This window comes from Triticum aestivum, chromosome 2D (assembly GCF_018294505.1).
Source record: "Triticum aestivum cultivar Chinese Spring chromosome 2D, IWGSC CS RefSeq v2.1, whole genome shotgun sequence".
NCBI classification, from domain to species: Eukaryota; Viridiplantae; Streptophyta; class Magnoliopsida; order Poales; family Poaceae; genus Triticum; species Triticum aestivum.
The window spans coordinates 645786942-645859030 of NC_057799.1; the positions used below are offsets into that span (position 1 = coordinate 645786942).

General features: G+C 46.1%; 2 protein-coding genes and 1 pseudogene across 3 annotated transcripts; 2 read left to right on the forward strand and 1 right to left on the reverse strand.

Moving 5' to 3' along the window:
* Positions 1 to 13219: 13219 nt before the first annotated feature.
* On the reverse strand, positions 13220 to 14448 carry LOC123050753 (uncharacterized). Its single transcript, XM_044473492.1, has 4 exons — positions 14147 to 14448; positions 13943 to 14012; positions 13618 to 13849; positions 13220 to 13512 (listed from the first exon to the last, which is right to left on the reverse strand). The coding sequence occupies exons 1-4, from the start codon at positions 14293 to 14295 to the stop codon at positions 13283 to 13285; spliced, it is 681 nt and encodes a 226-aa protein (XP_044329427.1). The 5' UTR covers positions 14296 to 14448; the 3' UTR covers positions 13220 to 13282.
* An 8226-nt stretch (positions 14449 to 22674) lies between these two features.
* LOC123055332 (uncharacterized) lies at positions 22675 to 25841 on the forward strand. Of its 2 annotated transcripts, XR_006426615.1 has the most exons (4): positions 22675 to 23183; positions 24240 to 25061; positions 25335 to 25424; positions 25594 to 25841. XR_006426615.1 is itself a non-coding variant. In XM_044479329.1 (2 exons), exons 1-2 carry the CDS (start codon positions 22777 to 22779, stop codon positions 24241 to 24243), a joined length of 411 nt encoding a protein of 136 aa, XP_044335264.1. In that variant the 5' UTR covers positions 22675 to 22776; the 3' UTR covers positions 24244 to 25328. The 2 variants fall into 2 exon arrangements, 1 of the variants encoding a protein (XP_044335264.1); XM_044479329.1 differs by lacking the exons at positions 25335 to 25424; positions 25594 to 25841 and having other exon boundaries at positions 24240 to 25328.
* Positions 25842 to 71222: 45381 nt separating this feature from the next.
* Positions 71223 to 72089, forward strand: part of LOC123056162 (uncharacterized) — a 9585-nt pseudogene continuing 8718 nt past the window's right edge.

Below are 72089 nucleotides of genomic sequence, written 5' to 3' on the forward strand. Positions count from 1 at the left end.
TCCAACCCTGGTATGATTACTAATGTTCTGCCTTGAGTCGACTGGATATTTATTGCAACTCTGGTCGATTGAATTTTTCCTTGTAGCTCCTCCTCATGTTATTAACCTCCCGGACGACGACGACGACGTGCCGCTGAGAGTGAGAAGGAACAAGGGGGCGTTGGCTGGCAAGACCCACCGATCTGCTCCGGCGTCTGAGGCCGTAGCTCTGGATGGTGGTGATACCACTCGGGCTTCTGTGACTTTCGCTGTTCCCCTGACGAGCGTGCGGCCTTCGACGTCGACCGCAAATCCTCCTTCGCTTTTTGCCACGTACCCCGTCCCTGAGGACCAAGCGAGTGCCGCGAAAGAAGATATACGTCAGGCGGGGATCATGATGGAACAAGTGAAAGTGGCTCGGGAAGCCAACCAAGCAGCTTATGACGCGAGTTCGGCTCTTCAGAGCAACGTCCAGGTCAGTCGACTCAACACTTGGTCTGTTACGATATGCTGTTTGAAGAATCTCTTTTCCGAAGATCTTTATATCTGTACACCCACTGGGTGTGTCTTCCATCTTTTTGGATGAGTGGGGGCACGCTAAGTGCACCCACTGGGTGTAGTCCCCGAGACTACGGTGGACTGCTGGCAGTCGACTGTAGTCTTTATACTGTGTTGCTGTAGTTGTACTCCTTCACTCGGTCTGGTCAGGCCATGTCGAATGGAACTGTATCCGGTCGACTGCGGACAGTCGATTTTTTTTTCAAAAGCCAGTGGGGGCACGCTGAGTTCACCCACTGGGTGTAGTCCCCGAGACTACTGTCGAATGTTTTTGATTCGGCTGTGGTCTTAGAAACGCCATCATTGTCACTTAGTTACTCGGAAGTAACTTATCTTGGACGTCTGTCGACTGATTTTTTTTGCAGAAGTCCTGCGAACTTGTAGCTTGCTATACTGAGTTGGAGAATAAGCAGATCCAGCTCAACCTTGACTTGAAGCTTGCTCGAGAGAACTTGAAGAAGGCGCAAGAGGAAGCAAAAGGTATGGCTGGTGAGGTTCTCCACTCTTGACGAGTGACTTTTCTTTCTTGTCCATTCCTGATGTTGATTTCACTCGACTTGCCGCAGATAAACTGGAAGAAGCTCTGAAGAAGAAGGATCAAGATCTTGCAGAAGCACAGAAAGAGGCCTTGAACAAAACGAAGCTTGCAGAAGAGAAACTGGCTTCGGTCAGAACTCTTGAACATGAGAATTCCAGACTGAAGACTGCTCTCAAGACAGCTAATCAAGAGGTCAGCCGATTGAAGAACGACAAGATGGTTCTGCACGACCAGGCGGGTGAGCTGGCGGGGAAGGTAAACGATCTGGAGGTTTATCTCGGTGGACTTGCCAAGAAGTTGTTCGTCATGCTCGAAGGTAATTACTTCGACCTGGCTGTCATGCAGTTACCAAGCCCGCGTAAGGCCACTGTCTCCGAGTGAGAGGTTTGCTCTACACTCGGTAGGATTTTACATACTTAGGCGAGTACTTGCTGCAACTAAGCCTCCGAGTGGGAGGTTTGCTCACCACTCGGTAGGATTTTTAAACACTTAGGCGAGCACTGGGCTGCAGCTAAGCTCCCGAGTGGGAGTCAGGCTCACCACTCGGTAGGATTTTCAAACACTTAGGCGAGTACTGGGCTGCAGCTAAGCCCCCGAGTGGGAGGTTTGCTCTCCACTCGGTAGGATTTTATATACTTAGGCGAGTACTTGGACTGCAGCTAAGCCTCCGAGTGGGAGGTTTGCTCACCACTCGATAGGATTTTTAAACACTTAGGCGAGCACTGGGCTGCAGCTAAGCCTCCGAGTGGGAGTTAGGCTCACCACTCGGTAGGATTTTCAAACACTTAGGCGAGTACTTGGACTGCATCTAAGCCCCCGAGTGGGAGTCAGGCTCACCACTCGGTAGGATTTTCAAACAATTAGGCAAGCACTGAGCTGCAGCTAAGCCTCCGAGTGTGAGTCAGGCTCACCACTCGGTAGGATTTTTTTTGCAAACTTAGGCAAAACGGATTCGCAGCTAAGCCACCCACTGGGGGATTTCATACGCAAACAGAAGTGACAGCAATTACTGGAACACTCTTGTCTTTGATAAAAATAAACTACATAAGTTTTTCTTATTACATCTCATCCGAGTGAGAATTCAAGTGTAAAATGGGCGGAGTAGTTCCACATTCCAAGCTTGTGGCTCGTTGATCCGGCGGTCAACATTGTAGAGGTGATATACTCCATTGTGGAGGACTCTGGTGACGATGAAGGGACCTTCCCAAGTAGGGGCAAGTTTGTGTGGTTTCTGTTGATCCACTCGGAGGACCAAATCTCCTTCTTGGAAGGCTCGACTCTTCACATTTCTTGCATGGAATCGACGCAAGTCTTGCTGATAAATGGTCGATCTGATCATAGCCATTTCTCTCTCCTCCTCTAGGAGGTCGACTGCGTCTTGCCGGGCTTGCTCTGCTTCGTCTTCGGTGTAAAGTTCGACTCGGGGTGCATTGTGAAGTAGATCACTCGGCAGGACTGCTTCGACTCCGTAAACCAGAAAGAATGGCATTCTTCCAGTCGACCGGTTCGGGGTGGTCCTCAATCCCCACAAAACTGACGGAAGCTCGTCGACCCAAGCGCCTGTTGCGTGCTTGAGATCACGCATCAGTCGAGGCTTCAGTCCTTTGAGAATCAGACCATTTGCTCTTTCAGCTTGTCCATTCGACTGGGGATGTGCGACCGACGCGTAGTCGACTCGTGTGCCTTGAGAGGCGCAAAAAGCGCTGAACTTGTCTGAATCGAAGTTTGACCCGTTGTCAGTGATGATGCTATGCGGGACTCCATATCTGAATATCAACTCTCTGACGAAACTGATAGCAGTACTAGCATCGAGATTCTTGATGGGCTTAGCTTCAATCCATTTGGTGAACTTGTCGACTGCCACAAGCACATGTGTGAATCCGCTCCTGCCTGTTCTCAGTGGACCAACCATGTCTAGTCCCCAAACAGTGAAGGGCCAGACGAGTGGAATGGTCTTCAGGGCTGATGCTGGTTTGTGCGACATGTTGGAGTAGAACTGGCAGCCTTCACACTTGTCGACTATCTCTTTCGCCATTTCATTTGCTCTGGGCCAGTAAAAACCCGCTCGGTATGCTTTGGCCACAATGGTCCGAGAGGACGCATGGTGACCACAGGTCCCCGAGTGGATATCATCAAGGATTATCTGACCTTCTTCTGGCGTTATGCACTTCTGACCGATTCCAGTTGCGCTTTCTCTATACAACTGTCCTTTTATGACTGTGAATGCTTTAGATCGACGGACGATCTGTCAAGCCTCTTCTTCATCCTCTGGAAGTTCTTTCCTCAAGATATACGCAATGTATGGTATCGTCCAGTCGAGAGTGATTGCCAAGACTTCCATGATTAGGTCGACCACAGCAGGAACTTCGACTTCAGTCGGATCTGTGGCACTTTTCGGCTACGGGGCTTCTTCTGTAAAAGGATCCTCCTGGACTGACGGTGAGCGGATGTGCTCCAGAAACACATTGCTGGGAATGGCTTCTCTCTTGGAGCCTATCTTTGCCAAATCATCAACTGCCTGATTTTTCAGTCGGGGAATGTGATGAAGCTCTAACCCCTCGAATTTCTTTTCCAACTTTCTCACTGCATTGCAGTAGCCAGTCATAGCTGGACTTCTGACGTCCCACTCCTTCATCACCTGATTAACCACCAAATCTGAATCGCCATAGACTATGAGGCGACGGACGCCGAGTGAAATGGCCATGCGCAACCCATACAAAAGTGCTTCATATTCTGCTTCGTTATTGGAGGAATCGAAGTGAATCTGGAGAACGTATCTGAGCTTATCTCCTCGGGGGGAAACCAATACTACCCCAGCACCGGAACCATTCAGCATCTTAGATCCATCGAAGAACATGGTCCAATGCTCCGAGTGAACTTGAGTCGGAAGTTGCTGTTCGATCCACTCGGCGACGAAATCTGCAATTGCTTGGGACTTGATAGCTTTCTTCGCCTCAAACTTGATATCCAAGGGAAGAAGTTCAATCACCCATTTGGCCACTTGACCAGTTGCATCTCTATTGTGCAGAATCTCTGACAGTGGAGCGTCGCTGACGACTGTAATGGAATGATCAGAGAAGTAGTGTGCAACCTTCTTCGTGGTCATGTAAATCCCATATACAAGCTTCTGGTAATGAGGATATCTTTGTTTTGAAGGGGTCAAAACTTCAGACACGTAGTATACTGGGCGCTGAAATCTGAAGGCCTTTCCTTCCTCTTCCCGCTCGACCGTAAGTACTGTACTGACAACTTGTCCCATGGCCGCAATGTAAAGCAGCAGAGGCTCTTTACTGATTGGGGCAGCAAGCACCGGCTGGGTGGAGAGCAGAGCTTTGAGGTCTGCAAATGCTGCATCAGCTTTGGAGTCCACTCGAACTTGTCAGACTTCTTCATCAGTCGGTAAAGAGGCAACGCCTTTTCACCGAGACGAGAAATGAATCGACTTAGAGCGGCCAAGCAACCTGTAAGCTTCTGGACATCGTGCACACGCACAGGGCGCTTCATCCGGAGTATGGTGCCAACTTTCTCGGGATTGGCGTCGATTCCTCGTTCGGAAACGAGAAAACCGAGTAACTTTCCACCCGGAACTCCGAATGTGTACTTTGATGGATTGAGCTTGATATCATACCTCCTGAGGTTGGCAAAGGTTTCAGCAAGGTCAGTCAGCGGGTCGAAACCTTTCCGTGACTTGACCACAATATCATCCATGTATGCTTCCACGTTCCGACTGATCTGAGTGAGCAAACACTTCTGAATCATCCTCATGAACGTGGCTCCGGCGTTCTTGAGGCCGAAAGGCATGGTGACATAACAGAAGCACCCGAATGGAGTGATGAAAGCTGTTTTGATCTCATCGGGCCCATACAGACGGATCTGATGGTACCCGGAATAGGCATCTAGAAAAGACAATCGCTCACACCCCGCGGTCGAGTCGACTATTTGGTCGATGCGAGGGAGAGGAAAATGATCTTTCGGGCAGGCCCGATTAATATGTTTAAAGTCGATGCACATGCGAAGCGACTTGTCCTTCTTGGGGACCATGACAACATTGGCGAGCCACTCGGAGTGGTAAATCTCTCGGATGAACTCCGCTGCTAAGAGCCGAGCCACCTCCTCGCCAATAGATTTCCTCTTCTGGACGGCGGACCGTCGAAGATGTTCTTTCACAGGCTTGAACTTTGGGTCGACTCGTAGACGGTGCTCAGCCAGCCCCCTGGGAACTCCAGGCATGTCAGAAGGCTTCCATGCGAAGATGTCCCAGTTCTCACGGAGGAACTGGATGAGCGCTTCTTCCTATTTGGAGTCGAGCGTCGTTGAGATGTGAGTCGGAGTAGCATTGGGGTCGGTCGGGTGAATGTGGACTGGCTTAGTTTCACCGGACGACTGAAAAGCTGATTCTGAAGCAGGCTTCTTGGCTCGCAGCAATTCACTCGGATCAACGGTCTTCTGGTACTCTTGTAGCTCGACCACTGCCATCTGAGCATCAGCAATCTTTGAGCCTTTCTGAAAACACTCCTCTGCTTTCCTCCGATTGCCTGTAACAGTGATCACACCTCTGGGGCCAGGCATCTTCAACTTAAGATACACATAGCGCGGTCGAGCCATGAAGCGTGCATAGGCTGGCCTGCCCAGAATAGCATGATAAGCACTCTGGAAGTCCACAACCTCAAATGTTAACTTTTCCTTGCGGTAATTCTTTGAATCACCGAAAACCACATCGAGAGCAATCTGGCCGAGTGATTCGGCTTTCTTTCCATGAATGACTCCATGGAAACTCATGTTGCTGGCACTGAGCCTGGACATCGGAATGCCCATCCCTTTCAACGTTTTTGCATATAGTATGTTCAGGCCGCTGCCACCATCCATCAGGACTTTGGTCAGTTGAGTGCCTTCGACGACTGGGTCGACCACCAGAGCTTGCCTCCCGGGGGTGGCAATGTGCGTGGGGTGATCAGACTGGTCGAACGTGATGGCAGTCTGAGACCACTTCAGGTAACTGGTTGTTGCCGGGGCAACCATATTCACTTCACAGTTAATGACTTTCAGTCGACTTTTGCTCTCGACGTCAGCAAAAATCATCAAGGTGGAATTGACTTGGGGGTACCCGTCGTCACTATCTTCCTTATCCTCAACCTTGTCTGACTCTTTTTCCTTGTCCTTGGACTGCTTGCCCTGGAACTGCTGGATCAGGAGCCGACACTGTCGAGTGGTATGCTTTGGGTAAATGAGTTTGCCCTCTTCATCTTTCTTGGTGTGAATGTGATACGGCATATCCAAAACATCATTTCCGTCTTGATATTTAACTTTCTTGGGGTTCCAGGGTCCCTTGGGTTTCTCCTTAAATTTTCCCTGGGTTACGGCCAGGGCCTCCCCAGGAGCGGCTGGCTCGGCCTTCTGCTTCTGTTTCCGACTGGAATTGCCTCCGGTTTCCTGGGCGACTGCTTTCTGCTTGCCACTCCGGAGCCGATCTTCATCTTCACCATTAGCGTATTTGGTGGCAATTTCCATCATCCGATTCAGAGACATTTCTCCGGTCCGACCGAACTTCAGATTCAACTCTCTGTTCTTGACGCCTTCTTTAAAGGCGCAAACTGCCTGGTGATCTGGTACATTCTCAACCGTGTGATGCAAAGTGATCCACCTCTGGATGTAATCCCTCAAAGTTTCACTCGGTTTCTGCACGCAAGACCGCAATTCTGTAAGGCCTGCCGGTCGCTTGCATGTTCCTTCAAAGGTCGTGACAAACACTCGGGAGAGGTCCTCCCAAGTGTAGATGCTACTGGGTGCTAGCTGATTCAGCCACGCTCTGGCTGAGCCCTCTAACAGGAGAGGCAAATGCTTCATAGCCACCTCATCATTGTCGCCGCCAATCTGGACAGCCACTCGGTAATCTTCGAGCCAAGTGTCAGGCTTAGACTCACCAGTGAACTTGCTGACTCCAGTCGCCAACCTGAAGTTGGGAGGAATCACTGCGGCCCTGATGGCTCGACTGAAACACTCTGGCCCTGAAACATGTACTCTGCTGCTGGTAGGAGCATCTCTGTCATGTCCTTCTCTGTGAGCCCTGTTCCTGTCGACCAAACCTTGAACAAGGATGGACCTCGCGTCAAAGCCTGGTTCCCTGGGGTCGACTGGAATCCTCCGCCCAACACTATGAGGGCGTCTGTCATCCTGCTGTCGAAGCGCATATGACCCACTCCTCGGGGGAGGGGTTGGCACTCACGATCGAATCGGTGATCATACTGCTCGTTTCTTCTGTACTGATCGGGTCGGTCTCCGCGTCCCTCACGCCTCGGGGGCGATCTTGGGCTGTGAGCCGACTGCACTGTATCCGCTGCAACGGATCGACTGTGGATCCTATTCCGCGACTGAGAGACAGCGGAATTCTGGTTTCCCGCTGCCCGGAGCAACGCTCTGACTTGCAACAAGCCTCTGCCAGCTTCTGACTGTGAGGGATGAATTGATTCTGCTATTCGGGCCGCGGCTGCCAAGTTCTGAACGGGAGTTCGATATACCTGCATAGGTGGGAAAAGCTGACGTCGACTGGACTCAGGAGCCCGCTGACGTGCTTGCTCGTCGAGTGCTCGCTGGAGATTCTCCAGTCGAGTGCGCTCGGCCAAGTTAGCCAAGCGCGCGTCCTCCAAGGCCCGGGCCTCGGGGGTTTCTCCAACGATAGGAGTATGGGGTGCATCCATGTTCTGGCGGCGAAGCTCCTCTCGCTGCAGCGACGTGAGAGGCTCAGGGAGATACTCTTCGTGGGGATGCGACGGGTCACCTCCACCTGCGCCTCCGTCGGTACGAGTAAAACCGGGAGGGCTGCGTGTCCCATCAATTGCCAGAACCTCCGCCGCAGGGTCACTGCTGTCGCATTCGGATGCGGTCTCTGCGGAGCCAGTCGACAGGTCGAACAGGCCGTAGAGAGATTCGTCGGGCTCGATTGCCGCAACTTGTGGGGTGACCGACTGGCGAGCCACCGCATGCCTCACCCACCTCTGAAGTCTTGATCGACCAGAGCGCTTGCGCGGGCGAGAGATGAGGCGGGGAGATGAAACGGGAGCCGACTGATACTGGGTCGACGGCTGCCGCAGGAGAACGCCGCGAACACACGCGCGAAAGTGCGTCGCCCCGCGGACGGGGAGCGCGTCGATGTCGAGCGGAGCCTCCTGAAGCCAAGCGGAGTCGTCGGCGATGAACGTGAGCGCGCCGAGACAGATCTCGCGGCCCTCCACCAAAACTCCGCATGAAACCATGATCGAGAAGATCGGAAAAATCGCAACTCCTACAATCAAGCGCTAAGATTCCGGCCCCACGGTGGGCGCCAACTGTCGTGGTTCTAAGTCTGACAGTGATGTAGGGGGGTAAGTATGGAGAGGCTAGATCCTAGCTATGTAGAAGCTGTAAGCACACAAAGATGTACGAGTTCAGACCCTTCTCGGAGGAAGTAAAAGCCCTACGTCTCGGTGCCCGGAGGCGGTGGACTGGATTATATGTGTGAGAATGACAGGGGTGCCAACCCTTGATACTGAGGAGGGGGTGGCTTATATAGAGTTCGCCAGCCCTCTCCTGCCCTCAGTAATGCAGGGTTTAAGGTACATTAAGGCTGGGCGTTACTGGTAACGCCCCTAATAAAGTGCTATAATGACCATAAAGACTACTTAATGATCGACCGTTTGCCTGCGAATGACTTTAGATCTCCTGGCAGTCGAGTGGTTGGCTTCATGGTCGAGTGATAGCTTCTTGGTCGAGTGTCTTGAACCCGTCAAGTGGGTACCTTCAAGTCGATTGAAAGGTGACTTCTTCTAGGGATGTCTTTGGGTAGGGCTCTTTGGACAGGTCCGTGCCCCTACCCTAGGTACATAGCTTCATCACTGGCCACCGGCGGGGCGTTGGAGTGAACGGTGGCGCAGGCAAACGGAGTCGCTGGTGATGTTGTCCACCACGCACACCACACAGCGGTTACTTATGTTAAACATATAGAGCTAGATGCAACAACATGTTCAGCGCTCAAGTCGAAACTAACACAGCAACAGGAAAATGCTAGAGTCGAAGCTAAGCTGCACAAATGTTTAGCGCTCAAGTCAAAACTAACATATCAGCAGGAAAATGCTAACCTCAGGAACAGGGCCGGTCCTGACTTTTCCGAGGCCCGGGGCGAGCTTCAAAAGTGGGCCCCATGAAGAAAGACATTTCTTTTTGAAAGACATAGTCAATAATTTCATTCATACTGATATATATCATAAAATTTTATCGGACTTCAAACATCTAACTAAACAACAGTACCAAGAATTCATTAGCAAATACGATCTCATAATACACCAGGGACATGGTAAATTTTAGCAAACAACTAACAAAGCTTTTTAGGTTATACGTATACTGCAGGAAAGGAGGGGGGACAGCTGAATCGTTGGAGGAGAAAAGTAGAAATTGAACTAGCCAATTCCAAACATCTTCGACCTCGCTCCATCCTCAATTTCGTGTTTGAGAAACCTGTATAGAAAGAGAAGACCAACTAGTGAGCTAAAATTACATAATTTTGAGTACAAAGATCAAATGGAAAACAGACTGAAAAGTTACTAGAACTTTTTGAGGCGGTGTCCATCCTAGTTGCAAAGCAAACATAACTGATGTGGTTCGGCTGGCCCCCCCTGCGGCTGCTCATAGGATGGGACATACTTATAGGTAGCGTGGTGCAGAAAAAAAAAGAGAAATCCATAAGGTACGAGTAGTAGTGATGAAAAATTTAAGGGTGATCAACGGAACCAGTCATAATCATTGCTAGGTGCTTCGGAAGAGGAGCGGAACGGAGAACGAGAAGACAGACGCAGGGAGATCGATGGAATCAGTTATAATCGATGGAATCCAAACTCTACTTGAAGAAACGATTGGCTGAACAATAAAACGATGGGCTGTATAGCGTACGTACCACACAGGTTGGAGCCCCTCATCAGGTGGGGCCCTAGGGCGTCGCACTTCTTGCCCCTACCCAGGGCCGGCCCTGCTCAGGAAATGGATTCCTCACCGATCTAAAGATCATTCAATGGATGTGCGGCCACCGCCCTCCTCGACAGCAACGACAGGATCCTCTAATTGAGCTTCAGGGCAGGCCGACTAGGAAGCTGCTTCACTCATCCTGCAATCAGAATGAATCAAACCTCGGAAGAAAGAATATCAATAATGGTAAAATGAAACAGCATGTTCATTTCATTAAATTCTCAAAGAATCCAGCTAAAAAGCCAATGTGAAACAGTTATTTTTCCACTCGTATTAAACACTACCAAGTACCAACTACATAATTCAGATACGCCTGTGCACTCGGGATTGTGCCAAATGTCCATAAGACCAGAGCTCCACCGACATTAGGAAGTGTAGTAAACCATGAGCCTATTCCAGCAACCTATCTAGAAGGTTAAGGCCCTCAATATAACACAAAAGCATCAGATCATAGCAGTTATAGTACGTGCTGGAGGTCTACCTTGACTCTGAAACTGAAGGAAAAAGCAATGACTTTCCCAACTCTAAACTAATGTAGAAGATCTCATCTTGCAAAACACTAATCCGAAATGGAAAGGGAAAGGCAGCTCCAAATATTAACTGGAGCATAACTATTCCTTGGATCTCCTACAGGAAATCAGTATGTAGATCCCTCGACAGCAAAAGACCACAGCGTTCGTGCAAAATCTATAAACGGTGGGCATGAAAGGTCACAAAATGCAATGAATGTTGATGCTCAACATAAGAAGAATGCCTTGACTACAAACAGATCTGATAGTCACGCCATCTACCTCTTCACAAGGAAAAGGATTAGAGGTTGGAGCGGTGCAGATGAACCTCCGTTACTTTTGACCGGCGAGGGAGTCAAACATCATTCATGCAACAAAATGTTTAAAAATGGCTATGAAATTACAACCAACAAATGGCACAGCAAGAATCTACTTAAAGTTTACTCTTTCATATAAAACCAAGAACTTTATATAAACAGAATAAATTGTCCCTATCACAAGCAGTGCACCAATCCTACAAGTTGACAGTGTTTGACCTTGCAACAATCAAATTAAATGATTGATGTGTTTGCTCCTCTACAGATTAAATCAGTGCATGGATCTCGGAATCAAACATTCATGACTTGCACATTCCTGTGTGTATTTCTTCTTCACCGGCCATCTAATGGCAAGGTACATGCTTTAACAACATGAGCAGTAAAAGATTTGTGTATGCCCACTCCGGTCCTGCTACCGTATCCATGTATCATGCATTCATGCTAGATGAACATGGGTTGCAACGACTTATTTGTCCTGTGTCAACATATAATTGAGTCACTTAAATTTATTTCACTGGCAAACGATAAATACTACTATGACTATGCAGAAGTGCAGTTTAGAGTTCAATCCCAAAGTCTTCCAGAAAAGAATGGAGAGTAATATTTGAAGAACAGGGAGTTTGCAGTCTAGTTATTTTGGATGATAGCAGCGCTGATGTCTACAGTCTAGTTACATGAAACAACACACCAAATTTAATTTATCGCTTACCACTGACACAAGACAAGTGCAGTCTTTGTAGATAACCGATCCACGCATGACCACAATAACAACAATGAATTATCTTAGAACCACAAAATTTTCATGGTGTACCGCTGCACAGTAATGAAGTTTACCACCACGATGGTCACTTGGGCACACAGAGAGTGAGAGAGAGCAGAGGAGAGGAACCAACAGCTTATCTATGCCATAGTCCAAGAAGAACTGGCCACCAGAGGGGCGTTGGAGTCAACACTGGCGCAGGCAAACAGAGTCACTGGTGATGTTGTCCCCCACGCACACCACATGGCGGCCACTAATGTTAAACCTATAGAGCTAAATGCAACAACATGTTCAGCGCTCAAGTAGAAATGAACACAGCAGCAGGAAAATACTAGAGTAGAACCTAAGCTTCACACAGTAACTGCAGCATATGATTTTCCCCTAAAAAGTTGTGGAGCAATAATCTTGGCAACCTAAATATCCTACGAATTAAAACAGGACAGGGTAGAAATAAGTAAGACCATCATCTCATAGTTCATCTGAAACAAACCGACCTTAAGCTCTCATAGACAGTCTTTGACCGTGCAACAAAATAAAACTAAATGCTTGATGTGTTTGATCCTCTACAGGTTACATCAGTGCATGGATCCAGAATCAAACATTCATGACTTGCACATTCCTGTGTGTATTTCTTCTCCTTTATTGGTCATCTAGTGACAAAGTACGTGTTCTAACAATACAGGCAATAAAAGATTGTTGCTATAAATGATGGACAAGCAATGCAGATACATTCAGCACAACAATTAGAGATCATCCCTTGGACCATGATTAGCTTAGGAGAAACTACCACACATGCAGTGAAATAACCAAGTTATTTTGAGCCCAGAAATATTAAACTTGGCACAATCGGTACAAAACACTACAGTTACCAATAGAGGGAGTCACCAACATCATATCCACATGGCAACTATCAGGTACGTCCACATGGAATCCAGTCATGTAATAGGATAGGCATGTAGTTTACCTACCTAGTTATAGCCAGCCGGTTGTGGCGTCTCCTCTTGGCTAGTGGATGTTTCTAGCCTTTTTTGGCTCTGTGTGAGCTTTCTTTGCTTTTTATTACTTTTGGAGACCTTGGAACCATGTTCGCACTACTTTTTTGGTTAATAAGATGGCCGTATGCATCTTTCTGATGCAGAGGCCGGGGAATCCCCCCTTTCGAAAAAAAACGTCCACATGGAATCCAACCACATAAAAATGGAAACAAAAAAGGTGGAACCCAACCACGTCAAAATCATCATCTAAATAGGTACAGTGAGAGGAATTGCAGGGCAAAAGAACACAAAATGGCCCTTGCATCTCACTTGCAAGAATGAATCATCGTCATTAACAAAAGGCAAGAACTCACTAGGCATAAACGTGTTAGCAGTAACAACACAGCGTTACAACCAAAGACCACAAGCATTACATGGCCGGCTCGGATTGCATAAGTTAGAAAAAACAAAATTATACTCCTTTATATTTAGGTGCTCGGCTAGGTGCGGCCAAAACTTATACTCCACCTTTGTACCCCCTCTATTTTTAGGGGATCGGCTAGAGTTGCTCTTACAGGATTTATTTTCCTGAATGATGCAGTAAATTAAACACACATGTGATAAATGATGAGAAGAAAAAAAAACATAAATGATGGTCAATCTAGTCTATATCGAGGCCCATTTCCTCCTATCAAGAAGGGGGTCTGTAGCATATTGCTCTTGCTGAAAAGTTCCTTTGTGTGCCCATTCCATACACGCCTCTTGCGGAAAAATTCCTTTTCCTGCCCCTCCTTTCCACATCCGAGTTGTACGGCATTTGGGTGCAAAATCTTGGATTCACTGGGACACAATGCGCAGCTGCTTGTCAAACGGTCCAACGGCTCTTCTGTCAAAGATAAAGAGGGAGAGATGGAGTATTAGATAGATCATATCTAGTGGGCTGCACGTACGTTTCGACGATCAGATAGGTCGTTGGAAGATTAGCGCGTACCTAGGATGGTGCATGTCTCGACGGTTAGGTTGTTAGAGCACCGGCCGTAGCGTAGCTCGGCGAAGAAGATGTGCTCATCATCGTCTGTCTGGCGAGCCGAGAAGTTGATATGGTACCAGAGGTCTTCCCTAAAACCAACACAGGCGGCCTTCAAATCCGTGGTCGGCAGATCAGGGCACATGAAACTAACGCTGCCTGCGGTGGGCCGATCAGGAAGCCGGAACTCAGGACCCTGCATACACAATATCGATCTCAAGGCAAGAATAACTAAGTAAGTAAGCTGTGCCTATATGCGAGGACGCTTGTGGGTAAGTAGGACGCATACCGCGTGGTTGGAGTTGTAATGTCGGAGGGCCCAGTCGGCGAGTTCACGAATGCAGTAGGCGTCCTCTCCTCTGTCGTCAAACAAAACAAATTAAATAAATAAACAAAATAAAACAGGAATTGTTGGCTCCACACGATCAATGGCCGCATTGACTGAAAATACATAAATTGCAGGGAGTAGCAAGGTAGGCATAGCAGTACGTACTCTTGGGTGTTCGGGTCAACAAGACGTCCGCTGTCCTTGAGTTGTTGAAGGCGAGCTGCAAACTGTTTTGAGACGGCGGCTCTACGCACATAACGAAGATGGCCGGAGCCGGCGCCGGCGCCGTTAGGGGAGGAGAACCAGGATCCCATGGATCGATCCGCCTTCCCTCCTCTGCGTCCTTGACGGGGGCTCTTTGATGGATTAATCCTCCGCACCTCCTCTACGTACGTCGTCCGTATGTCTGGTGATCGATCGATCACCCAATCGATCTATATGTGTAGGAATCGATCGGGAATCCTATGCGAACACTAGTCGGAAACGCGTCCTTTGTTTGTGCTAAACCTCTTCCCCCCCCCCCCCCCCCCCCTGAATTTCGGGGTGGTGGGCCCACTTTCCCAACTGATGTCAGGATCAACCCGTAAACGGTCCGTATCTATATGGGCATCTCCAGCCGCGCCCCCAACAGGCCCCCCAGGCCACTTTTTCGGCGCCGGCGCCGAAAAACCGGCCCAGTCGCGCCCCCAGGACGCCGAAAATCGCCGGTTCGGACCTTTTTTCCGTCCGGCGGTCACAGGCCGAACCCGGCGCGCTGGGGAGCCGTTGGGGGCTCCGGCGCTAGGGAAAAGCACGCCTGGCCCACATCGACAGGGGAAAAGTTAAGGTTTTCTTCCCCCGACTCGCCTCGCACCCCCCGCGCCCTCGGCCACCACTAGCTATATCCCGGCGACGGCCGCCGCCCTACTCCGCTAGATAGCCATTCCCCGCCGGAAAATAGCAGCACTCCGCCGCGGCAGCCCCTCCCGCAGCAGTTTCGGCCGCCGTTTCCGGCCACGGAGGCGCGGTTTAACGGCGGGTACACGCCCACCGAGCGCAAGGTGTTCGGCGTTTTGCCTGCCTCGACGATGGACTCGGACGAGGAGGAAGAGCTCGCCGCGCTGCTGGAGGAGGAAGCCGCGGCCGACGTCCAGGAAGAAGAGCATCTCATGGTGCTCGCCGCCCTCGCCCAGCTGCTGGCGAGCAGTGAAAAGCCGCGGCGAGGTGGCTCGGCGCCGGGGCGGGTGAAAGCAAAGAACCGGCATCGTCTGCAAGGCTACTGCATGCTCTACTCCGACTACTTCGCCGATGCTCCACTTCATGGTGAGAGAACATTTCGGCGCCGTTATCGGATGAGCCGAAAGCTCTTCCTCAGGATTGTGAATTCCATCCGGGAGTTCGACAACTACTTCAAGTGCAAGATGGATTGCACTGGCGCTCTTGGATTCACCTTCATCCAAAAGTGCACGACAGCGATGAGGATGCTTGCATATGGAGCTCCAAGTGATTCCCTCGACGGCTATGGGCGCATGGCCGAGTCCACCAGCATAGAGTGTTTCTACAAGTTCTGTCGGGCAGTGGTGGCAGTGTTTGGGCCACAATACTTGAGAACACCCAATGCGGAAGACACTGCTCGGATCCTAGCCCAGAATGCAGCAAGAGAATTTCCTGGGATGCTTGGAAGCATCGACTGCATGCATTGGAAATGGAAGAACTGCCCATTTGGTTGGCAGGGGGTGTACAAAGGCGCCAAAGGCGGTTGCAGTGTGGTGCTTGAGGCGGTAGCCACACAGGACCTCTGGATTTGGCACTCCTTTTTTGGTATGCCAGGAACTCACAATGACATCAACGTGCTGCAGTGCTCTCCTGTTTTTGCCAAGCTCGTTGAGGGCCATTCTCCTCCGGTGAACTTCGAGATCAATGGGCACCAATACAACAAGGGGTACTATCTAGCTGACGGCATCTATCCGAGATGGTCGACATTTGTGAAGACGATCTCAAACCCTGTGCCAGGAGGCAAGAACGCCTGGTTTGCGAAAGTTCAGGAGGCTTGCCGGAAGGATGTCGAGCGGGCATTTGGTGTGCTCCAATCTCGATTCGCTGTTGTTCGGTACCCCGCTCAGACCTGGTCGAAAGATCAAATGTGGGAGATCATGACTTGCTGTGTCATCTTGCACAACATGATCATCGAGAGCGAGCAAGAAGACCCAGTGATTGACACTGAACCATACTACAGGCAGGGTCCTCTAGCCGAAGTTGATCACCAGCTACCAGCAACTTGGACTGCCTATCTCAGTATGCGTCAGGAGATCCGAGACCCACAGGTGCATCATCAACTGCAGAAAGATCTGATTGAGCACCTATGGAGGCTCAAGGGGGACGCCTCGTGATGAAATACGAGTTTTTATTTGTTGAACAATATAATTTGTATTGAATTATTTGTTGTTGTAGTATTTTGTTGAAGTATTTGATTTTTCTGTGATGAAATATGTGATAAGAAATAATTGTGTTGATAATTGAACGCCAAGACACGGCGAACCACGCCGAATATAGGCCTATTCTCGCCCATATGGGCCGTTTATCCGCCGAAATTGGGCTGCAAAGTGGGCCAATTTCGGCGCCTGGGGGCGACGACTGGGCGCAAACCCGTCCCCAGCGCCGAGTGCATCGCCGGCTCGCCCCCAGGGGGCGATTTTTATGCGTCCTGGGGGGGCCAACGGCTGGAGATGCCCTAATACCTAAATAGTTCATCCCCACTATGTGATTTCTCTTGACATACACACTATCCACATCAGCAATGACCCACGTCAGCCAACTCCACCTCATGCATCCGCTCAATGGGCCATGTCAGCAATTTTTCCTTAAACCATTTAGTTTAATATGGGATGGTATATCAGTCGTTTAATTGGAGACTTTCAGCATGGTTCGCCGCACGCCTGTAACCCTCCCCCTTCGTCCGCTTCCCTTCGCCTCCCTCTTCAGCTTCCTTCTTTCTATTTTATAATTATTGTAATTGGTAACCGAAGAGCACCACAAGGCAACACCACTATTTCTCATATGCCATCGTGGGCACTAATGCCCTGATCATCTTCCCCGCTGATGCTCTCAATTTTCCCCTCCGCCATGCCTTTTGAGAGAAGAACGTGAACCACCATCTCCCACCACAAATGCATATTGAACGGACAGTTGCCTTTCCAGAGGCCATTAGACTTCGCCATGAAGGCAATTGAGCCGCCGAAGAACTAGATGGCATCGATCTGCTAGATGTCTGCTCACCATAGTTAGCCTCCTCAATTTTTCCTAAGCCTAATCGAGCTTATTTCTTTATTTTGCTAGGTTTCGCTCCTGCTGCAAAGGTGCCAGACGTCCTTCTGGAGGTTATTAGTTTATTGGCTGTTACAAAGTTGGATTCTTCCTTGCTACATGGGATTCTTGCTGGTCGCATTGGTAGACAAGCTCCCATATCTGATTTTTTTTTACAGTGAGTTTATGTTAGTTTCCATACTTATTCAGAGAGCATAGGATTCCGATTGATTGTATGTGTTACAGTCCAAAACTACAACAGTCCTGTGCTAGATGTGAGTTTATTTACAAATTTGGTCAGATTCCAACTGCCTTGCTACAAGTGTGCTTGACGATTTTCTGCTGGCGGCGCGGATGTTCATCTAGGACGATTTGGTGTTTCTTGATAGCAGTATTTTTGCTGCTCCCGTTAATTGACATGTACCTGACAAAATATCCTACAGGGTGCCTCAAACGTGGCTGCTGGCTTCGGCCTGTTGGGTCCTCCGGTCAGGTATGTTTCTGGCTTTGTTTAGCTTTAAATATTAATTGACTGAGATCAGGATGTTTCTTACCATATAAACATACAAGAGATGATCGGCTCAGTTCTCTTATTTCTCCCTACAGGAAAGACCCAAAGAGCATCAATGGTTTACGCAACAACAACAACAAAAATGGCTTTACTCATGCTTCCAGTTGCCTGGGCACTTGGTGAGACATTATTGTCTCAGGTAACCTTTATTCAGATTGCTACTACCGTCATAGTATCGATCCTACAGAGTTAAATCGCCCTGAAAGCCAATGGTGTTGTCTTTTGGTCAGAGTCAACATAGCAAGACTTTCCGTACTTCCTAATCATCCACGTATTCAGCAAACTGTTCAGCGCAAGGCAGTTTCAACAGTGTCCATCTTTACCTCATTTGGTTGATACTTCAGATCTCAACTCCTGATGCATGACTCTTTAATTTCAAGTCTTAGAGATCATAATAATAATTTTACTTATTTAGCTGAATACAAGGTGCATACCAACTATATGAGAAAAACAAATGGAAAATGGTAATAAGAAAGCTGTTTTATGGAACGGGCCGATAACCTATTAGTAAGCCCATTAACGGTCAGCGGTTTCATGTTGCCAGATTTGTTTTTTGAAATTATATGAAAATGTACATTTTCTTCTTCTTTTCTATTTGTAGGCTACATTTCTTCATTCTTTTTAGGTTGCTCTCTACCAGCAATTGATTCTTAAAAACTGTTCCGCAGCAACGCACGGGGCATCATCTAGTATCATTATTGAATTGTGAAGCAATAAGAAACTACTACGCCGGTTTACTAGGCCCCTGGTATTTTGGCTCCAACATTGGCCATCTATCTGAGTCAAAAATATATATATAACTAGATGATACTCCGCGTTGCAGGATCTTTTTGTTGGCATTAAAAATTCTATGCAGATGCCCATAGAACTTACTTTGAAAAAGACATCGCTCGGAGTATCTATCTTTGAAAAGACAAGTTTTAGAGTGGTTGGGCTTTTTTAGAACCGTTCGTTGATGTCGATCTAACGGCAGACAAATACGAAGTACTGGATAGTACTCCGATGAAAGTACGCGAAAGTACTAAAACGAGTGGGGCCGGTACTCGTGACAAGGTGGGGACGTGTTTTAATCTAGGGGCAGTTTAGTCCTAGGAAAATTTGCACGCGCCGCCCCTCTCGTCGAATGCATAACCGCCGCCATGGTGCTACACATTCCACAATTACTCATCGGTGGCCATCTCCTCCCTCTCCTCCAAGTCCACCGCAGTCATCTCCTCCTTCTTGCCGCTGCAACTTCGCTCCACTCAGGCAACCCCCCACCCACCCCCACCCCCTCTTACACGGCAGATCGAGCTGATGGCCGGCGGCGAGAACACCGACTTCGTGCAGATCGCCGGCGGCGACCAGGTCAAGTTGGCCAGGTTGAGGGAGATCCGTTCTTGGTTTGACAACACAAGGCAGATGAACTGGACGACAATGGCCACTCTCAAGAATTTGACGAAGAAGGAGAGGGCAAAGCTTTGCCCCCTGCCCGCACAACCGATTCACAAGATCGAGATCCTCCTCTAGGCGATGGAGCAGGCCAATTCGTCCAGCGAGTGGACCAGGCGCAGGTGGTGGGCGTTCAGATCCAGGGTAGAGCATCCACTGGATCAGGAACCCACCGTGCACGAGGTGCCGTAGCAGATTGTGCAGCCTCCAACCGAGTCACCGGAGACTCCGAAGCGCAAGATGAGGAGGACAGTGGTCGCGACCTCGCTTCCCCGCCGTTCTCCACGCTTCCCTCGCCGCTCTCCTCATCTGAACGGCGGCGGTAGTTACGTTTAGAGTAAGCTTCTCCACTCCTCATCTTCCTACTGCTCATGCTTACATCGTGGTGATACTGATCTAATAGCTCAGAGAGGGAATGCTAGATGGCATTTTAATCTCAATGAATTGCATGAATATTTGAGTACATGGATTTGGAGGATGGATTATGATGTATGTGAACCCTAGGCATCATATGAACCCTAGGAAAAATTAGTAATGTTCTAATGGTAGACACTGAAATATTTCGGTACACACCGGTAGGCACTGAAATATTTCGGAACTGCCCTAGGCAAAATTTGTAATGTTGTAGTGGTGGACACTGAAATATTTCGGTACATACCGGTAGGCACTGAAATATTTCGGTACTGCCCTAGGCAAAATTTGTAATGTTGTAGTGGTAGACACTGAAATATTTCGGTACACACCGGTAGGCACTGAAATATTTCGTTACTACAATTTCAGTACACACCGATGCACACTGAATTATTTCACTACTGCAGTTTCAGTACACACTGAAATATTTCAGTACTGCAAATTCTATACAAAGTTGGCATTTTGTCATTTATGTGTGAATTAATCCATGCATCATGTGGCATAACTTTGTACATGAGTTTGGGTCAATTTCATGTCTATTTATTGTTAAAATTATTGTCATGCCATGAAACACAAGACAAGTCACTGACCCAAGCTTGCAAAGATGCCATATCAATATTGCTGATATGAATATGATGTTTTCACCAAGTTTTGTGTCTTAATTAAAACTGAGCATTTTTTCTTGATGGTATCCATGGATATAGAACTCCTATGAATTTGCTCATGTTGGATGTTTTGTTCTCCATCATTTGTACTAGCATTCCGTGCGATTAGATGCCATGACAAGACCCCTGGCATATTTATTTTCTTGCCTCCAACATCACATGTGTATTTTGCAGGAAAAAACCTGGAGTTCACCAGGATGGCTGAAGTTGTGAGGCTGGGAGGCTGATGGTGCTGCTACTGGCTGATCCTTCTTCTTTCAGTTTTTGTTTGTCATTTCTCAAGCCGTTGGACCAGGGCTACTTCCCTATGTGCTGTTAATGTATTAAGTAGTTCCTTCGAATTTGTAGTATTAGTTAGTTTGAATGTGGAAGTACCTTAATTTTTGGGACGAAATGTTGCTATGTAGGACCAAGGGTTTCATACCTTAATCTTTGGATAATTAATTATGTGAACTGTTGGATGTGGCGCACAACGAAACGCCTCTACCATTGATACTATAGTTCAACATGTCGGTCCAATTAGAGACCAGCCACTACCATATAGAACAGTTAGCATTTCATACTACAACCTGGCACGTACAAAACATCACACAGTGGAAGCACATCCCTAAGCACCTTGCATTGTACAAGGTCTTAGAGACCAGCCTCTACCATATATAACAGTTACCATGTCACACTACAACATATAAAACATCACACAGTGGAATAATCATAGCTAGTAGAGCATTAGTTACCAGTTAATAATAGTTGCAATCCATCACAAGCAATAGTACCTAGATATGAGTAGATATAGGTACGGTAATACACGACAAGTACTCGCAAACAAGAGCTAACATAACAAGTTCATTTCACATTGATACATGGCCCACCCCAGTTCTAAATGAGGTGGATGGTGATCATCATCCTCAAGTCATGGCGACGGGTGTTCGCAACAGTGAGTAGGATGGCCTGTCCTACCCGAAGATTCTTGGCACGAAGGAACTTCTTCCACCCTGCCCTGCTCAAGACAGTGCGACCGTCCGTGTCCACTGCATAGGCACAGCTGGTGATGGAGCCCGTTCTGGTAAGGCGTAGTCCAGCAGCCATGCCTTCTTCGCCCGGGTCGATGCCACAGCTATCAAGTAACCTCTTAGGTAATTTCTGAAAACAGTTGACATGATATATGATCATGTCACGTGCAATTATCAACAAAGCATACACTTCAAGACACATATATCATTGGATTCAACACTGAGCATATATATCATCAGATCACTACACTATACGCCAAGCATCAAATTACTACAGTAATTAGGCATATCATTAGATTACTGCGTACACTAAGCATATCATCGCATATTACTACACTACATGCATGTCATAAAATTCTTCACTAAATGAATTCTAAACTAGGCCTCTCATCACAATACTACAACATGCATATCATATGAACTACTACACTAACTAAGCATGCATATCATGTAATTACCACACTAAGTAACATACCATGATATGCCGTTTAACATTTGTCCTTGTGAGGCGGGTCACGAATGGCTTCCCTAGGTAGTCTTCACGTAGCGGAAGCATGTCCCACAGGTTGCCGATTTCCTCGTCGCCCAGTCTATGTCCTTGGGCATACAGGTATTCAACAAGTGGGTTCTCATCATCATCTGAATCAGCACCATCTTCCTCCTCATGAACTTCATCCTCACTATCCGGAATCGAATTTAGATAGATAACAGAAATCCTGGGCCTATCTCTTCTGAAGGAGAAGCTGATCAATTCACCCCCACTAAGACGCATGCGGGCGATGAAACGATCCCAATCATCTCCTCCTATCTGGGTTATCTTTCGCCCCTTCTCGACCTGCATAGTGTATGGGCCCCCAAGAGCGTCGAAGGTCACAGTGTCTGCGACGAGCTCATTGAATGCCAATCTCACATTGCATGGTACGATCTGTGTAAGATAAAAACAAATGACAGACACAATACATTAGTGGAAATAGCAAAAAAACAAAAAGAATGTACTGTCACACTACACCACAACACTAAATTGGGGGCAATTAACTGCCGGGAGAAATATGAGAATAAGTGCAAATCATCTGCCAGGGATCTGGTAACTGCCGGCAGAACTACATAACGGTGGTTAAACTGCCGGTAGAAGTTAAGCAACAAGGGCGGGTGAACTGCCAGCAATGATGTCCGCATCTCAGGTCATCAAAACTGCCGGGAGAACTAAACTACGGCCCACTGTCTGCCGGCCTATCCATGGCGCGAGCCCAAAAATTAGTTGGGCCGGGAGAGCACGCGGTAGACTAAAGACTTTTGCTCAATAGAATTAGCCGCCGGCCCACCTGTTCCCCTTCCCCCAAATCGAACCCTCCCACCCCTCCTCCTCGACCGACACCGCCGCCGCCGCAGCCCCCTTAGTCGACTTGCGCGCCCGCAACTGGATCTATGGCGCCGGGGCATCGAGGTCAGGTCGCCTGCCTCCAGACACCTCTGATGCGCGAGGTCGACATCACCTCCCTCCATTCGGCACAAACATCGACGACGCCTGTGCGTCGAGGTCGAAGGCGCCGGTGTGTCGAGGTCGACGTCATCTTCCTCCCCAGCAACAGATCCAACGACGAACACCAATCCTTGTCCATTGTGATGCGTGGCAACGGCAAGCGCAAGAGGAAGAGGTGCTGTCCAAGGGACCGCCAAAGCATCGCGCTCCTCCTCTTCACGATGCTTCACGCTGGCGGGCATGGGAGGGCTCCTGACCACGGCTACCTCCCCGCTGACGGCGAGTGCGGTGCCTGCTCCCCACTATGGTACAACGCGCTGCTTAGATCCGCGTCGGTGGAAACCCGATGCAGGTGAGATTCTCCATACCAAGGTAGTGAATCTGTCCTCTGCTCGATGAGAACTAACAGTGGGGGTCGTTCAGTTGTCCGTAGGAATCCAAATTTGCCCTCCCTCCTTGATCCCCCCTTCCATCGAGTTACTTAGTCTTCCTTATTGCTGTTTTTTCCTTTTGCTAACAAATTGATGCAGGTGCTATTAGTGAAAGCATTGGAGACTGATTCTAGCAGTGGTGGGTTTTTTGAGAAATTACAAGTGCTCGTGATTTGCGTTTAAGCTAGGTTATTGTACGTGTACTCTCCTATGATTTGTAGAATATCATGTGCTTGTATCCAGCCTTTTTAGGTACATGGATCAATCTTTTTTTAATCAGGTTCAGACATTGAACAACTGAAGACAATTGTTAGACAGCTTGAGAAAGTTTACTCACTATGGCCGACTGTGTATACAACTCTACAAAGTTTTTGGTTTCTGTATCTACAAGAGTTAAATTTATAGACATGAGTGTGGATTTGATATTAAAAATTCTCAGCAAAAGTAGCTACTTTTCCTACCCTGATTTATCATCTAGCTAATTGTTTCATAGCAGTTCAGTACTGAGGTACCAATGAAGATGCTCTTCACAACTCTAATTGTTGGTATCAATGGGCATTCTTCCATTTACTATGATTAAGTGCTCTCTGCTAATTCTAGATGTTATAGGAGTATGAACTTTGAATAATGAACACGTAGTTGGGATGGAAAAGTACCCTTGATTAGCTCCATCAATCAACCGGGCTAAATACTGATGTATGAAATTTCCAATGGATTGTCCCAAATTCAGTATTATTCTCACTTGTAAAGGAATGCCATATGTACGTGAAGTGATTGGTTTTGGGGGGTCTTTTCTCTTCTTTGAAAATAAACTACTTAACTTCTAAGAAATAATAAATATATATGTGATTTTTTTTACTTTGCATCTTTTATACCTGTAGATGTGGCAGAAGCCAAGTATTCCAGGACAATATGCAACGTAAAGTGCAATTATTTTTCTTATGCTAACACAATTTTTGCCAACATTATTTTTTCAGCTGATTGATGGAATCAAGGAAGGAACATACAGTGCAGTACGAAACGAGGGATGATCTGATGATGTTGAGATGAGTATGGTGCTCATACTGGATCATTTTTTATTCAGAATCTCTGAAGTTAAAATGGTGAGGTGTTAAATGTAGCCCTTGACAAAAACTGGGAGATTATACTACCATAGTTAGCTCCACTGTAGAAGTGACATGACCAAACTTAAGTAGGTGTATATTTGTTACTCTTGAATACTACATAAGCTTTTGAACCTAGGAAGTCATTGCCTCAGAGTTATACATACTTAGATTAATGGTTGCTATGCTAACAAGATACAGTGAGTAATAACTTTGTTTCAAATCTTATAGCTTACTAATAACATACTGGTAAATGCTTACTAGACAACTAGATGTGCTTAATTTGTGTGTGAAGGTCTGAAACTGCTGACATTTTTTGGTTTCTTATTAAACTGAAAATTTTCTATCTGAAGCTCCGATACGTCAAGAACGACCGTGTCGCCATTCCAAACGGCACTGATACTCTGATACGGCTCCAATACGTGTATCCCAGAAGTATCTTTTTATTTAAAAAAGAAAGGAAAAAAATGCTGATACAGCCCGGAACACGCTCGTGACACGACGGGACACAGTGAGCGAGAGAGACTAACCCTAACCTTCCTCTCTCATAGTCTGTTTGACCACAGCAGGGATGAGGGATTGAGGGCGACTCGGGAGCACCGCCACCTAGAATCGCCTCTCCGCCCTGTCTACTTGCCACGCCGCTGCCTTGACTGACCCGACTCAAGTCTTCTCTGCCACTGTCGTAAGTGCGAGGTAAATGAATACACGGAGCCCCGAGTGAGGCATGCTCGCTGTGTGCTTGGCTGCTTGCTAGCTTCCATAGTACATAGTTGAGGAGTACTATACTGTGTTTGATACCTTCCATCACTAAGAGAAATAGTTGCACAAAGGAGGCTGTTACTTATATTTACGCATCTATTGTTCTCCAATCTATCTATACACATGTTCCTACTTGTTTATGTTGGTGGGATAAAATTGCATGATGATGACTGATTTTGCTGCTTTGCTATTGCTGTCTACTGCTAGGGAGGGAATAGCTTCTAAAACGTTGGGAGAAGAGCAATACCCCCCCCCCCCCCCCCCCCTTCATTGTTTGGCTCACTCATGCAATCCAAGGTAATGCACAACTATGCACTATTTGATGAGAAATTCTCTTGTTGATGTGGATGTCTTCCTTATAAAAGTAGGAGCGGTGCACGCGATTGATTCTTTGAGTATTGTAATCAATGTAATGCAGATAATGTTTTGTGATACTTTTTCTTGTCAATTGCCTCTCCATGTCTAGGTTGGAAATGTTTGCGAAGACTGGCCAAAGATATCTTGCCATAACCATATGCTCTGCGCTCACATAGAAGACCTTACAAGCTTTGTATTTTGTGGTTGTTACATTCTGTACAACTTGGACGTATTGAAATTGTAGATGCTAAGCTATGATGCAAGCCATCATGTGTAATCAGTGAATTGCATACATTGTAACCATGTACTTTGATCATCAGATTTTATAATATAAATGTGCACATTCCTTTTGCTCTATTTTAATGAATGCCTTGTTAGTGTGTATCTAAATGTGAAATAAATGAAATACTAGAGTGCAATAGCCTTATAGATTGGGGTATCTAGCACTAGTGGCACATCATCTGCGGGGAAAGCTATTAATTGCTGGCAGAAATTGTCTGCCAGGAGAACAGAAACTGCCGGGAGAACTTTGAATATGGCGGCATACAAACTGCCGGGAGATTTATATCTGCTGGCGTTTGCAATTCCCGGCAGCCGTTCTCGTGGCAGTTCTATCTGCCGGGAGAAAAATGTTCCCGGCAGTTTACCTGCCCTTATAAGTGACTTCTCCCGGCAGTTTTTCTGTCCTTGCGTCCGTGTTGTGGTGTAGTGTCAGAAGGTTCATATAAATTATTACCGCTGCAACAACAAAAGAAGGCTGGAAGTAGATGCCGAACAACGTGGCAGTAGAAAGGCTGGTCCGGCACCGTGAGTTGGAGCGTCCTCATTGTGCTTCCTCCATTCTACACAGAACATGTTGAACTCTAAGTTGAATTGTACATAGTACAATACAAAGATCATACATATAATAAATCATAGTGATAACCTATACTGGCAATGGCCAATCAATCTATTTTCTATCATCTAGGTAATAAAGCAATGCCAATGATAATGGCAATGCCCGTCTCATCTAAACCTGGGAATAGTTCAGCATCCAAACTAAAACCAGTCCAATCCATGGCACACATCAAAACTAAACCAATCCAGATATTTTCATTTAGAATCTAGACCAAACCGAACTATACATGCGCGTCATCCAAACCGTTTTCAACTTTTGAATTGAATCCAAAGGTTCAAACCGTGGACAAAGCCATATGCGATGGCACGTCATGAATCTAGATCAGACATGGCGTCAAAGCTCGAGAGAGACGACGAGCTCCGGCCGGCAACAACGGCTCTTGGATTTGAAGCAGTAGTAGGTGGTAGTGGCGGCTCAAACTAATTGATTGATTTGGTCTCAAACCATATAAACCAAATCAAGATCCAATCCAAAAACTAAGTTTCAGTCCAAACCAATCGGCTCAGATCCACCTCCGTAGGGAGACGCGTTTGGGGAAGGGAAGAAGATGGGAGATCTCACGTACTTGCCGGAGTTGGCGGCGGCCGTGCACCGGCAGTGAAGAGAGGGGTCGTCGGGAGATGGCGGCGGAGGCGGCGGCGCTGGTCGAGAAGGGGAGAAAGAAAGATGTGGAGTGGTCGAGACAGGGAGAAAGAAAAATGTGGTACATGTGGTGGCTCGGTTGTGTGGATGACAAGGGGACCCACTTGTGAGACCGATAGCAACTGATGGCAAACCGCAGGAGGTGCACGACCGCGTATACGACCGCCGCGTCCCCACGTGGAATGGGGACGGCCGGGTGGGTGTGTCAAGTCAAATCGGCACCCGCGGCTTCTCGGTAACTCCAAGAGGCAGGAGCAGTGCCTTTCTTCCCCAAATCGGGTAGAAAACCCTCGTCCTCTCCCGAACCTAACCACCCTCTCTTCCGACGTGCGGTCTTGTTTTATTGTCGGTAGACCGCCTACCAAATTTCGTCGCATTCGGAGTCCGTTTGATACCCCATCGGATAAACATAGTGGTACTATAACCGGTTAATTCGTCGGACATTTTCGGTCTCCGAAAACAGTCGCCGGGCCTATCTCTCTTCTCTCCCGCAGCCCACGGCCTTATTCATAGCCACCATCAGCCCACCTGAAGCCTACCTAGACCCCCTCCGCTCCGAACGGTCGGATAGAGATCGGATGCCCGAATACGGATGAAAACCCCCTAACCTTATACCCATCTGCCTATTTAAGCCCCCCTAACCCTCCAATTTTGGCAACCCTAACCCCATCCTAAATTTCTGCGCCGCCAGCCACCTCCCACCTGGTCTCCCCTCGTTCCCTGCGCCGACCGAAGCCTGCCCCGCCACTTGGCGCCACCGCGGCCCGCGTCCCAGCCAACCAGGGGCGGCCACGTCGGCCCCAGCCGGCTCCCGCACCATGCGGCCCGCCTGGCCCACCGCTGGCCCGCCCGGGCCCGAGCTGTCGCCGCAGCCCGCAGGCGCATGCGCGCGCCTGAGACGCCTGCTCGCTTCCCTGCTTCGAGCCGCCGCCGCCTCGCTGGACTTCGCCGGAGTGCCGCCTCCCGTCGACCTCAACCCTGCCGGCCTCCGTCGCCGGACTGCACCGAAGCGCCGTCCTCCCCGTCGCCCGCGCCTCGACCTCACCTCACCGGCGGCCACATCTGCCCACGCTGGACCTCTCCGACCTCGCCGCCCGGCCCCGCCGTCGCCGGATCTGGCCGTGAACGGCCTCCCCTCGCCGGATCCTTCCTTCTCCTCGCTGCCCGCCGCCTACATCGTGTCCCCGCCGCCCTCGTCGTAGCGCGCCATCGCTCGCCGTTCGGATCGGATCAGGAGGAGCCCCGATCCAGCCGGCGCCCGTTGACCCCGAGCCTGGATGGCCCCGTCCTTGGGATCCGCTCGGCCTGCGATCCAAACACCCCGCTCCACCCGGGTCCCTTCATCCTGCACCGCGAGATCCATCTTCCCCGACGTGGTTTTTCTTCTAAGTCCCTGGAAAACAACATCATTTATGCATCTTGCGAGGCTCATAACTTTGTGCATGTTGGTCCTATGAAAATGTGCAATATGTCAAAATGATCTTCTCAGTGTGCTCTAAATGATAGTGTGCTTTGCATTCATCTTAGGACTGATATGCATGCTCTAATCTTCATTCATTGCAAAAGTGCATGTTGCTATTAATTGCTGAAAACTGTTATAACTTGCCCTTTTGTTATTTTTGTGTGATTTAATCCATGCACCATATGACCATCTTGTCAACATGTGTTCGGTGCATTGTTATGTCCTCTTTCTTGTATTATTTGTTTCATGCCATGATATTTCCTGATGTGAGTGCCATGAGCTTGCAAAGTAGCCTACTCGCTGTTTTCTGTTTTCAGGCACTTAGTAAATTCTGGTAAGTATGAAACTGTAATATTATGATGCCATGTTTGCTCGATGCTACCGTCGAATCTATGCATAATATGGAGATGTTCAGTGATCATGTTTCGATGAACATGGTACGCTCTATCCATCCATGCCCTTATTTTCAATTATAGACTACTGTAACTTGTTCTTTTCATGCTCTCAAGTTGCTTGAATATATAATCTGTCAACCTGTTAACATCATGTTCCATTTTGCAAAGATCATTGTAATTAATATATGCATATTATAAATTGTGTCATTGGATTAATTGGAAGTATGCCATGTCTACTGCATGCTCATGCCCTCAGCATAATTATTAGAATTGTTATGCTTGCCGCTATGTGCCTCCAAAGTCATCATCCTAACACGTAGTAGGTGACTATAACTTGCTAGATCGGATATAGAACATGGATATAATGATGATAACATAAACGGTTCAGATCTGAAATCATGGTACCCGGGCCCAAAGTGACAAGCATTAAGCATGGCAAAGTCATAGCAACATCAATCTAAGAACATAATGGATACTAGGGATCAAGCCCTAACAAAACTAACTTGATTACATGATGAATCTCATCCAAATCCTCACCGACCAGCGAGCCTACAAAGTACTCACTCCCGGTGGGGAGCATCATGGAATTGGCGATGGAGAAGGGTTGGTGATGACGAAGAACGAAGATCCCCCTCTTCGGAGCCCCAAACGGACTCCAGATCTGCCCTCCCGAGGAAGAACAGGGCTTGGCGGCGGCTCCGTCTCGTGGATCACGATAATTCTTTCTCCCTGATTTTTATCTCAAAATAGGAATTTATAGTGTCAAGGTTGAGGTCTGCGGGGCCACCAGGTGGGTACAACCCACCTGGGCGCGCCAGGAGAGGGGGCGCCCCCCAGTGGGTTGTGCCCACCCAGGGGCCCCTCTCCGGTAGGTCTTGGCTCCCGTAATTCTTATATATTATATAAAAATTCCTCGCAATGTTTTGTTCCATTCCGAGAACTTTTATTTCTGCACAAAAACAACAACATGGTAGTTCTGCTGAAAACAACGTCAGTCCGGGGTTAGTTTCATTCAAATCATGCAAATTAGAGTCCAAAACAAGAGGAAAATCGTTAGGAAAATTAGATACGTCTGAGACGTATCAGAATCCAAAGAAACTTGGAGATCTAGGAGTACCAACTATACCATGCTCCATTAAAAGAAACTATGTTAAAACTGCTTTATGTGATCTTGGAGCCGGTGTTAGTGATATTGCAAATTATAGTCACCTACTACGTGTTACGATCCGGTAATCCTGGAGTGACAATAGTCGGGACCACTCCAGGTGATGACCGTAGTTTGAGGAGTTCATGTATTCACTAAGTGCTAATGATATGGTCTGGTACTCTATTAAAAGGAGGCCTTAATATCCCTTAGTTTCCAATAGGACCCTGCTGCCACGGGTGGGTAGAACAAAAGATGTCATGAAAGTTCTTTTCCATAAGCACGTATGACTATATTCGGAATACATGCCTACATTATATTGATGAATTGGAGCTAGTTCTGTGTCACCCTATGTTATAACCATTGAATGATGAATGCCATCCAACATAATTATCCATCAAGGATTCATTGCCTATGAGCTTTTCACGTATTGCTCTTTGCTCCGTTACTTTTCCGCTGCTATTGTTACGATTCCTACAATATTGCTACTGTTACTTTTGCCACTGTTACCGTTACTTCCATACCACTTTGCTACCAAATACTTTCATGCAGATATTAAGTCTTTCATGTGTGGTTGAATTGACAACTCAGCTGCTAATACTCAAGAATATTCTTTGGCTCCCCTTGTGTCGAATCAATAAATTTGGGTTGAATACTCTACCCTCGAAAATTATTGCGATCCCCTATACTTGTGTGTTATCATAATGCTACGCGCGGACGTTGTGGAGGATGCCGCAATGCTGCAAACCCTTGTTACAGAGGTGTCATTGTGCCACTCGCGAATGACGTTGAGGAAACCAGAAAAGTGCTTAGCAACATGCTTTTTGTTGCGAAGGAGTGATAGAACGCCAACCACAAATTTTGTCATTCATGTTGTGTTATGAAGAGGTGGTGGTGGGGTGGGGAATCTAAAAAAGGCTTTGCATCATGGCCCCATGTTGCAAAAGTTTTCGCAACATCTGCCATGTTGTAAGGAGTGTTGCAACATGCATCATGTTGGGAACCGCGATGATGGGCGCTCCATCATGTCGATCCAACAACTCAAGACTCGGTCGATCTATGCAAAAGATGAGTCGGATGGCACTTAGTCATATGGTTGACTTAGCAGGGTTTGCCTTCTAAGAGCATGTACAATCGGACCCGCCATACCTGCCTCAAACACCTGGATGGGCTGCCCGGTCAATGTCCAGACGAAAAAATGCCACACAAACGGCCTTCCCACAGCCAGCCCAAGCGCCCGAACTGACAGACACTCCCCATATCCAGCCCAAATCTAGGGTGGATATGGGGACTCCCGGACGCGCCCGGGCATGCTCGCCATGTCAGATTCGGCCCACGCTGGCCCACCTGACCCCACATAATATGGTCCCTATCAGCACTTCGGCCGAAACCCTAGTTGCATTCCACTACACTCCCCTCTCCTACCGCACTACCAAGATCTTCTCCAGCCAGCTCGGGCGTTCTCCTCCATGGCGATGCCTGGATCCGACTCAGACATGTCCAGATCGAAGGATTGGGTGCTCACCCCTTGCAGTAGCAGCCTCGAGGAGAAGATGGCCGTCCGCGCTGCTCTCCAACGCTCCTGGGAGGAGTGCGCCCTCCCACGATCTTGAGGGAGCCGGCGAGAATCCCATGCCCAACTGGCGGCCCGATTCGAGGAAGGAAAATCTCATTGCGTGTTGCCGGCAGCGATCACCATGGCGGAATGGCGCAACCTCACCATGCCACCGGAACCTTTTAGGTGGCCCCTTCTCACCACGGCGTCGGGTGTCGAGCGAAGGCCATAAGCGCCTCCATGACCCAATATCAATCCAAAAAAGAGGCATTGTGTGCCGGCCGCGTGAGGCTTCGAGTGCTGCTTCAAGCGGAGGTAGCTCCCGCACCCCTCGTGGCGCAGTTTGCCATGGCAGCTCGCGACACGGAGGAGGCTTCTGTAGCCCATGATGCGGCGTCGGAGGAATCCCTCTGTGCCTGCAAGCCGAGAAGCGGCGTTGTAGGCTGCTACCTCTTGAGCTTGCGTTGGTTTTCCCCGAAGAGGAAAGGATGATGCAGCAGAGTAGCGTAAGTATTTCCGTCAGTTTTTGAGAACCAAGGTATCAATCCAGTAGGAGGCCACGCGCAAGTCCCTCGTACCTACACAACACAAAGAGCTCAACGCAACCAACGCGATTAGGGGTTGTCAATCCCTTCACGGTCACTTACGAAAGTGAGATCCGATAGATAATATTTTTGGTATTTTTGGTATAGAGATGCAAAGTGAAAAGTAAAAGACAAAGTAAAAACAAAGCAAGATTAAAGTGATGGAGATTGATATGATGAGAATAGACCCGGGGGCCATAGGTTTCACTAGTGGCTTCTCTCAGGAGCATAAGTATTCTACGGTGGGTGAACAAATTACTGTTGAGCAATTGACAGAATTGAGCATAGTTATGAGAATATCTAGGCATGATCATGTATATAGGCATCACGTCCATGACAAGTAGATCGAAACGATTCTGCATCTACTGCTATTACTCCACCCATCGACCGCTATCCAACATGCATCTAGAGTATTAAGTTAAAAACAGAGTAACGCTTTAAGCAAGATGACATGATGTAGAGAGATAAATTCATGCAATATGAAATAAACCCCATCTTGTTATCCTCGATGGCAACGATACAATACGTGTTTTGCTGCCCCTTATGTCACTGGGAAAGAACACCGCAAGATCGAACCCAAAGCTAAGCACTTCTCTCATGGCAAGAACTACCAATCTAGTTGGCCAAACCAAACGGATAATCCGAAGAGACTTGCAAAGATAACCAATCATACATAAAAGAATTCAGAGAAGATTCAAATATTGTTCATAGATAGACTTGGTCATAAACCCACAATTCATCGGTCTCAACAAACACACCACAAAAAGAAGAAGGTTACATCGAATAGATCTCCACGAGAGAGGGGGAGAACATTGTTTTTAGATCCAAAAAGAGAGAAGAAGTCATCTAGCTAATAACTATGGACCCGAAGGTCTGAGGTAAACTACTCACACTTCATCGGAGAGGCTATGATGATGTAGAAGCCCTCCGTGATGACGGCCCTCTCCGGCGGAGCTCCAGAACAGGCCCCAAGATGGGATCTCGTGGATACAAAAAGTTGCGGCGGTGGAATTAGGTTTTTGGCTCCGTATCTGTTCGTTTGGGGGAACGTGGGTATATATAGGAGGAAGAAGTACGTCGGTGGAGCTTCGAGGGGCCCACGAGGCAGGGGGGCACGCCCTAGGGGGGCGCCCCCCACCCTCGTGACCGCCTCTTCGATGCCTTGGCTTAGGGTCCAAGTCTCCTGGGTCTTATCCGGTGAGAAAATCACGTTCCAAAAAGGATTTTTCTGTTCGGACTCCGTTTGATATTCCGTTTCTTCGGAACACTGAAATAGGCAAAAAAAAAACCAGCAATTCTGGGCTGGGCCTCCGGTTAATAGGTTAGTCCCAAAAATAATATAAAAGTGGAAAATAAAGCCCACTATAGTCCAAAACAGTAGATACTATAGCATGGAGCAATCAAAAATTATAGATACATTGGAGACGTATCAGGCATCCCCAAGCTTAATTCCTGCTCGTCCTTGAATAGGTAAATGATAAAAAGAGAATTTTTGATGCGGAGTGCTACTTGGCATAATTTCAATGCAAAATTTCTTAATTGTGGTATGGATATTCAGATTAGAAAGATTCAAGACAAAAGTTCATATTGACATAAAGAATAATAACACTTCAAGCATACTAATAAAGCAATTATGTCTTCTCAAAATAACATGGCCAAACAAAGTTATCCCTACAAAATCATATAGTCTAGCTATGCTCTATCTTCACCACACAAAGTATTTAAATCATGCACATCCCCGATGACAAGCCAAGCAATTGTTTCATACTCTAACTTTTCCAAAACTTTTTCAATCTTCGCGCAATACATGAGCCTGAGCCATGGATATAGCACTTATAGGTGGAATAGAATGGTGGATGTGGAGAAGACCAAAAAGAGGGGAAGATAGTCTCACATCAACTAGGCGTATCAACGGGCTATGGAGATGCCCATCAATAGATATCAATGTGAGTGAGTAGGGATTGCCATGCAACAGATGCACTGGAGCTATAAGTATATGAAAGCTCATCAAAAGAAACTAAGTGGGTGTGCATCCAACTCGCTTGCTCACGAAGACCTAGGGCAATTTGAGGAAGCCCATCATTGGAATATACAAGCCAAGTTCTATAATGAAAAATTCCCACTAGTATATGAAAGTGACATAACGAGAGACTCTCTATGATGAAGATCATGGTGCTACTTTGAAGCACAAGTGTGGTAAAAGGATAGTAACATTGTCCCTTCTCTCTTTTTCTCTCATTTTTTTGGGCGTTTTTTTATGGCCTCTTTTTTTTCGTCCGGAGTCTCATCCCGACTTATGGGGGAATCATAGTCTCCATCATCCTTTCCTCACTTGGGACAATGCTCTAAAAAATGATGATCATCACACTTTTATTTTTCTTACAACTCAACAATTACAACTCTATACTTAGAACAAATATGACTCTATATGAATGCCTCCGGCGGTGTACCGGGATATGCAATGAATCAAGAGTGACATGTATGAAAGAATTATGAACGGTGGCTTTGCCACAAATACGATGTCAACTACATGATCATGCTAGCAATATGACAATTTTGGAGCGTGTCATAATAAACGGAACGGTGGAAAGTTGCATGGCAATATATCTCGGAATGGCTATGGAAATGCCATGATAGGTAGGTATGGTGGCTGTTTTGAGGAAGGTATATGGTGGGTGTATGATACCAGCGAAAGGTGCGCGGTATTAGAGAGGCTAGCAATGATGGAAGGATGGGAAAAAGTGCGTATAATCCATGGACTCAACATTAGTCATAAAGAACTCATATACTTATTGCAAAAATCTAGAAGTTATCAAAGCAAAGTATTACGCGCATGCTCCTAGGGGGATAGATTGGTAGGAAAAGACCATCGCTATTCCCCGACCGCCACTCATAAGGAAGACAATTAATAAATAAATCATGCTCCGACTTCATCACATAACGGTTCACCATACGTGCATGCTACGGGAATCACAAACTTTAACACAAGTATTCTTCAAATTCACAACTACTAAACTAGCATGACTCTAATATTATTACCTCCATATCTCAAAACAATTATCATGCTTCAATCTTCTCTTAGTATTCAACGCACTCAAAAGAAAATTTCACAAATCTTGAACACCAAGCATATTATTATTAGGCAAATTACCATGCTATTAAGATTCTCAAAATGATTTAAGTGAAGCATGAGACATCAATAGTTTCTTTAAAACAAACCACCACCGTGCTCTAAAAGATCTAAGTGAAGCACATAGAGGAAAAATTATAACGCTCTAAAGATATAAGTGAAGCGCATAGAGCAAAACTACTTAGCTCAAAAGATATAAGTGAAGCACATAGAGCAAAACTACTTACACTAGTAGAAAAGGGGGCTTTGGTCCAGGCCGGGTAACCCCATTAGTCCCGGTTCAGTCCAGAACTGGGACCAATGGGGTCAAAAAAATAAAAGAAAATAGGTTTCCCATGTGATATGTGGTCTAGTTGTTGGGAAAATTTGCAAATGTGAATTTTGACTTTATTTACAAAATCTCTCTGAAATTTGTAAAAATGGGCATAACTTTTGCATACTAACTCGGATGAAAAAGTTTTTTATATGAAAAATCATCTACTCGAAAAGTTACATCCAAATTTAACGGGGGAACCCCGTTAAACATTTTCAAAATCCTCAAAAACCTAATAGAAAAAAGTTACGGGGCTTTTAAGATCTAGAGTAAAAAATCGAAAAAAATTCAAACAGTGGGCAAACAGTGGTCAAACAATGGTCAAACTAATTATTCTAGAATATTAGTGTTACTAAATAATTATTTCAGTTATTTCAATTTTGGTCAAATCTGGTCAAACTGTGGTCAAACTGTGGTCAAACAATGGTCAAACTAATTATTCAAGAAATATTAGTGTTGCTAAATAATTATTGTTTTTTAAAACAATAGTTTCAAAATAAAACTATGAAATGTGTCACTTCATGCTCAAGCAAAATTCCTGAAGGTTAATAGGATTGACATCTTAGTATTGTCAGGAAAACAACAAGTGCAGACTTGGAACGAGGGAGAATAGAACCCGGAAGTTAAGCGTGCTCAGGCTGGGGGAGTGGGAGGATGGGTGACCGTTCGGGAAGTTAGATGATTTGGAATGATGAGGGGTGATTAGAGGATAAATTGAGAAGTGATGAGGGGTGGTGATTACAGACTAGAGGTTAAAATAATTCGGAAATTTGAAAATAAAAAAAATCAAAAAAAAATTTCAAAAAAAAATCATAAAATTTCCTTTAGTCCCGGTTGGTGTGTTACCAACCGGGACTAAAGGTGGAGCTCCACGTGGCCGCGCCCTTTAGTCCCGGTTCTGGATTGAACCGGGACTAAAGGGAGAGGCATTAGTACCGACATTTTAGTCCTGGTTTCAGAACCGGGACTAAAGGCCCTTATGAACCGGGACTAAAGGCCCTTTTTCTACTAGTGTTAGCTCAAAAGATATAAGTGAAGCACATAGAGTATTCTATCAAATTCTAATTTAAGTATGGCTCTCTCAAAGGTGTGTACAGTAAGGATGATTGTGGCACACTAACAAACAAAGACACAAATAATATAAGACGCTCCAAGCAAAACACATATCATGTTGGTGAATAAAAATATAGCTCCAAGTAAATTACCGATGGAAGTGGACGAAAGAGGGGATGCCTTCCGGGGCATCCCCAAGATTTGACTTTTTGGTGTCCTTGGATTATCTTGGGGGTGCCATGGGCATCCCCAAGATTAGGCTCTTGCCACTCCTTGTTCCATAATCCATCAAGAGAATTCACCCAAAACTTGAAAACTTCACAACACAAAACTCAATAGAAATCTCGTGAGCTCCGTTAGGGAAAGAAAAACAAAAGACCACTTCAAAGTACTGTAATGAACTCATTCTTTATTTATATTGGTGTTAAACCTACTTTATTCCAACTTCTCTATGGATCATACCCTATTTTACTAGCCATAGATTCATCAAAATAAGCAAACAACACACGAAAAACAGAACAGTCTGTAGTAATCTGTAACTAATGCAAACTTCTGAACTCCAAAAAATCTACCAAACTTAGACGACCTAGAATTTGTTTTTATTGATCAGCAGCAATTGGAATCAGTATTTTATCACGTTCTGATGATTTTTAACAATTCGGGCACTAAGCGCAAAGTTTCTGGAAATTACAGCAAGATCAAATAACTATCATCCAAGAAGATCCAATAGGTCTAGCTTGGTACAAACACTAATTAAAACTCAAAACCACATCCGAACAGAAGGTAGATGGGTTATTTATTCCCTAACAGAAGAAAAACACAAAAAACTAAAAATAAAATTGGGTTGCCTCCCAGCAAGCGCTATCGTTTAACGCCCCTAGCTAGGCATCTCTACTACTATTAAACAATCGAGTTGTGGCAGAAAGATTACATCTCAGCCATACATCCGCCATCTCTCAATGGACCGGATTGCCTCAATGTTGTATCACATCATTTACCATAATCAATTAGCAACAATTACCATATGACCTACGCCATCATAATTACGCAATAATTACCATGATCTCGCTCCAACCTGGCCTATTTTAATCATATCAATTAGCAAGAATTACCATGATCTACGTCATCATATATTTGTTTTTCTGAAACTCGGCCTTGTGTGCTGTGTACATAGAAGGAAAATATCAATTAACAATAATTACCATGATCTACGCCATCATGTTTTTTAATACTCAGCCTTGTGTGATGCGTACATAGAAGGAAAATATCAATTAATAATAATTACCATGATCTACGCCATCATGTTTTTTTAAACTCAGCCTTGTGTACTGCGTACATAGAAGGAAATAAGAAAAAGGCATGGCCCATGTTCGCATGTAGGCAGATAATAACGTGGAAACCAAATCTCTCGTTTCCTGTTTGTTCGGATCACATGATCGATGAGACCCTGACCTTGATTCCGATCGTTCCTTGAGTTCCGTCACTTCCTTGTTTTCGTTCACCTGTTTGAGTGTTCGTCGTCTTCGACGGGCCGACTCTTGGTTTGACTCTCCTGGTCTTCTCATCCTGAGGAACGACGACGACGTGGGCCTGCAGCGCTACGCGGCGACGACAGGTACGAGCATGTCTCCTTACGCAGCCGCGTCGAGCGCCCTATGCCACTGAAAAGGAGCATGTGTCATTTGTCTTCCCTGTCATGTAAAAACATGTTTATTTCCCTTAAATTAGAGTGAAAACAGGGTAGATTGTTGGTTAATGTGATATTCTATTTTTGTCAGATGGCTTGAAATTTCTTTAACATTACTTTTAATGTTAATGTCATGTACCATCATATTTATTTCCAAATTGTGGCATGAGGTTATATTGCCAGTTTATGTCATGTTCGGTTCACAAATATATATTGCCAATCCGTGCCTTTAAGCTTTGTTGGTAGATTCTGTCATTTGCAGTGCATAAAATCTATTTCTACTTTTAGTGTAAACTTGACTTGTACACAGTTTGACATTTTCAGACATTGTGCTTATAAGTGCTTGCTTTCGCTATATTTATTATAGATAGTGTTCTGACAAATTTTATAAAGTATGTCGATAGTTGGATCATGTATCCTTGACTTGATAGACAAGTTCAAAGGTTTACATTCTTCAGAGTGTATAACTGGCACGCTAGGTCCTAAATTCGACTGCTTACATAACCAACATTAGTTCAAGGAAGCTTCAAGTTACCTTGAAAATTTCTTTTACCTCTTCTAAAATTCTTCAGATCTAACAGCCCGGATTATAATCTAATACAGCACCACGTTAGCGCTTAGCAAAAACCCTCCGGTGGACGTATTTTGCCAAAAAATCGACCGCCAAGAATATGTGTTCCGTCAAAGCGTAATCAGCTCCTTCTCATACCGATCGAACACCATTGCCAGCTCCTTCCTGTTCTATCTTTCCATGTCCATCGCATCCTCCTAGGTTAGATCGCCGCCGCCAGCATACGGCCGCAGATCAAGGCCACAACTCTTCTCTCCGGCTACCCCCGACGCCAACCCACACGCACATCCGCCGGCCCGACGACAACAAGGACGAAGTCCGGCATGCAGCGCGCCAACACAGGAAGGCCTCCTTCGCTAGCGCCCCCGCCCAGTGCGGCCTCCCTCGCCGGAGCCCCCGCTAAGCGCGGCCTACTGTGCAGTCTGCATCACGTCCATCGCCGCCTCCCATGCCGGCGCCCCTGCCCAGCCGCTGCAGCCCCCATGGAGTCGCCGCTGCCACCGTCTTCATATTAACAGCTACTCTAGGGGGATGACCGCATCATGCTCAACGCCGCCTCCGTCGCCAGCACCGCTGCCCAGCCGATGCAGCCTCCATCGTACTACTCTTGACTTGCTGCCGTTGCCATCGTCTTCCCAAGTTGTGCTTCTTGATTACAGCGGTCAAGGTGGTTGCAGTGGCCGTGCGGTGAAGGAGAGGGGAGATCGAGGCACCGGAGAGGTGGAAGATGGTGGGGTGGCCACACATCAGCTATCGTCCTCCCCATGCCATCACGCCAATGTTCTGTTGGTGCTGATCCCGCACCACGGTGCACACAATGTGTTTGAGGTAATGCCCGCTAGCACATACAGTAAATTTATCTCTTTTCTTATTTTATGATAATAGATCCTAAATTAATCTTTGATTACCATTGTCGCTAGGGCCTAGGGGACTCAGATTTTCATGCATGAAATGTTTTGTTTTTAGGAATGTAGACTCTAAAATGGAGCAGACCACCCGCCCGCCAGATCTGCGCAACTTACCGATGGCCCGTCTTGAGCCCCGCCCCAGGAGGCCCTCCTCTACTGTGATGCGGTCTTCACGCTCACTGACGTTAGTTTAATTAAGAGTCTGTTTCGGTGTGTTTGAAGTGCATGGTAAGATGATGTGCACAAATAGCATTAGAAGAGTGGGCATATCCACTAGTTGGTATTTTTTCCTTCATAAAGTGGTGGTGGTGCTAATTAACTATGGCCCTTAATTTCATTCAAGGTCTGTAGGTGCACTGCATGTATACTTCCGTGAACAGCAAAAAGCAAAGAAAATTTGACTTTTTGTTCATCTGCGTGCACTTCCTTTGCATATATGCTGATCAAAGCTTAACTTCAAAATGACAAGAGTATAATCCACATCCACATTGTGTATAGTAATTTTTGGTGCCAACTAATGCTATATATAATTTCGCAAATGTGTATGCTACACCCATAGTAACAAATCACATCTCAGATATCAGGGACAATACAAAAGGCTGGATATGATATTGGCTCCATGTGTACCATGCGATCTTCTACTATCATATTTGGTTTATTTGATTTCCTTCAGTTCAGACTCATCTTCTTCTACTTTAGTCCTTTGTACTAAACCTGATAAGAGCTGCAAGAACAAACTCATAAATGGTTGTTCGACTTCGTACATATTACAACAGAGTTGAATGTATAGGCGATAGATGTATTCTTATTCTTGATCGATTGACTGTAAAGCTATCAGATTTATTCTGTATGAAACTCGGGCCTACCAGTTTCAAAAGATGAAGAATATAATCCACCACATTATTTGCTTATTCCTATATTTTGCTCAAGCTATCTTAATTTCTTCCTTCGATGCTCGCTAACTATCAAGGTGTGTGTTAATATAGCAATGCAGATGTGCTGTTTTGGCTATATTATACTAACCTCATTAGTTTCATGTGCCTTCTGTTTATCATATTATTTAGAATTATTATATCATGGCGGGATCCTTTTTCTCCATGCACGGGAAGTACTTAACTTTCTCTTTGCAGAATTGACATGCTACATATTACATGCAACAGGAGATTTATTTCTCAAGGTTATACGTGCGTTGCACGTGCACACTTACTAGTAAAAGCAAGGATAGATCTAAGTATTGCCATCTTTGGAAGGCAATCCATAAGTGGCTCTCATGATAGTTTCATAAGGCAATTTTATTTTCTTTCTTGGAAAGTGTTCCATGCCCTTTTTTAATGGAAATTGGAATCCAATATTCCCTTCCTTCATATCAATAATCGCACCAACCGTTCTAAGGAAAGGTCTACCAAAAATAATAGGGCAAGAAGAATTTCAATCTATATCAAGAACAATGAAATCTACGGGCACATAATTCCTATTTGCAACAGTAATAACATCATTAATCTGAAGGAAATATGCCCTAGAGGCAATAATAAAGTTATTATTTATTTCCTTATTTCATGATAAATGTTTATTATTCATGCTAGAATTGTATTAACCGGAAACATAATACATGTGTGAATACATAGACAAACAGAGTGTCACTAGTATGCCTCTACTTGACTAGCTCATTAATCAAAGATGGTTATGTTTCCTAACCATAGACAAAGAGTTGTTATTTGATTAACGGGATCACATCATTAGATGAATGATCTGATTGACATGACCCATTCCATTAGCTTAGCACCTGATCGTTTAGTATGTTGCTATTGCTTTCTTCATGACTTATACATGTTCCTATGACTATGAGATTATGCAACTCCCGTTTGCCGGAGGAACACTTTGTGTGCTACCAAACGTCACAACGTAACTGAGTGATTATAAAGGAGCTCTACAGGTGTCTCCAAAGGTACATGTTGGGTTGGCGTATTTCGAGATTAGGATTTGTCACTCCGATTGTCGGAGAGGTATCTCTGGGCCCTCTCGGTAATGCACATCACTTAAGCCTTGCAAGCATTGCAACTAATGAGTTAGTTGCGGGATGATGTATTACGGAACGAGTAAAGAGACTTGCCGGTAACGAGATTGAACTAGGTATTTGATACCGACGATCGAATCTCGGGCAAGTAACATACCGATGACAAAGGGAACAACGTATGTTGTTATGCGGTCTGACCGATAAAAGATCTTCGTAGAATATGTAGGAGCCAATATGGGCATCCAGGTCCCGCTATTGGTTATTGACCAGAGACGTGTCTCGGTCATGTCTACATTGTTCTCGAACCGTAGGGTCCGCACGCTTAAGGTTTCGATGACAGTTATATTATGAGTTTATGAGTTTTGATGTGCCGAAGGAGTTCGGAGTCCCGGATGAGATCGGGGACATGACGAGGAGTCTAGAATTGGTCGAGACGTAAAGATCGATATATTGGACGACTATATTCGGACATCGGAAAGGTTCCGAGTGATTCGGGTATTTTTCGGAGTACCGGGGAGTTACGGGAATACGGGGGAGAAGTATTGGGCCTTATTGGGCCATACGGGAAAGAGAGAGGGGCTGCCTAGGGCAGGCCGCGCGCCCCCCAAGGCCTAGTCTGAATTGGACTAGGGGGAGGGGCTGCGCCCCCTCCTTCCTTCCCTTCTCTTTTCCTCTTCCTTGTCTCCTACTCCTAATACATGGAAGGACTCCTAGTTGGACTAGGAAAGGGGGAATCCTACTCCCGGTGGGAGTAGGACTCCCCTAGGGCGCGCCATAGAGAGGGCCGGCCCTCCCCTCCTCCACTTCTTTATATACGGGGGCAGGGGGCACCCCATAGACACACAAGTTGATCCACGTGATCGTTCCTTAGCCGTGTGCGGTGCCCCCTGCCACCATATTCCACCTTGATCATATCGTTGTAGTGCTTAGGCGAAGCCCTGCGTCGGTAGAACATCATCATCGTCACCACGCCGTCGTGCTGACGGAACTCCTCCCCGACGCTTTGCTGGATCGGAGCCCGGGGATCGTCATCGAGCTGTACGTGTGCTAAGAACTCGGAGGTGCCGGAGTAACGGTGCTTGGATCGGTCGGATCGGGAAGACATACGACTACTTCCTCTATGTTGTGTCAACGCTTCCGTAGTCTGTTTGCGTGGGTACGTAGACAACACTCTCCCCTCTCGTTGCTGTGCATCACCATGATCTTGCGTGTGCGTAGGAATTTTTTTGAAATTACTACGTTCCCCAACAGTGGCATCCGAGCCTAGGTTTTATGGTTTGATGTTATTTGCACGAGTAGAACACAAGTGAGTTGTGGGCGATATAAGTCATACTGCCTACCAGCATGTCATACTTTGGTTCGGCGGTATTGTTGGATGAAGCGGCCCGGACCGACATTACGCGTACGCTTACGCGAGACTGGTTCTACCGCTGTGCTTTGCACACAGGTGGCTGGCGGGTGTCAGTTTCTCCAACTTTAGTTGAACCGAGTGTGGCTACGCCCGGTCCTTGCGAAGGTTAAAACGGAGTCTATTTGACAAACTATCGTTGTGGTTTTGATGCGTAGGTGAGATTGGTTCTTACTTAAGCCCGTAGCAGCCACGTAAAACTTGCAACAACAAAGTAGAGGACGTCTAACTTGTTTTTGCAGGGCATGTTGTGATGTGATATGGCCAAGACATGATGCTAAATTTTATTGTATGAGATGATCATGTTTTGTAACCGAGTTATCGGCAACTGGCAGGAGCCATATGGTTGTCGCTTTATTGTATGCAATGCAATCGCGATGTAATGCTTTACTTTATCACTAAGCGGTAGCGATAGTCGTGGAAGCATAAGATTGGCGAGACGACAACGATGCTACGATGGAGATCAAGGTGTCGCGCCGGTGACGATGGTGATCATGACGGTGCTTCGGAGATGGAGATCACAAGCACAAGATGATGATGGCCATATCATATCACTTATATTGATTGCATGTGATGTTTATCTTTTTATGCATCTTATCTTGCTTTGATTGACGGTAGCATTATAAGATGATCTCTCACTAAATTATCAAGAAGTGTTCTCCCTGAGTATGCACCGTTGCCAAAGTTCGTCGTGCCCAGACACCACGTGATGATCGGGTGTGATAAGCTCTACGTCCATCTACAACAGGTGCAAGACAGTTTTTGCACACGCAGAATACTCAGGTTAAACTTGACGAGCCTAGCATATGCAGATATGGCCTTGGAACACGGAGACCGAAAGGTCGAGCGTGAATCATATAGTACATATGATCAACATAGCGATGTTCACCATTGAAAACTACTCCATCTCACGTGATGATCGGTTATGGTTTAGTTGATTTGGATCACGTGATCACTTAGAGGATTAGAGGGATGTCTATCTAAGTGGGAGTTCTTAAGTAATATGATTAATTGAACTTAAATTTATCATGAAATTAGTCCTGGTAGTATTTTGTAAATCATGTTGTAGATCAATAGCTCGCGTTGTTGCTTCCCTGTGTTTATTTTGATATGTTCCTAGAGAAAATTGTATTGAAAGATGTTAGTAGCAATGATGCGGATTGGATCCGTGATCTGAGGTTTATCCTCATTGCTGCATAGAAGAATTATGTCCTTGATGCACCGCTAGGTGACAGACCTATTACAGGAGCAGATGCAGACGTTATGAATGTTTGGCTAGCTCACCATGCTTAATGGCTTAGAATCGGGACTTCAAAGACGTTCTGAACGTCATGGACCATATGAGATGTTCCAGGAGTTGAAGATAATATTTCAAGGAAATACCCGAGTTGAGAGATATGAAGTCTCCAACAAGTTCTATAGCTAAAAGATGGAGGAGAATCGCTCAACTAGTGAGCATGTGCTCAGATTGTCTGGGTACTACAATCACTTGAATCAAGTGGGAGTTAATCTTCCAGATAAGATAGTGATTGACAAAATTCTCTAGTCACCATGACCAAGTTAGTAGAACTTCGTGATGAACTATAGTATGCAAGGGATGACGAAAACGACTCCCGAGCTTTTCATGATGATGAAATCGATGAAGGTAGAAATCAAGAAAAACATCAAGTGTTGATGGTAGACAGGACCACTAGTTTCAAGAAAAGGGCAGAGGGAAGAAGGGGAACTTCAAAAAGAACAGCAAGCAAGTTGTTGCTCAAGTGAAGAAGCCCAAGTCTGGACCTAAGCCTGAGACTGAGTGCTTCTACTGCAAAGGGACTGGTCACTGGAAGCGGAACTACCCCAAGTGATTGGCAGATAAGAAGGATGGCAAAGTGAACATAAGTATATTTGATATACATGTTATTGATGTGTACTTTACTAGTGTTTATAGCAACCCCTCAGTATTTGATACTAGTTCAGTTGCTAAGATTAGTAACTCGAAACGGGAGTTGCAGAATAAACAGAGACTAGTTAAGGGTGAAGTGACGATGTGTGTTGGAAGTGGTTCCAAGATTGATATGATCATCATCGCACACTCCCTATAAATTCGGGATTAGTGTTGAACCTAAATAAGTGTTATTTGGTGTTTACGTTGAGCATGAATATGATTTGATCATGTTTATTGTAATACGGTTATTCATTTAAGTAAGAGAATAAATTGTTGTTCTGTTTACATGAATAAAACCTTATATGGTTACACACCCAATGAAAATAGTTCGTTGGATCTCGATCATAGTGATACACATAATCATAATATTGAAACCAAAAGATGCAAAGTTAATAATGATAGTGCAACTTATTTGTAGCACTGCCGTTTAGGTCATATTGGTGTAAAGCGCATGAAGAAACTCCATGTTGATGGGCTTTTGGAATCACTTGATTATGAATCAGTTGATGCTTGCGAACCATGCCTCATGGGCAAGATGACTAAGACTCTGTTCTTCGGAACAATGGAGCGAGCAACAAATTTGTTGGAAATCATACATACTGATGTATGTGGTCCGATGAATATTGAGGCTCGCGATAGGTATCATTATTTTCTGATCTTCACAGATGATTTGAGCAGATATAAGTATATCTACTTGATGAAACATAAGTCTGAAACATTTGAAAAGTTCAAAGAATTTCAGAGTGAAGTGGAGAATCATCGTAACAAGAAAATAAGGCTTCTACGATCTGATCGCAGGAGACAAATATTTGAGTTACGAGTTTGGTCTTCAATTAAAACAATGTGGAATAGTTTCAAAAATTCATGCCACCCGGAACACCACAGCATAATGGTGTGTCCGAACGCCATAGCCGTACTTTATTAGATATAGTGCAAATCTATGATGTTTCTTACCGATTTACCACTATCGTTTTTGAGGTTATGCATTAAAGACAACTGCATTCACGTTAAAAAAGGGGCACCATCTAAGTCCGTTGAGACGACACAATCTGAACTGTGGTTTAGCAAGAAACCAAAGTTGTCGTTTCTTAAAGTTTGGGGTTGTGATGCTTATGTGAAAAAAGTTTCATCCTGATAAGCTCAAAACCAAATCGGAGAAATATGTCTTCACAGGATACCCAAAAGGAGACTGTTGGGTACACCTTCTATCACAGATCCTAAGGCAAGACATTCGTTGCTTATAGTGGATCCTTTCTAGAGAAGGAGTTTCTCTCAAAAGAAGTGAGTGGGAGGAAAGTAGAACTTGATAAGGTAATTGTACCTTCTCCCTTCTTGGAAAGTAGTTCATCACAGAAATCTGTTCCTGTGACTACTACACCAATTAGTGAGGAAGCTAATGATGATGATCATAAAACTTCAGATCAAGTTACTACCGAATCTCGTAGGTAAACCAGAGTGAGATCTGCACCAGAGTGGTACAGTAATCCTGTTCTGGAAGTCATGTTACTAGACCATGACGAACTTGCGAACTATGAGGAAGCGATGATGAGCCCAGATTCCGCAAAATGGCTTGAGGCCATGAAATCTGAGATGGGATTCATGTATGAAAACAAAGTATGGACTTTGGTTGACTTGCCCGATGATCGGCAAGCCATAGAAAATAAATGGATCTTCAAGAGGAAGACGGACGTTGATAGTAGTGTTACTATCTACAAAGCTAGAATTGTCGCAAAAGGTTTTCGACAAGTTCAAAGTGTTGACTACGATGAGAGTTTCTCAATCGTATCTATGCTTAAGTCTGTCCGAATCATGTTAGCAATTGCCGCATTTTATGAAATCTGGCAAATGGATAAACAAAACTGCATTCCTTAATGGATTTCTTAAAGAAGAGTTGTATATGATGCAACCAGTAGGTTTTGTCAATCCTAAAGGTGCTAACAAAATATGCAAGCTCCAGCGATTCATCTATGGACTGGTGCAAGCATCTCAGAGTTGGAATACACGCTTTGATAAGTTGATCAAAGCATATAGTTTTATACAGACTTGCGGTGAAGCCTGTATTTACAAGAAAGTGAGTGGGAGCACTACAGCATTTCTGATAAAGTATATGTGAATGACATATTGTTGATCGGAAATAATGTAGAATTATTCTGTAAAGCATAAAGGAGTGTTTGAAAGGAGTTTTTCAAAGAAAGACTTCGGTGAAGCTGCTTACATATTGAGCATCAAGATCTATAGAGATAGATCAAGATGCTTGATAAGTTTTTTCAATAAAATCATACCTTGACAAGATTTTGAAGTAGTTCAAAATGGAGCAGTCAAAGAAAGAGTTCTTGCCTGTATTACAAGGTGTGAAGTTGATTAAGACTCAAAGCCCGACCACGGCAGAAGATAGAAAGAGAATGAAAGTCATTCCCTATGCCTCAGTCATAGGTTCTATAAAGTATGCCATGCTGTGTACCAGATCTATTGTATACCATACACTGTGTTAAGAGAGGGAGTACAATAGTGATCTAGGAGTAGATCACTAGACAGCGGTCAAAATTATCCTTAGTGGAATAAGGATATGTTTCTCAATTATGGAGGTGACAAAAGGTTCGTCGTAAAAGGTTACGTCGATGCAAGTTTTGACACTAATCTAGATGACTCTAAGTCTCAGTCTAGATACATATTGAAAGTGGGAGCAATTAGCTAGAGTAGCTCCGTGTAGAGCATTGTAGACATAGAACTTGCAAAATACTTACGGATCTGAATGTGACAGACCCGTTGACTAAAATTATCTCACAAGCAAAACATGATCACACCTTAGTACTCTTTGGGTGTTAATCACATAGATATGTGAACTAGATTACTGACTCTAGTAAACCCTTTGAGTGTTGGTCACATGACGATGTGAACTATGGGTGTTAATCACATGGTGATGTGAACTATTGCAGTTAAATCACATGGCGATGTGAACTAGATTATTGACTCTAGTGCAAGTGGGAGACTGAAGGAAATATGCCCTAGAGGCAATAATAAAGTTATTATTTATTTCCTTATTTCATGATAAATGTTTATTATTCATGCTAGAATTGTATTAACCGGAAACATAATACATGTGTGAATACATAGACAAACAGAGTGTCACTAGTATGCCTCTACTTGACTAGCTCATTAATCAAAGATGGTTATGTTTCCTAACCATAGACAAAGAGTTGTTATTTGATTAATGGGATCACATCATTAGATGAATGATCTGATTGACTTGACCCATTCCGTTAGCTTAGCACTTGATCGTTTAGTATGTTGCTATTGCTTTCTTCATGACTTATACATGTTCCTATGACTATGAGATTATGCAACTCCCGTTTGCCGGAGGAACACTTTGTGTGCTACCAAACGTCACAACGTAACTGGTTGATTATAAAGGAGCTCTACAGGTGTCTCCAAAGGTACATGTTGGGTTGGCGTATTTCGAGATTAGGATTTGTCACTCCGATTGTCGGAAAGGTATCTCTGGGCCCTCTCGGTAATGCACATCACTTAAGCCTTGCAAGCATTGCAACTAATGAGTTAGTTGCGGGATGATGTATTACGGAACGAGTAAAGAGACTTGCCGGTAACGAGATTGAACTAGGTATTTGATACCGACGATCGAATCTCGGGCAAGTAACATACCGACGACAAAGGGAACAACGTATGTTGTTATGCGGTCTGACCGATAAAAGATCTTCGTAGAATATGTAGGAGCCAATATGGGCATCCAGGTCCCGCTATTGGTTATTGACCGGAGACGTGTCTCGGTCATGTCTACATTGTTCTCGAACCGTAGGGTCCGCACACTTAAGGTTTCGATGACAGTTATATTGTGAGTTTATGAGTTTTGATGTACCGAAGGAGTTCGGAGTCCCGGATGAGGTCGGGGACATGACGAGGAGTCTCGAAATGGTCGAGACGTAAAGATCGATATATTGGACGACTATATTCGAACATCGGAAAGGTTCCGAGTGATTCGGGTATTTTTCGGAGTACCGGGGAGTTACGGGAATACGGGGGGAAGTATTGGGCCTTATTGGGCCATACGGGAAAGAGAGAGGGGCTGCCTAGGGCAGGCCGCGCCCCCCCCCCCAAGGCCTAGTCCGAATTGGATTAGGGGGAGGGGCTGCGCCCCCTCCTTCCTTCCCTTCTCTTTTCCTCTTCCTTGTCTCCTACTCCTAATACATGGAAGGAGTCCTAGTTGGACTAGGAAAGGGAGAATCCTACTCCCGGTGGGAGTAGGACTCCCCTAGGGCGCGCCATAGAGAGGGCCGGCCCTCCCCTCCTTGTTGGGTAACGTAGCAGAAATTCAAAATTTTCCTACGTGTCACCAAGATCTATCTATGGAGAAACTAGCAACGAGGGGAAGGAGAGTGCATCTACATACCCTTGTAGATCGCTAAGCGGAAGCGTTCAAGTGAACGGGGTTGATGGAGTCGTACTCGTCGTGATCCAAATCACCGATGATCCTAGTGCCGAACGGACGGCACCTCCGCGTTCAACACACGTACAGCCCGGTGACGTCTCCCACGCCTTGATCCAGAAAGGAGAGAGGGAGAGGTTGAGGAAGACTCCATCCAGCAGCAGCACAACGGCGTGGTGGTGATGGAGGAGCGTGGCAATCCTGCAGGGCTTCGCCAAGCACCACGGGAGAGGAGAAGGACTTGGGAGAAGGGGAGGGCTGCACCAGAACATTGGTATGGCTGCCCTCCCACCCCCCACATATATATAGGGGCAAGGGAGAGGGGGGGAGGCGCAGCCTTGGCCCTTCCTCCAAGGAAGGGTGCGGCTAGGAGGAGTCCCTCCTCCCCAAGGCACCTCGGAGGTGCCTTCCCCCCTTAGGACTCTTCCTATCCCTCATCTCTTGGCGCATGGGCCTCTTGGGGCTGGTGCCCTTGGCCCATATAGGCCAAGGCGCACCCCCTACAGCCCATGTGGCCCCCCGGGGCAGGTGGCCCCACCCGGTGGGCCCCCGGGACCCTTCCGGTGGTCCCGGTACAATACCGGTGACCCCGAAACTTGTCCGGTGACCAAAACAGGACTTCCATATATAAATCTTTACCTCCGGACCATTCCGGAACTCCTCGTGACGTCCGGGATCTCATCCGGGACTCCGAACAACATTCGGTAACCACATACAAACTTCCTTTATAACCCTAGCGTCATCGAACCTTAAGTGTGTAGACCCTACGGGTTCGGGAACCATGCAGACATGACCGAGACGTTCTCCGGTCAATAACCAACAGCGGGATCTGGATACCCATGTTGGCTCCCACATGTTCCACGATGATCTCATCGGATGAACCACGATGTCAAGGACTTAATCAATCCCGTATACAATTCCCTTTGTCTAGCGGTACGATACTTGCCCGAGATTCGATCGTCGGTATCCCGATACCTTGTTCAATCTCGTTACCGGCAAGTCTCTTTACTCGTTCCGTAACACATCATCCCGTGATCAACTCCTTGATCACATTGTGCACATTATGATGATGTCCTACCGAGTGGGCCCAGAGATACCTCTCCGTCACACGGAGTGACAAATCCCAGTCTCGATTCGTGCCAACCCAACAGACACTTTCGGAGATACCTGTAGTGTACCTTTATAGCCACCCAGTTACGTTGTGACGTTTGGCACACCCAAAGCACTCCTACGGTATCCGGGAGTTGCACAATCTCATGGTCTAAGGAAATGATACTTGACATTAGAAAAGCTTTAGCATACGAACTACACGATCTAGTGCTATGCTTAGGATTGGGTCTTGTCCATCACATCATTCTCCTAATGATGTGATCCCGTTATCAACGACATCCAATGTCCATGGTCAGGAAACCGTAACCATCTATTGATCAACGAGCTAGTCAACTAGAGGCTTACTAGGGACATGGTGTTGTCTATGTATCCACACATGTATCTGAGTTTCCTATCAATACAATTCTAGCATGGAAAATAAACGATTATCATGAACAAGGAAATATAATAATAACCAATTTATTATTGCCTCTAGGGCATATTTCCAACAGTCTCCCACTTGCACTAGAGTCAATAATCTAGTTCACATCGCCATGTGATTAACACTCACAGGTCACATCGCCATGTGACTAACACCCAAGAGTTTACTAGAGTCAGTACTCTAGTTCACATCACTATGTGATTAACACTCAATGAGTTCTAGGTCTGACATGTTGCTTGTGAGAGAGGTTTTAGTCAACGGGTCTACAACATTCAGATCCGTATGTACTTCGCAAATTTCTATGTCATCTTGTAGATGCAACTACTACGCTACATTTGGAGCCAATTCAAATAACTGTTCTACTTGGAGCTATTCCAAATTCCGGTATCTCTACTCAGAGCTATCCGGATAGGTGTTTAAGCTTGCATCGACGTAACCCTTTACGACGAACTCTTTTACCACCTCCATAATCGAGAAAATTCCTTAGTCCACTAGTTACTAAGGATAACTTTGACCGCTGTCTTGTGATCCATTCTTGGATCACTCTTGTACCCCTTGACTGACTCATGGCAAGGCACACTTCAGGTGCGGTACACAGCATAGCATACTGTAGAGCCTATGTCTTAAGCATAGGGGACGACCTTCGTCATTTCTCTCTATTCTGCCGTGGTCGAGCTTTAAGTCTCAACTTCATACCTTACAACTCAGGCAAGAACTCCTTTGACTGATCCATCTTGAACACCTTCAAGATCATGTCAAGGTATGTGCTCATTTGAAGGTACCATTAAGCGTTTTGATCTATCCTTATAGATCTTGATGCTCAATGTTCAAGTAGCTTAATCCAGGCTTTCCATTGAAAAAACACTTTCCAAATAACCCTATATGCTTTCCAGAAATTCTAGGTCATTTCTGATCAACAATATGTCAACAACATATACTCATCAGAAATTCTATAGTGCTCCCACTCACTTCTTTGGAAATACAAGTTTCTCATAAACTTTGTATACACCCAAAATCTTTGATCATCTCATCAAAGCATACATTCCAACTCCGAGATGCTTACTCCAGTCCTTAGAAGGATTGCTGGAGCTTTGCATACTTATTAGCATCTTTCAGGATTGACAAAACCTTCCGGTTGTATCACATACAACCTTTCCTCAAGAAAATCGTCGAGGAAACAATGTTTTGACATCCTATCTGCAAGATTTCATAAATAATGCAGTAATCGCTAATATAATTCCAACAGACTCTTAGCATCGCTACGAGTGAGAAAGTCTCACCGTAGTCAACTCCTTGAACTTGTCGGAAAACATCTTAACGACAAGTCGAGCTTTCTTAATGGTGATACTTACCATCATTGTCCGTCTTCCTTTTAAAATCCATCTGTACTCAACAGCCTTACGACCATCAAGTAGTTCTTCCAAAGTCTACACTTTGTTTTCATACATGGATCCTCTCTCGGATTTTATGGCCTCGAGCCATTTATCGGAATCCGGGCCCACCATCGCTTCTCCATAGCTCGTAGGTTCATTGTTGTCTAGCAACATGACTTCCAAGACATGATTACGTACCACTCTGAAGTAGTACGCATCCTTGTCATCCCACGAGGTTTGGGAGTGACTTGATCCGAAGTCTCATGATCAATATCATAAGCTTCCACTTCAATTGGTGTAGGTGCCACAGGAACAACTTCCTGTGCCCTGCCACACACTAGTTGAAGAGACGGTTCAATAACCTCATCAAGTCTCCACCATCCTCCCACTCAATTCTTTCGAGAGAAACTTTTCCTCGAGAAAGGACCCGATTCTAGAAACAATCCCTTATTGCTTTCGGATCTGAGACAGGAGGTATACCCAACTGTTTTGGGTGTCCTATGAAGATGCATTTATCCGCTTTGGGTTCGAGCTTATCAGCCTGAAACTTTTTCACATAAGCGTCGCAGCCCCAAACTTTTAAGAAATGACAGCTTAGGTTTCTCTAAACCATAGTTCATACGGTGTCATCTCATCGGAATTACGTGGTGCCCTATTTAAAGTGAATGTGGTTGTCTCTAATGCCTAACCCATAAACTATCGTGGTAATTCGATAAGAGACATCATGGTATGCATCATATCCAATAGGGTGCAGTTATGATGTTCGGACACACCATCACACTATGGTGTTCCAGGCTGTATTAGTTGTGAAACAATTTCCACAATGTCTTAATTCTGTGCCAAACTCGTAATTCAGATATTCATCTCTATGATCATATCATAGATATTTTATCCTCTTGTCACGACGATCTTTCAACTTCACCCTGAAATTACTTGAACCTTTCAATAATTCAGACTCGTGATTCATCAAGTAAATATACTCAACATCTACTCAAATCATCTGTGAAGTAAGAACATAACGATATCCACTACACGCCTCAGCACTCATTGGACTGCACACATCAAAATGTATTACTTCCAACAAGTTGCTTTCTAGTTCCATTTTACTGAAACCGAGGCTTTCAGTCATCTTGCCCATGTGGTATGATTTGCATGTCTCAAGTGATTCAAAATCAAGTGAGTCCAAACGGTCCATTTGCATGGAGTTTCTTCATGCATATACACCAATAGACATGGTTCGCATGTCTCAAACTTTTCAAAAATGAGTGAGCCCAAAGATCCATCAACATGGAGCTTCTTCATGCGTTTTATACCGATATGACTTAAGTGGCAGTGCCACAAGTAGGTGGTACTATCATTACTATCTTATATCTTTTGGCATGAACATGTGTATCACTACGATCGAGATTCAATAAACCATTCATTTTAGGTGCAAGACCATTGAAGGTATTATTCAAATAAACAGAGTAACTATTATTCTCCTTAAATGAATAACCGTATTGCGATAGACATAATCCAATCATGTCTATGCTCAACGCAAACACCAAATAACAATTATTTAGGTTTAACACCAATCTCGATGGTAGAGGGAGCGTGCGATGCTTGATCATATCAACATTGGAAACACTTCCAACACATATCGTCAGCTCACCTTTAGCTAGTCTCCGTTTATTCCGTAGCTTTTATTTCGAGTTACTAACACTTAGCAACCGAACCGGTATCTAATACCCTGGTGCTACTAGGAGTACTAGTAAAGTACACATCAACACAATGTATATCCAATATACTTCTATCGACCTTGCCAGCCTTCTAATCTACCAAGTATCTAGGGTAATTCTGCTCCAGTGGCTGTTCCCCTTATTACAGAAGCACTTAGTCTCGGGTTTGGGTTCAACCTTGGGTTTCTTCACTAGAGCAGCAGCTGAATTGCCGTTTCATGAAGTATCCCTTCTTGCCCTTGCCCTTCTTGAAACTAGTGGTTTCACCAACCATCAACAATTGATGCTCCTTCTTGATTTCTACTTTTGTGGTGTCAAACATCGCGAATATCTCAAGGATCATCATATATGTCCCTGATATATTATAGTTCATCACGAAGCTCTAGCAGCTTGGTGGTAATGACTTCGGAGAAACATCACTATCTCATCTGGAAGATCAACTCCCACTCGATTCAAATGATTGTTGTACTCAGACAATCTGAGCACAAGCTCAACAATTGAGCTTTTCTCCCTTAGTTTGCAGGCTAAGAAAATCGTCGGAGGTCTTATACCTCTTGACGTGGGCACGAGCCTGAAATCCCAATTTCAGCCCTCGAAACATCTCATATGTTTCGCGACGTTTCAAAACGTCTTCGGTGCCTCAACTCTAAACCGTTTAACTGAACTATCACGTAGTTATCAAAACGTGTATGTCAGATGTTCGCAACATCCACAGACAACGTTCGAGGTTCAGCACACTGAGCGGTGCATTAAGGACATAAGCCTTCTATGAAGCAATGAGGACAATCCTCAGTTTACGGACCTAGTCCGCATAATTGCTACTATCAACTTTCAACTAAATTTTCTCTAGGAACATATCTAAACAGTAGAACTGAAGCGCGAGCTACGACATAATTTGCGAAGACCTTTTGACTATGTTCAGGATAATTAAGTTCATCTTATGAACTCCCACTCAGATAGACATCCCTCTAGTCATCTAAGTGATTACATGATCCGAGTCAACTAGGCCGTGTCCGATCATCACGTGAGACGGACTAGTCAACATCGGTGAACATCTTCATGTTGATCGTATCTACCATACGACTCATGCTCGACCTTTCGGTCTTCTGTGTTCCGAGGCCATGTCTGTACACATGCTAGGCTCGTCAAGTCAACCTAAGTGTTTCGCGTGTGTAAATCTGTCTTACACCCGTTGTATGTGAACGTTAGAATCTATCACACCCGATCATCACGTGGTGCTTCGAAACAACGAACTGTCGCAACGGTGCACAGTTAGGGGGAACACTTTCTTGAAATTTTAATGAGGGATCATCTTATTTACTACCATCGTTCTAAGCAAATAAGATGTATAAACATGATAAACATCACATGCAATCAAATAGTGACATGATATGGCCAATATCACTTTGCTCCTTTTGATCTCCATCTTCGGGGCTCCATGATCATCATCGTCACCGGCATGACACCATGATCTCCATCATCATGATCTCCATCATCGTGTCTTCATGAAGTTGTCTCGCCAACTATTACTTCTACTACTACAGCTAACGGTTAGCAATAAAGTAAAGTAATTACATGACGTTTATGTTGACACGCAGGTCATAAATAAATTAAGACAACTCCTATGGCTCCTGCCGGTTGTCATACTCATCGACATGCAAGTCGTGATTCCTATTACAAGAACATGATCAATCTCATACATCACATATATCATTCATCACATCCTTTGGCCATATCACATCACATAGCATACCCTGCAAAAACAAGTTAGACGTCCTCTAATTGTTGTTTGCATGTTTTACGTGGCTGCTATGGGTTTCTAGCAAGAACGTTTCTTACCTACATAAAAACCACAATGTGATATGCCAATTGCTATTTACCCTTCATAAGGACCCTTTTCATCGAATCCGATCCGACTAAAGTGGGAGAGACAGACACCCGCCAGCCACCTTATGCAACTAGTGCATGTTTGTCGGTGGAACCGGTCTCACGTAAGCGTACGTGTAAGGTTGGTCCGGGCCGCTTCATCCCACGATGCCGCCGAATCAAGATTGGACTAGTAACGGTAAGAATATTGAACAAAATCAACGCCCACAACTACTTTGTGTTCTACTCGTGCATAGAATCTACGCAATAGACATAGCTCATGATGCCACTGTTGGGTAACGTAGCAGAAATTCAAAATTTTCCTACGTGTCACCAAGATCTATCTATGGAGAAACTAGCAACGAGGGGAAGGAGAGTGCATCTACATACCCTTGTAGATCGCTAAGCGGAAGCGTTCAAGTGAACGGGGTTGATGGAGTCGTACTCGTCGTGATCCAAATCACCGATGATCCTAGTGCCGAACGGACGGCACCTCCGCGTTCAACACACGTACAGCCCGGTGACGTCTCCCACGCCTTGATCTAGCAAGGAGAGAGGGGGAGGTTGAGGAAGACTCCATCCAGCAGCAGCACAACGGTGTGGTGGTGATGGAGGAGCGTGGCAATCCTGCAGGGCTTAGCCAAGCACCACGGGAGAGGAGAAGGACTTGGGAGAAGGGGAGGGCTGCACCAGAACATTGGTATGGCTGCCCTCCCACCCCCCACATATATATAGGGGCAAGGGAGAGGGGGGGAGGCTCAGCCTTGGCCCTTCCTCCAAGGAAGGGTGAGGCTAGGAGGAGTCCCTCCTCCCCAAGGCACCTCGGAGGTGCCTTCCCCCCTTAGGACTCTTCCTATCCCTCATCTCTTGGCGCATGGGCCTCTTGGGGCTGGTGCCCTTGGCCCATATAGGCCAAGGCGCACCCCCTACAGCCCATGTGGCCCCCCGGGGCAGGTGGCCCCACCCGGTGGGCCCCCGGGACCCTTCCGGTGGTCCCGGTACAATACCGGTGACCCCGAAACTTGTCCTGATGGCCGAAATAGGACTTCCTATATATAAATCTTTACCTCCGGACCATTCCGGAACTCCTCGTGACGTCCGGGATCTCATCCGGGACTCCGAACAACATTCGGTAACCACATACAAACTTCCTTTATAACCCTAGCGTCATCGAACCTTAAGTGTGTAGACCCTACGGGTTCGGGAGACCATGCAGACATGACCGAGACGTTCTCCGGTCAATAACCAACAGCGGGATCTGGATACCCATGTTGGCTCCCACATGTTCAACGATGATCTCATCGGATGAACCACGATGTCAAGGACTTAATCAATCCCGTATACAATTCCCTTTGTCTAGCGGTACGATACTTGCCCGAGATTCGATCGTCGGTATCCCGATACCTTGTTCAATCTCGTTACCGGCAAGTCTCTTTACTCGTTCCGTAACACATCATCCCGTGATCAACTCCTTGATCACATTGTGCACATTATGATGATGTCCTACCGAGTGGGCCCAGAGATACCTCTCCGTCACACGGAGTGACAAATCCCAGTCTCGATTCGTGCCAACCCAACAGACACTTTCGGAGATACCTGTAGTGTACCTTTATAGCCACCCAGTTACGTTGTGACGTTTGGCACACCCAAAGTATTCCTATGGTATCTGGGAGTTGCACAATCTCATGGTCTAAGGAAATGATACTTGACATTAGAAAAGCTTTAGCATACGAACTACCCGATCTAGTGCTATGCTTAGGATTGGGTCTTGTCCATCACATCATTCTCCTAATGATGTGATCCCGTTATCAACGACATCCAATGTCCATGGTCAGGAAACCGTAACCATCTATTGATCAACGAGCTAGTCAACTAGAGGCTTACTAGGGACATGGTGTTGTCTATGTATCCACACATGTATCTGAGTTTCCTATCAATACAATTCTAGCATGGAAAATAAACGATTATCATGAACAAGGAAATATAATAATAACCAATTTATTATTGCCTCTAGGGCATATTTCCAACACTCCTCCACTTCTTTATATACGGGGGCAGGGGGCACCCCATAGACACACAAGTTGATCCACATGATCGTTCCTTAGCCGTGTGCGGTGCCCCTGCCACCATATTCCACCTTGATCATATCGTTGTAGTGCTTAGGCGAAGCCCTACGTCGGTAGAACATCATCATCGTCACCACGCCGTCGTGCTGACGGAACTCCTCCCCGACGCTTTGCTGGATCGGAGCCCGGGGATCGTCATCGAGCTGTACGTGTGCTAAGAACTCGGAGGTGCCGGAGAAACGGTGCTTGGATCGGTCGGATCGGGAAGACATACGACTACTTCCTCTACGTTGTGTCAACGCTTCCGTAGTCGGTCTGCGTGGGTACGTAGATACACTCTCCCCTCTCGTTGCTGTGCATCACCATGATCTTGCGTGTGCGTAGGAAATTTTTTGAAATTACTATGTTCCCCAACATAATCCTTCCCATAGGTTTATTAATAGTAGAATCCGCAAGATGCAAGTTTAAAGAGAAATCATCAAAATCGCGGAAATCTAGAAAATCACACAAAGTTTTGGGGATAGTGGAGACACTAGCACCCAAATCACACAAAGCATAAAACTCATGATCTTTAATTTTAATTTTAATAGTTGGTTTCCACTCATCATAGAGTTTTCTAGGGATAGAAACTTTCAACTCAAGTTTCTCTTCAGAAGATTGCAAGGCATCAACAATATGTTCGGTGAAGGCTTTCTTTTGACTATAAGCATGTGGAGAATTTAGCACGGATTGCAACAAGGAAATACAATCAATTAAAGAGCAACTTTCATAATTAAATTCCTTGAAATCCAATATAGTGGGTTTAGCAACATGTAGGTTTTTATTTCTTTCAATCCCACTTTCATCACTTTCATCATAAAGATCTAAATACTCCGAATTTTTAGAACGCCTTCTAGGTGAAGGAAGATCATATTCAGTTTCATCAAGATTCATATTGCAAAACAAAGATTTGATAGGGGACACATCAATAACTTTTAGATCTTCATCTTGATTTTCATAGGAATTGGAAGAACACGCTTTAATAAAGTCATCTTTGGAAGCACGCATCCTAGCGGTTCTTTCCTTGCACTCATCAATGGAAATTCTCATGGCTTTGAGAGACTCATTGATATCATGCTTAGGAGGAATAGATCTAAGCTTGAAAGAATCAACCTCAAGAGAAATTCTATCAACGTTCCTAGCCAAATCATCAACTTTAAGCAATTTCTCTTCAAGCAAAGCATTAAAATTCTTTTGTGAATTCATAAACTCTTTAACACTATTCTCAAATTCAGAGGGCATCTTATTATAATTTTCATAAGAGTTGTTGTAGGAATTTCCATAATTATTAGAAGGATTACTAGGATATGGCCTAGGATTAAAATTCCCTCTATAAGCGTTGTTACCAAAATTATTCCTACCAACAAAATTCTCATCCATAGATTCATTGTTATTCTCAATCAAAGTAGACAAAGGCATATCATTAGGATCAGAAGAAACACTCTTGGTAGTAAATAATTTCATAAGTTCATCCATCTTTCCACTCAAAACATTGATTTCTTCTATCGCATGCACTTTTTTATTAGAAGATCTTTCAGTATGCCATTGAGAATAATTAACCATAATATTATCTAGGAGTTTAGTAGCATCTCCTAAAGTGATTTCCATAAAAGTGCCTCCCGCGGCCGAATCTAAAAGATTTCTAGAAGCAAAATTCAATCCGGCATAAAATTTTTGTATAATCATCCACAAATTCAAACCATGAGTAGGGAAATTACGTATCATTAATTTCATTCTCTCCCAAGCTTGTGCAACATGTTCATGATCAAGTTGCTTAAAATTCATAATGTCGTTTCTAAGAGAGATGATCTTAGCGGGAGGAAAATACTTAGAGATAAAAGCATCTTTGCACTTGTTCCAAGAATCAATACTATTTTTAGGCAAAGATGAAAACCAAGCTTTAGCACGAGCTAAGTGAAAAAGGAAATAGCTTCAATTTAAAGACATCATTATCGACATCTTTTTTATTTTGCATATCACATAAATCAACGAAGCTATTCAGATGAGTAGCGGCATCTTCACAAGGAAGGCAGGCGAATTGATCTTTCATAACAAGATTCAACAAAGCAGTATTGATTTCACAAGATTCAGTATTGGCAAGAGGAGCAATCGGAGTGCTAAGGAAATCATTATTGTTGGTATTGGTGAAGTCACACAATTTGGTAGTATCTTGAGCCATCGCGACAAACAAGCAATCCAACACACGAGCAAACAAAAGGCAAGCGAGAAAAAGGCAAACAGAGAAGGAGAAGGAGAAGGATAAGGAGAAGGAGAAGGAGAAGGAGAAGAAGAAGGAGAGGGCAAATAAAACGGCAAGGGTGAAGTGGGGGAGAGGAAAACGAGAGGCAAATGGCAACTAATGTAATGCGGGAGATAGGGATTGTGATGGGTACTTGGTATGTTGACTTTTTGCGTAGACTCCCCGGCAACGGCGTCAGAAATTCTTCTTGCTACCTCTTGAGCTTGCGTTGGTTTTCCCCGAAGAGGAAAGGATGATGCAGCAGAGTAGCGTAAGTATTTCCCTCAGGTTTTGAGAACCAAGGTATCAATCCAGTAGGAGGCCACGCGCAAGTCCCTCATACCTACACAACACAAAGAGCTCAACGCAACCAACGCGATTAGGGGTTGTCAATCCCTTCACGGTCACTTACGAAAGCGAGATCCGATAGATAATATTTTTGGTATTTTTGGTATAGAGATGCAAAGTGAAAATTAAAAGACAAAGTAAAGACAAAGCAAGATTAAAGTGATGGAGATTGATATGATGAGAATAGACCCGGGGGCCATAGGTTTCACTAGTGGCTTCTCTCAAGAGCATAAGTATTCTACGGTGGGTGAACAAATTACTGTTGAGCAATTGACAGAATTGAGCATAGTTATGAGAATATCTAGGCATGATCATGTATATAGGCATCACGTTCGTGACAAGTAGGTCGAAACGATTCTGCATCTACTATTTTATTCCACTCATCGACTGCCATCCAGCATGCATCTAGAGTATTAAGTTAAAAAACAGAGTAACGCTTTAAGCAAGATGACATGATGTAGAGAGATAAATTCATGCAATATGAAATAAACCCCATCTTGTTATCCTCGATGACAACGATACAATACGTGTCTTGCTGCCCCTTCTGTCACTGGGAAAGAACACTGCAAGATCGAACCCAAAGCTAAGCACTTCTCCCATGGCAAGAACTACCAATCTAGTTGGCCAAACCAAACGGATAATTCGAAGAGACTTGCAAAGATAACCAGTCATACATAAAAGAATTCAGAGAAGATTCAAATATTGTTCATAGATAGACTTGATCATAAACCCACAATTCATCGGTCTCAACAAACACACCGCAAAAAGAAGAAGGTTACATCGAATAGATCTCCACGAGAGAGGGGGAGAACATTGTATTGAGATCCAAAAAGAGATAAGAAGCCATCTAGCTAATAACTATGGACCCGAAGGTTTGAGGTAAACTACTCACACTTCATCGGAGAGGCTATGATGATGTAGAAGCCCTCCGTGATGACGGCCCTCTCCGGTGGAGCTCCGGAACAGGCCCCAAGATGGGATCTCGTGGATACAGAAAGTTGCGGCGGTGGAATTAGGTTTTTGGCTCCGTATCTGTTTGTTTGGGGGTACGTGGGTATATATAGGAGGAAGAAGTACGTCGGTGGAGCTTCGAGGGGCCCACGAGGCAGGGGGCGCGCCCTGGGGGGGGGGCGCCCCCCACCCTCGTGACCGCCTCGTCGATGCCTTGGCGTAGGGTCCAAGTCTCCTGGGTCTTATCCGGTGAGAAAATCACGTTCCAAAAAGAATTTTTCTGTTTGGACTCCGTTTGATATTCCGTTCTTCGAAACACTGAAATATGCAAAAAAAAAACAACAATTCTGTGCTGGGCCTCCGGTTAATAGGTTAGTCCCAAAAATAATATAAAAGTAGAAAATAAAGCCCAATATAGTCCAAAACAGTAGATAATATAGCATGGAGCAATCAAAAATTATAGATACGTTGGAGACGTATCAGAGGGCGGTCAAGGCAATGGCAAAAGACCAAAGCCGGGCGGTGCATGCCATGGCCGGACTTTCCACAAAGGAGGTGAAAGACGAGGAGGGCGACCGATCGGACAACTCCAGCAGTGAGAAGACCTGCCTCGATTCGTTCTGCGTGTTCGACCGCTACTGCGGCAAGGACGACGGGAAGGGCAAGGGCAAGGCCTACCATTGATGAACTTCTCCGGGCAACGTTTTGTTCGTAGTTAGTAGGGTATGTCAATTTTTTCTAGTCCGATTTTAGCTAGATACAACGTTTCATGAGCTAGTACAACATTGATTCTACATAATTAGAGAATTAGTGGGTTGTGGAGACGTAAAGATATGTGCAACATACACCCGGCATGAATGTGTTAGATCCATTGAAGAAGACTCTGGCACAAAAGGAACATGATTTAACCCATAATACCATAATTGTAAAGTCTATTAGCATTCACTGATTATTGACACTACTGTCAGTGGGAATCTGATTGAAATATGATCTGAAGACAATAATAAAGTTGTTATCTTTCTATTTCCAAGTTCACAATTAAGTTTATATTTTAATCCTAGAAGTGCATTGGATCTTAAATGTGTGAGATTCAGGGACAAACAAATCCTTAGTTAGGCCTCTATACTAGCTCATTTATTGTTGATGGTTATGTTTTCCTGGCCATGAGCATAGTTAATGTGATGAGGATGCCGATAATGATGAGAACGATGAGAACACATTATTAGGGTAACAATGGTGTTGGATAGACTGAACTTATGAGATACTATGAGATCACATACCAACACCAATATATTGTCGTTTCTTTCTCATAACTAGCATAGTACCCGTGCTTTGCTATGAAACTACAGAAAAAGTAAAACATAAATTGTTCATATTTTACAATGGGATAATAGGAATAAATAGCTTCCCAAATAAATATGTTGGTTTTCTATAAATCATCAGTTCTGTCCAATGTCATTACGACACCCTAGACAACAATTCAATGCATATTAGTACCTTTAGAGCTTAATTTCAGATTCTCATGCTTGATTAAAAAAATGTCCAAAACTCCAAAGTGCTACTCCAAATATTAGGAAACATATGAATGACAAATATACGTACCATGCATGTCACATTTTTCATGGTACAATGCATCTGGATGAGTTGGTTATGCGTTCAAATATGTTGTCACATTTTGTATATGTGCGAACAATTCCCACTTTTTTCTAGACGGCAAGGAGTAGGACACTCTTTTTTTGCGAGGATAACTTCCAATCTATTCATAAATTGTCAAGGTAGCACAAAGAACACTAGAAGTAAAAAAATAAATCTAGGTCTGTAGACCACCTAGCGACGACTACTAGCACTGGAGCGAGCCGAATGCACGCCGCCGTCTTCGCCCCTCCCTCATCGGGGCCGGGCAAACCTTGTTGTAGTAGACAATCAGAAAGTCGTCGTGCTAAGGCCCCATGGGACCAGCGCACCAGAACATCAATCGCCGTCGGTGAAGAGAAGCGTATATCGGAAGGATCCAACCTGTAGACACACGAACACAGATGAACAAAGACAAGATCCACGTGGATCCACCAAAGACAAACGCCGACCGAATCCTACGAGATCCGTCGGAGACAAACCTCCACGTGCCCTCTAACGATGCTAGAAACACCACTGGGAAGGAGACAGGGCGAGGAGAATCTTATTCCATCTCCAGAGAGCCGCCGCTTCCTAGCCTCTTTGAGTAGGACACAAACCGTAACCAAACTCAAAAGAGCATGAAAAAATGAAATCCACCCACCGGCAAGGGCCGGGATCCACCACACCTCCATGGCCCTAAGATCACAGGAGACGATGTAGAGACCGGCGGCGGCACTGGCGGGAGGCACGAGAAACCCTACCCAAAGAGCCTTTTTCTTTACGTGGAAGAAAAGCAATTAAGGAGTAGGGCACTTGTAGGAGACATGTTGGGTTCTACTACCATCAACCCAAATTCTTTTTATTTTGGCTACTATTGTAGTGTCCTACATGTAAGAGGAGGAGGTGGAGGAGTGAACTCACCACTAACTCAACTATTTAGAAGTAGGAAAGATAGTGTTAGCGTTTACTCACATCCTTAGGCTATTAGAATATTGTAGACCTAGATATGAGATGGTTTCGTTGGGGTTTTCAAACATTTACATTGTAACTAAGGGTAACTTTCGGGAACACCAGAAAATATGTCATGGTCCTAAATATTTCAATAGTGGGATTTGCCCTTCTGTCAATCGGGAGATACACTCTGGGCTCACTCGGTATTATGGTGTCCAACATCTTCTGGCTAAACATAGTGACTAAGGTGCTAGTCACAAGGATACCATAATCAAGAAATGAGAAAGGAATACAAGCCGGTAAGGAGGATAACTAGGTATAGTGAGAAAGGTGTTTGATCACGGGGATAACATAAAAATCTCTCCACGGGTTTTCTAATGTATCGCGAGGCAACGAGAATTGTATGCGACAACAAAAGGTTCGCTCGATTATTATATTGGTCGATATGTGGGATTTATTATGGGTGTCCAGATCCCGATAATAATTATTGACTGGAAGGTGTTCCAGACATGTTGACATATTTTTGAACCGGTAAGGTCACACACTTGATGACTAGTGGTACGGAAAGGTACTCTGAGATAATGAGAATCGGAGAGAAGGGTTGTAACAGTGTTTTGGATCACGTGAAAGTGTTTCAGGAGGTCCCAGGCATGTGGCGGTGATGCCCAGGAGTGTGCTTGACATGTATCCGAAGGCCACAAAAACATATGGAGGAGTCCAAAGGGTTCCAGGACCTTTTTAAATACGGAGGGTCCTTAGCATGGTTTTCACTTTCAGTGAGATTTCGGTGAAATTCACTGAATTTCAGTAATTTCAGCAGACACTGAAATATTACGTTTCGACCAAAATATTTCAGCAATTTCAGTATAGCACAACAATTCCAATTTTTTCAAAATATTTTTAAATTTTTTAATATTTTTAATTGAATTCAAGTGAATATTTCGGTCATTTGGCTGAAATGGAAACTGAAATCACTGAAATTCACTGAATTTCAGTGATTTCGGTTGGTGCTGAAATTTTTCTGAAACTGAAATTGAAAACCATGGTCCTTAGTAGGACGACCCCCCAGAATTAGGGGGCAAGGCACCACAAGGGCCCAAGTCTTCCGGCCCCACTTGCCTAGGAGGACTGCACCTTCTAGGTCTGCAACCCCCCTCTCCCCTCCGTCCACCCATATATAAGTGGGAGGGGGAGTTCTAGGAGGGCAACACAAGCTTATCCGGCCGACCACCTTGCAGCCACATCCCATATCTCTTTCTATGAGCTAAAATTCATCTAGGTTGAGACGCCGCCAAGCTGCCCCTCTCTCTCTCTCTCTCTCTCTCTCTCTCTCTCTCTCTCTCTCTCTTGTTTTTCGTGCTAGTTTCAATATTCCGGTAACAGTAGTTATCTCAGAGGTGTTGTCTTCTTCAACACTAGATCGGTTGATCGCCACGGAGAAAATTCTCATGGCTACGAGGTAAAACCAAGCTGCGGGAATTTACAAGCTTCACCAACCCTCCTTCCTCTTTCGCTGCATTGATTGTTGGTGAGATCATTGTTACGTGCAACCTCCGATAGCTAGTGTTCTTGGGCATGATAAAATTTTGTTGTGTAGCACGTTTCCCATCAGCTGGGAGCGGCGATCACGATTGCTAGAACCGGGTGGAGCCGAGAGGGGGGATTTTTCATTCTGAACTGGTGTGGGGCGGGGTGGGGGTGAGGAAGACGGCGACCGACGCGCTTGATCGTACGACATACAGCAAACCAGTCAAGCGGCTCGTAGGGCCACACTAATGCGAGTTGCGGCATCAATTAAAGAGAGGCAAGTAGTAGGACGTATGTATTTCACATGCTCAACAAATTACACACAACAAATTAGAATACCACGGATATACTGTTGGCATCTATATCTATCCATCAAGGTGGTGTGCGCACGTGCACTGATGTACATAACATGCGTTTGGAGACGCAAAGTAAAGCTGGCAGTTTTTGACAGTAAGCAACAACGGTCTCAGTCAGTCTTTGGGGAGGTCCAGAAGCCGAGCTGCCTCCGTTGATGGAGCTGGTACCCCGACGCTGATACGCAGCTCCTCACGGTTCATGGCTTCTACCTGGATGCAGGTGAACTTATGGAACGCTTCATAGAGAATCCACCGGTAAGGTCCTTTGCGGCGGTGATTATCTAAGATCCGGATATGCAGCTCCTCAACACCCTGCTGCACCTCCACGAAGTCGTATGCGACGCAGACCACCATGTGGTTCACCGCGCCGATCTCCCCACGGTAGACGTAGTTGTTCTCGGTAAACTTGTAGTTGGGCCCCGCAAAGAGTGCTCCGAGAATTGGCCCCGTCTCCCGTATCATGGTAGCGATCTCCAGCTTCGGAGATTCCACTCTGGCGTGAACCGAGTAGGCGACGAAGCGGAGCACGCAGCTCTCCCAGCCGGGGACATCCTGTGTCCGTAATCCGACATGGTTCATGACCTTGAGCACGGGGTCTCGCCCTCCCCCTACAACTGGCGTCCAGGCCTCGGCCCTCGCACAAGCCAGCTTCATGTAATCCAGGTCAGGATCCAGCTCATAGGGGAAACTGCCTGCTCCATAGCGGCGCTCAAAGCCGAGACGGTGCAGCGCGTGAATACAGGTTGCGCTCGCGCAGATCACGCACGAACCTGCAGTGTATATGGAGTATGGGGAGCCGAAAAAATTGACATGTACATCATTAGTCCCTTTATTGTTTTTCCCTAGACACCAAAATGGAGAACGAAAGGAACATATTTGAGAGACGAGGCTTACCATCATATTTCCCGTTAGCATCAGGCCGCTGATGCATGGGCGGCCCCATTAGACTTTCCCATGACCATGATCCGGGTATCCGGTCCCAGGCAGCTAGGGATATACAATGTCCTTGGCAGAGCCACGAGCGTAGCGCCATCATCCAATAACTCCATGGAACTTGGCGGAGGGTGCGCAGGCGTGACGGCGGGACGCCGCCATCCCTTGGCTGCACAAGGAAAATATCCGAGGCCGCCCCAAGTCCGTCATCTGAACAAAGAAGCATTAATTCTCAGCTCAGGCTATAATCTAGAATTTCTAGCTAGCTAATACGAATATTGCTTATATCCACCGCAGTTGCAGCGGCATTCTTATGAAAGGAGACATATGATTCAGAGTAAAGTAGAATTTCACCAACATGCATGTGCAATTGTGCATACAGAACCGCTAAGCTAGCTGCTTTACAACATTTGAACCTCTAGCTTGCATATGATTCCCAAATTACCTAGCTTATATGCGTGAACTAGTCTAGACGATATAGCTAGCATGAGACCCCAGTAAATAACTAGCCACGATCCATCCATCTTTTACTAACTATTGTACTCCTAGTCCTAATAAAACTCCTGTGAAAGAAGGTCTAACATTCAGAGCACAATAACAGCTAGCAGCTTGCAAAACTTGAACCATGCAGGCATATATATGATGCCGAAAGTACGTACGTGGTTCCATGCATATATGTAGCATCAGACCCAAGCTCAACAACTAAACAACTAACAGCAAGCCATCTTTTACTACTTATGATTACACTCCTAGCAGAAAAGTAGCACCTACAACACTAGAGGAAATCAGGAGCGAGGTGGGGGGGCAGGCTCTCACCTGAGTTTGCGGAGTAGCCTCTGTGGGACACGACAAGCGGACGGTCGCCATCAGCTTCGGCCGACCGGACGCAGGAACGGCGGCGAATTATCCAGCCGACGCCACGGACGCGAAACGCTCCATCCGTCGGAAACATAGTGCAGCGAATGTAGTACATGTCTGCCCGAACATTGGTGGGGCGCTGCCGCACTAGACGGACTGGCGCAGCCTCCTCGCTCGAGCATCCAACCTCGAGTAGGGTCTGCCATCGAATCGCAAAGAATTGAGGATTGTGATGTAATTGATGTTCAGCAGATCAAATAACCATGCTTTGAAAGTAGAAGCGGCAACTGGATAAGCTAACTCACCGGAGGTTCCTTTTCCGGGATGGGCTCGACGATCCAGTACGCCATGACGCTCAAATCTTGGAAGCTTGGGGCCTCCTGCCGCTCGTCCATGAAGCACGGCACCGGCGCACCAGCACCACCCACACCCAGTGCGGCGAGCGAGCGGCAGCAGGCGGTGCTGGAGCGCAGCCCGTTCCCGTAGCAGCCGTGCGTCGTGCAGCGCCTGCGGAGGTCGGCGCCCTCCTCGCACTCGTCGGCGGGGAGGTGCGTGCCACCTGTCGCCGGTGTGCTTGAGACGGCGGGGTAGCGGCGGTAGGGGGCGCCCGGGGCGGCGGGGTAGCGGCGGAGGGGGGCGCCCGGGGCGGCGAGGTCGCGGCCGTAGGGTTCGCCCGCCGCGGCGGTGTAGCGGCCGTAGGGGGCGCCCGGGGCGGTGGGGTAGCGGCCGTAGGGGGCGCCCGGGGCGGCGAGGTAGCGGCCGTAGGGGTCGCCCGGGGCGGCGAGGTAGCGGCCGTAGGAGTCGCCCGCCGTGGCGGGGTAGCGGCCGTAGGGGTCGCCCGCCGCGGCGGTGTAGCGGCCGTAGGGGTCGCCCGGGGCGGCGAGGTAGCGGCCATAGGAGTCGCCCGCCGTGGCGGGGTAGCGGCCGTAGGGGTCGCCCGGGGCGGCGGGGTAGCCGCCGTAGGTGTCGCCCGCCGCGGCGGGGTAGCAGCCGTAGGGGTCGCCCGGGGCGGCGGGGTAGCCGCCGTAGGTGTCGCCCGGGGCGGCGGGGTAGCGGCCGTAGGGGTCGCCCGGGGCGGCGCGGTAGCCGCCGTAGGTGTCGCCCGCCGCGGCGGGGTAGCGGCCGTAGGGGTCGCCCGGGGCGGCGAGGTAGCGGCCGTAGGGGTCGCCCGCCGTGGCGGGGTAGCGGCCGTAGGGGTCGCCCGGGGCGGCGGGGTAGCCGCCGTAGGTGTCACCCGCCGCGGCGGGGTAGCAGCCGTAGGGGGCGCCCGGGGCGGCGGGGTAGCGGCCGTAGAAGGCGCCTGCAGCGGCGGGGTAGCTGACCGGAGGCGCGTCAAGCGTCGGCGGCCGCAACTGGTGTCCGTGGTGGAATTCTTCTTCCATCGATAGCTGCGCGGGGGAGGTTGGTTGCGGCCTTGCGGGAGATCTGTTTCGGCGGCGATTATATTGATCTCGACGATCGTCCGTGGAGGTTCTTGGCTTCTTGCGAGGTAGCAGTGGAAGAGGGTCGCGGGGAGAGGCTGCCGTTGGAAAATCCGTATGTTCATAGACAAGTCGGTGCGGGGAATTGGCCTATTTTCTTTTTCTTTTTTTATCTCATTTTTCTTTCATGATGAAAGGAGCCACCATACATATATAATATAAAAAAACTTTTACGAAATGCAGCCATTCTGATTTCCTTCAAGTAAGAGAAATAATATTTTAGAGTAGACGAGCCCCTAGATTTGCCTCCCATCCGCCTGCCGCTCCAACAGCTAGGGATGGGACGGGAATCTCGGTGCCTTCGCTCCTGTTAATAGTTTAAGTTAGGATTTATTTTTTAGTCGCGGTTGCGGCTCTCGGACGCATGACGGTGCTTCTTTTTCAAGTTTGTCTTTCGGTTTTCAATCCTCCTTGAGTTCATTCATCTGGACAAAGTCGACGGAGCTCCGTCATAAATTCATGTGTTCTCCGTGAGACCGTGAGGGTTGTGTCTCTCGTCGTGTGGCGAGATATGATGTCAGGTACTACATATTTATTCAAGGGTTCAACGACGATGACTGCGGCTCCAGCACTGGTGCTTAGAGGCATGTGCATGAAGACTTTCTGACTATCATCGATAAGGTCAAGCTCACCCGGTAGGAGAGCGATGACAATCGCGCATCGATGGCTCGTTCTTGCGGTGGTATTTGGTTGTTCCCCTACTAGAATCTGGTTTTGTGCAGAGTTTCAAGAGTGAAATGCGTGGCTAGTCCACAAACTCAAACTGATTGCACAGTTTTGGCCATCAACTCAGAAAATGATCAGATTTAGTCCACAAACTCATTTTCATGAACAAATAAGGCCAAAACTGATTAGAGATGAGAAAAACCGAACACATGGCTGCTACGTCAGCAGCTCGTAGACCGTTCGTGAACTAATAGTTTTATAAAGAGACTTATATGCAAACTTGTCAGTTTTCTAAACTATCTTAGCTAAGGGCAACTCTAACCGATTCTCTAAAAGACTATAAGGGAGTAAAATTTCTGGTTTACTCCCTTAGAGCCCACCTAGCCGATCCCTTAAAAGACTTAGTGGAGTAAAAAATTTACTCCACCTCCCTATTTCCCCTAAACTTACTCCATCCCGCCACCGCCGAGTAAAACCGGCGCCTTTCCCTCTCGCACCCCCCCCCCCCCTTGCGGCACGCCAGAAACCACTCACACATCGGTGCCGCCGCCGAAGAAGAGTTTGGATATGAAGAAGACCCAACGCGTCCAAGTTCCGCCTCCAACCGCTCCAATAGTCTCCGAGGTGTCCACCATCTCTCTAGCACGGCATGCCGCACCGACGGAGGCAAACGAGCTTGAAATCCGATGGCGGCGGCGGCGGCGCTCGCGGAGGCGGCCGCGAAGAAGAAGATGAAGAAGGCCAATGCGGCGCCTTGTCCTACGCCGACACCTCGTGCTGCACCTCCGGCAGCCCCAACGACGACTACTCAAGCTAGAGCGGTGGCTGCAGCCGGCAACAAGAATCGCGGTCGCCAAGTGCTCGATGAAATGCCAACAAGAACAAGGTAATAATAAAAACCTCGCGTCGTGCCGGTATCCGATAGCGATTGTTGGTGATCGATAATGATTGCTGATAGTGTTTTCTTTGATATTGTAGTGCGGAGATGAACACGGCCGAATTCCTCGCATCGTTTGAGTCCTCGGCCGCCATTGGCCTTGATGAGCTCAACTGTGACTTGTTTTGGGATCATTCGGCCATGAAGACATGGAGGAGGAGGAGGAGGAGGAGGAGGTCGAAGAGGTGGTGGCCGAGGAGGATGAGGTTGTGGAGGTGACCAAAGCAAGCACCAAGGTCCCAAAGTGCCACAACCAAAACTATAACCAGAAGAAGGACATTGTGCTTTGCGACGTTTGGTGCGCCATCTCTATGGATGCAATGATCGGTGGCGGATCTACAGGGTGGACACCCTGGGAATTTTGGTCAACCCATATATATTACCATAGCCCATAAGAGAGAAACTAGGGGATGGGCCGGAAGAAAGAAAGAAAGCCCAGCAAACACAACATCGAGTCGTCGCACAACCGCGGTAGCCGCCAGGACAGCCGCTACAAACTGCCTCCCATCCCCGATTCCCCTCGCGACTGTTCTGCACTCCCGTTGATCTCGCCGGCGACTCTGCCCGCCCCGCCCCTTCTCGGCGCCATCGCGCCCAGCCGGCAGACCGCAGCCTCCCAGGCTGCACTCGGCAGTCGGCGCCCGGCTGCTGTCGTTGTGCAGCTGCAGCAGGCCAGCAGCTAGCCGCCCACCCCGATTTGAGGTACGTTCGATGAGATTTCTACCCCTTCCCCAGATTAAGTTTACTCATTACTTATTGCTCGTCGTGCTGCTACCTGCCAGTAGTGCTCACTACGAATTTAGGCTTGTTGTACACTTTTGTAAATTGTAATGTATTACTAATAAATTCTGTCCCGAAATGTTACTAGTTACTACTGAATTGTTTCAATCTGGGTCAAACAATTGATACAATGTTCCCATTTTTTTAGTTAATAAATGTCATTCTCAGATTGAAGACCAAACGTGGAAGAATGAACACATGCACATAGTCTTCTTTGAACTTTTCAAGGTATGCCG

What these genes read in the sequence shown, in the direction of transcription:
- LOC123050753 (XM_044473492.1), bottom strand. Translation starts at nt 14,295, where the DNA reads ATGGGATCCTGGTTCTCCTCCCCTAACGGCGCCGGCGCCGGCTCCGGC. An exon ending in GTTGACCCGAACACCCAAGA is followed by an intron (nt 14,013 to 14,146) that starts GTACGTACTGCT and finishes GTTTGACGACAG; the next exon opens with AGGAGAGGACGCCTACTGCA. An exon ending in CGAGACATGCACCATCCTAG is followed by an intron (nt 13,513 to 13,617) that starts GTACGCGCTAAT and finishes TATCTTTGACAG; the next exon opens with AAGAGCCGTTGGACCGTTTG.
- LOC123055332 (XM_044479329.1), top strand. Translation starts at nt 22,777, where the DNA reads ATGGCGCCGGGGCATCGAGGTCAGGTCGCCTGCCTCCAGACACCTCTG.